This window comes from Cetorhinus maximus, chromosome 4 (genome assembly GCF_964194155.1).
Source record: "Cetorhinus maximus chromosome 4, sCetMax3.hap1.1, whole genome shotgun sequence".
NCBI classification, from domain to species: domain Eukaryota; kingdom Metazoa; phylum Chordata; class Chondrichthyes; order Lamniformes; family Cetorhinidae; genus Cetorhinus; species Cetorhinus maximus.
This window is the reverse complement of record NC_135882.1, coordinates 92,405,689-92,477,777: the sequence shown is the minus strand read 5'-3', so window position 1 is coordinate 92,477,777 and position 72,089 is coordinate 92,405,689.

Sequence of the window (72,089 nt, the reverse complement as noted above, 5' to 3'; positions counted from 1 at the left end):
TCAAGGCTGATCTTATTTACAATATTGCTGTTATTTGTTGTAATAGAATCTACAAATTGTGTGAAATGATATGATTTCCCTCTTCAAAAATGTGCCAGTTTTGTCTGAAGAAGTTACCCAAATGATTTAAGGGATTGATTTTCTAAATTTGCTTTGGTGTTGGGGAACAATCTGCCAATAACACACATTGGAAAATCACAAGCAGTGCACCTGACTTATGATGCTGATGGTCAAGCTTTTTCACTCCCAGCACAAACTCAGAAAATTACTCCCAGAGTACGACTCAAATACAATTACCATTTTGGCGCAGAGTTCCATTATATATTACCAACACTGAATGGTGGCAACATTCCATTGGTATTGCACTTTAGTTAATACTGAGAGCAGAGCGATATATAATCTAATGGGCTCGCTTAAAGCAGAAAAGAGAAACTGGAAATAAGCTAAAAATTAAGAATATAATGAGATGAAAGTTAATTGTTGTTAGCTCCCACTGGACATGTTATAACTGAAGATGGTACTGAAAACGAACTTGCAAAATGTATAAGACATGGAGCTCAAAAGACAGATCAAAAAATTCATTATCCACGGACAAAGAATTCAACATGCTGGATAAAAGCCAGTTGCACTAGGGAAAATCACATACATGTCCAGGCTCTGAGGAAGAAGTCAACTTTGGGACCCACAGTTGAGGCCGAAATTAGTTAACAAGACTCCACTGCTTGAGAAAGGAAACAGACTTTGAGACACCCTCGTCCTTGTCCAACCTCTCTTCCCACCTCCTCTCCCCTTCTCCTGATCTCCTTTTATCTTTCGGCCCTCTCCAGCGTCATGCTTTTTCTTCCCCTCTTTCTATCCTTTCTCCCTCCCTTCATGGCCTCCTCCTTTTCTTCTGCTCATTTTCTCTTCCTCATATCCTCTCTACCCCACATGTAGTCCTCTCTCCCACTCGCCCTCTTCTAATTCTTTCCCCATCTTATCCTTTCCTTTCTCCCTTCCCCACTTTCCCTCTTCTAATCTTCCTTCTTCACCAGCTCTCTCTCCTCATTCATCCTCAGCTTTGCTTTACTCATTCTTCTTCTATTTCCTTCTCTCCCTGCTCCCTTCTCTGCCCTCTTCTCTCCCAACCTTTCCTCCTTTCTTGTCTTATCTCCACTATCTTTTCCCTATCCAATTTTCTTCCCTCCTCTTTTCTCTACTCCCCTTTTCCACTCCCTCCTTCTCTCCTCACCTGTCCCTTCTCCTCCCCAATCCTTATTTTTCCTCACTCTACTTTCCTTTCTCACTTAGTTTTCCCCACCACCTTCTCCTCTCTGCCCACTCTTTTCTTCTCTATCTCTCCTGTCCACTCTCTTTCTTCCCTTCAACTTTCCTTTTTCCCTGCGCTGCAATCCTCTTGCCCCCTTTTCTCTCAACTCACCTCTCCTCTCATCCTCTTGCTCTCTCCTGCTCTCTCCCAATATTTTGTTCCTTCCTCTTCTATCTTCTGTCCGCCTCTCTCCCTTCTCCAACCATTGAATCCTCCTGCTCTTCTTACCATCTTTCCTTTTCCCCTTCCCTCTAACCCCTTGTCCTTGAGTTGCCCTGGTCTTCCCCATCTCTGCTTTGCTTCATGCATTCTTCTTCCTTCTCCTACTTTCCCTACACCCTCTTCTGCCCTCCTCTCCCACATTCCCTTCCCCTCTCTTTTCCACTTCTAACTTCTCCTGTTCTCGCTCCTCCTCTTCCCACTCCTCCTTTCTTCCCGTCCCACTGATTGGGCAGGATTTAATGGGCCCTCAGGAGTGGGTTAGGAGGCAAAGAGCCAAATTGGTGAGGGAAGTTGTTGGGGGTGGAGGTGCTGGAGTGCCCTTCACCTTCCTGACACCATGGAATTCTGTCGGTGACGGGGTAGGTCAAGGATGGCCTTCCGACTGAGAGGCCACCTGAGGCCCTTTAGTGGACAATTAAAGGCCAGTGGTGGGCCACATGGGGAGCCCACCCAGTAAAATCTGGCAGCCTCTCTGCCCACTTGGGGTGGAGGCAGGCCCTCCTTATCAGGCATTCCGTGGCCCACGAAGGGCCCCGCCCACACAGAAACACCCCTGCCACCCTTACCTCCACTTACCTTCCTCTGAGGGTGGTGCCCATGCTGCTTCTCCGGGTTGGGTACAGTCCCAACAGTAGCCACCACTCCAGGAGGCACTGTTAGGATTGGCTGATGTCTCTTGGGGGCAGAATCTCATCCATTAAATGGAGGGCATTCCCACTGACACCTGATTAGTTGCCATGGAATTTAGTCGTGGTGTCCCTAACACAAGGGAGCTGGATTGTCCCTGGCTTTCCGACCCGCAGCACTACCCCAACAAAATTCAGCCTATCCCCTCATTTCTCTCCCAACTCTTCTTTCCTTTCAATTCCTTTTCATCCTCTTCTCTCTTGCCCTTCTGCTATGCTGGACTCTCTCCTCCACTTTCCTCTCCTGTCTTGTCCTCTCACCCCTTTGCTGTCCGCAACTCCTTCCCCCCTCTTCCTTGCCTTATCTCACTCTGCGGGCAGGACTTTACATATTGCCAGAGTTCCTGCGTCCCCCCCAGCGACAAAGTCGATGGTAAACCAGCCCCCACTCCGGCTGGTTGCCTGGTAACCTTTGACACTCAGAAGTCTGTTAATTGCCTCAAGGTGAGACTTGCTCCCCCAACTGAATAACTGGCAGCTCTAGGTCCCAGCAGTGCCACTGGAATCGTTAGCTACTGCTCAGTGCCCACTGGAGGTTGTCACTGAAGCTGGATGGGGAGGGAAATAGGGGGTGGGTGTTTCGGCATGGACAGTCTGGGAGACCCAGGTGAGGAGGTTCAGGGGTTGGGGTTCAGGGAGCACAGGTCAGCGGGGAGAGAAAACCGAGGGATGGGGTTGATCTTGGGGGGTTCTGATGGGCCCAGTGGGCCTGTAAAGGAGGAGTCACCTCCTCCATACTTACTGTCAGTAGTCTGAAGAGTGGGACCTGGCGAGCTTCACATTTGGTTCCGGCCTCCGCCTGAGATGGGAAAAATTGTGGTGGGTGAAAAGAGGCCCTTAAGTGGCCATTAATTTTGGCACAAGGGTGGGTGGGCTGACTGACCCCTCCCCTGCTGCACGTAGAATTAGAGCGAGCGGGTAGGTGCCAGAAAAGGCACCAGCAGCACTACACTCAATTTTACACCCCTGTCCACCTGCCAACATGCTCCCAGGGAAGCATAATATTCTCCCTTCTTATTCCTACCCTCTATCCACTCTTGCACTTCCTCTCCCCTCTCCTTTCCCTCCCTCTGTATCTCCCTGCCCTCCAACCCAGCTAATTAAAAAATGCCCTGCAACCCCATGGGAGATCAGCTAATTGTTTTAGAAACCTAAAACAAGTTTTTAAATCAAGTGCTAAAAATTTTAATCGTGATGTAAGTGACCAACTTGTCAACCTGGAGTAGTTTCTTTTGCATTCAAAAGTTTAAAAAAATTCTTTCAATAGGAAGTTATATAGAGCAAAGGAATGGTAATTGGTACTGGAACTCTTCTCAGTTTCTAGCTTTCTGAAAATGGAATTGCATGGCGCTATTCTTTGATATTCTATTTTTCCTGATGCTTTATGCTTGTTCTTCATCTAAACATTAAATTAGTGTCATAACTGTTTTATTTTATTTTCTTAGTTTCTTTGCTGACATTTCTAATAATTTCTACTTTTTCTGTTTTCCCTTTTTTGCCTTCCATTGTTCTTCATCTTTGTCTCATCTTCATCACCTTTCATCTTCTTTGCATACAGGTGGGATAAAGTCAGGGAGGAGACAATGGATGATTAACTCAGTATCTCCCTCTAGTGCAAAATCTCAGGGTTACTCCACACCTTCTGATAAATCTTATGTGAATGGCAGTATAAACCTTTCAGGAAGCAACTTCTATTTACCTGAAAACGAAACAGACTCTTACGAGAATTACATTTGCACAAGGGAAGAAAAGCCTGTGATTCCCTCAGAAGATGACATTGAGAAGTCCATCTATGTGAATGAGGATGGCAGCATAACAGTAGAAATGAGAGTACACCTCCAAATAAAAGAGAAAGAGACAATACAATGGACAACTACAATTAGTCGTTCTAGTACGTGTAACGGGATAAGTAATGCTTGCAAAGCAAAACTGGAATCTAATGTTAAATCAGCAGATCTGAATAATGTGAACTCTCATCATAATTCCAAAACAATGCAATTTGAGAACTTAGGCCATGAGCAAGAATTTGATGGTCTTTGTACACCACAAAAATGCACATCACAAATAGAACAGGATAAAGAAGGACATTATGACATCTGGCAAAATAATTTTTTAAATACAAATGAAAATCTTCCTGAACTAGGGGTAGAATTCAAACCATTATATTGTTGCAAGGTAAGTCCTGGTCATGGAAAGGCAAAACAGGACCAGGCATCTCTGGAAAGCATGGCTGTAAATCCTGATACGGAGACTGGTACAAATATAGTTCAATTTTCAAACCTGGAAAAGCCAGGAGACAACCTTGGAGAGAGCATAATAGAGAACTGTAATGAACTTTTTTCAATATCAAATGCAAAAGAATGCTGTGAAAGAAATAGTGATGCAGTTTCTGACGAGCTACAAACATGGGAAAAGCTTAATGTAAATAATCAGGGAGAAGAGAAAACAATCCTAGATAAAAGCACCTCTTTTGTCGGAAAGGACCTTTCCTCGAAGAACTCAGGGCCGTGCCATGAAGATCAGTTCACTGTACTAAATATGATCAACTCCAACAATGAAAGTACAAATGCAACAAATATGTTCTTACATTATTGGGAAGAAAATGGATATGATGACACAGATAATAATTTTGCAAAGTTAAATTTGAGACCCACTTCAGCAGATCCAACATGCTTCATTTCAAAACAAGGAATGAAAGACGTAAAGAGACCAATGAGTGCTTCATTCAGATATTCTAGATCTGTATCAATTCATAGTGAAACAAGTAGCTTGTCATCTAGAATGGGGTGTTCACACACATCCACAGAAAGAAAACAAGGAATGGACATAAACACCAACTGTACTTACAGTTTGGAGTTTTGTGAAGCCAGAATGTCTCTATTTTTGGAAGATTTAAACAGTGTTTCAAAGTGCTCACAAAGTTCTTCTGTGAGGAATCAGGACTGCACTAAAACTACTAATAAGGTTGAAATGGCAATTAACACAGATTCAAATGATTCAACTGAAGAAGAAAGAGCTTTCTGCAGAGCTGAAGAGGCAAGCCCTGTTAACAATGACTTAGCTTTGCCTTCAAGAATGAATGAGCAAAAATGCAGAAACCATACAAGTGAGAATGCAAAGCTTCACCCAGAATATAGCAGTCATTCGCAACATCACTTACCAGACCAGCTTGAAAAAACTGACATTTTGAATGATAATTGCACTACTCCCAGCAGCAGCCAAGAAGCAATAGAAATGGTTGACACTGACAAGTATCAAAGTACTGAATTTAATCCTGTTGAGAAATCTAATGAAAACGAAGTAACATTCCATATCAAAGATTCTGTATCTTATAACTCAACAGGCTTGATACCTCCTAAAGAAGAAATAAACTCTAATCTCTCCCAATTACCAACAGTTTGTCCACCAGAAAAAGGACCTAGCAGTACAGGATCACTGGATAATAAATTACAAAGAATGGAGGACCAAAACACTAACACCATCAACAACAACACTGTAACATCCTCCAGGTCTGAAAATATATCTGAGATAAACATTTGCCAAGATATTTTTTATGAGCGTAAACAGACCACTTTAATAATAGCCTGCACAGAAGAATTAAATCTGTACCACCAAGAAGGTGTTCAGTGCAGCGCAGTTACAACTGAGAGAAATTTTGATTTGCCAGAAAGTTCCTCACTGCTGACAGAAAGCGACTCTGATTCTACTGCAGGTGGAAACGAAAAACAAATCACAGGCATTAACAGTCGTTCTACTGAAAGTGACTTCCAACAAACTCCTTCTAATCCTAGCAGGAAGAAATGGAAAAATCAGGCAAAGAAAAACAGCAAAATACTTAATATAATTGCAGATGAAAAACAAGATTTCAAAGGTGATGCTGAACGTTCAAAGCCTTTTTCTATTTTGATACAACAAAAGGAACAGGAATTATATAATGCCGATATTCACACACAAAATTTTGTGCAAAGCAGACTGGGTATGTCATCTACTTCTGATATGGTGTGCTGTGACTTAAATCTTAGATCTTACCCGCAAACACAATTTGAAGAGCAGCAGACAGTTGATGATTTGGCTAGCGATATTATAAAAGAAGCAAATGAATTGCCTGATGATGATTCTGATTTTATTAATCAAGCCAAAAGACTTAGATCTGACTCAGAGGTTCCAGTTGAACACAAGTTATTACAAAAATCAGCCAATGTTGCAAGTGTAGTGAAAAGGGTATATGAAGTACCAGATGACTGCAACAATGTTGATTCATTGAAAAGTCAAGTAAGTGTTGCAAAAGGAGAGATTAAACCAGTGCTCACTCCAAATGAGATTCAGTACAGGACCAATACGAAAATGACTGATGCCAAACTTGATATGGCTAACTTTGCAAAAAGAACTATTGACATTGCAGTTCAAGCTGACATGGGACTAGTTTGTGAAACAGCTGATGGGAAGGACTCTATTGGTGAGCATGACCTAAGCCAGGTGCTGTGCAAGCTGCAATCAACAGTTGATGCGATCAAGTGTAACTCTCAACACAGATATAAAACTTGTCTAGAGACGTTTTATGAAAGACCCGATGTGTCAGAACATCTTACCACCACAATGAGCACGTCTTCCAAGGTCCTCCTTGCTTGGTTAGCAATTATGAATGTTAATGTTCCACCTGACAGTGCAAAACCATGGATGAATGGTTGTAGTTGCTCTGAGATATTAACATTTTTGCAGTCTATAAAACATGTTATCAAGCTTCAAGAAACTGATGATTTAAAGCAAAGTTTTCCAAGTCTACAGAAATATGCCTCTCAGTTAGTAAAGATGTGGGAAAATGAACATAAAGAAAAACCGAGCTATGCTTTTGAAAATGACACCAAAACTGAATGTCCTGTACAGGCTCGAACTTCAGGTATTGAACAAACTGCTTCATTTGATGCTCCACAATTAATCAAAGCAGTTGAAAATGAAAAATGTTTTTATACACAAAATTTAATTGAACAGCTGGACCAAGTTGATGAAGCAGAGACAAAGGAAGAAATTAAATGTAATGCTAACATTCTTTCAAATAAAGAAAGCAAAACTGAAGACGCTCAAGAAACAGATGACAAGGAACCTGAGCTACTCAGTTCTAAAGACAATTCAATTTTTTCTGACATTTTAGAAGATCAAATAAGAACTGATTCCTTGATTCAAAATGAAGGCATAGTTGAAGAAACAGAAGTTATGAGCAAGGAATGGGTTGAGAAAGAAACTGTTGAGAGAGATAACTGTACAAAAAGCTGTGAACCTATAGAGGAGTTTGCAACTTTACCACCCTTTGAAGATACGAGACTAGAAGACATTGCTAAAAATGAAGAATTTCTTTATAACAACTGCATGAATAATAGCGAAAGTAGACACTCAGAAAAGCTGAGGGACAATGAAACTAATAATCACTTTACATGTGCTAATGCTACAGAAAGTATAGGTGAATTGTCAGCAGCTTCAGATACAGTGTATCTTCAAAATAAGATCTCTCTTCAAAGCTTCATGCATCATAAGTCACCTTTGGCAAATGATAAATGTGAACTGAAGCACAGAAATGGTTTTTGCCAGGGGAAATGTATGAGCAAAAGGAATGATTGTGAAATAAATGCTTGCAGACTGTCAGCATTTGCTTCAGTGGTTTCTAGAAATGATTTTGAGAATGGGACAAAAGCTGACAGCAAACAACAGACACAAACAAAAGAAATCTGCGAGAACCCATTCTCTGAAGGTGAAGTTGATAATAAGGAATTATTGCCATGCACTTATCCATCTACACAATTAAATCATAACGTCAAACAGTGTTTAGAAAGACAGCAGACATCTGACTTGTCTGAAGAAAGTCAAGAGAGTGCTAATAGTATTCCAAGAGATTACAATTCCCAAGCATCAAATGAAATGACTACGGAGGGAGAGGAAGACTTGTTTGTTAAAACAAAACATTTCTCCGCGAGCTTTGTTAAAAAAGCGACTGAGAGACTGTATGGTAAATCACATGTTGTATCGAAACACCTTTCACATGACCAGCCCACATATGTCTATGCAGAGCCAAAAACAGTATTCCAAGCTGGAAGGACCACAGACAACACATCTTTTGAAATATCCACATGTAGTGATAAATCAAGCACTGCCAGAACATATGGCATTGACAATGAATTGTTACACATTTCTGGCTTAGATAAGGGCCATACACTTGAAAAATCTCAAGATAATAGTGCACAATCTGAAAATGATGGCGTGTATATTGAGAAAGGGAGATGGTTTCTAAAAGAAAACCATTTAATAAGAAAGTCTCCACCTCTAAACATGGGAATGTATGGAAACCTGGATACAACATCAGTTGATACAGCATTTGACAACACAAGTGATGATTCTGCATACCCACAAGTTAGTGTTATGCATTCAGGTCCTCCACTGACTGAATTGCCATCATCAGATATTGAGGAGGGGATAAAATCGAGACCTATCTGTAATTATTTTAACATGTCTCATGGGAGTGATTCAGAACCATTCCCGGATTTAATCAGTGAAAAAAATAAGTATGGCCATATTTGCAGTGGTTTCCTTCTTACCAAAAAGAATGAAAATAATGAACAATCAGCTCAAGCTCCAGTTGGGCCTACACAGATGTATGCTGAAGCTAATGACAATGATTCATCTTTCACATCAGTGGAATTTCACATGTTTGATAACAAAGTTAGTCCCCTGGCTCAACCATTGGCCCAAGGGACTGTGGTGGAGCAGCCATCTAGAGAAACTGCCAGAACTCTTCAAAATCCAGACTCCCTTGATAAGGTTCATTTTCTGTGTGGTCAGCACTGCCCAATTCTGACAGCTGTCATTGAAGCAACCAATGAGGAGAGCAGAAGATTTGTATATCAGAAAAAATCAGATCCGGAGAATCAATGGTTACTTCATTTGGAAAATGGAGCAGATATTTTTAACATTAGGAAATACAACGATTTAATAACTGGAAAAGAAAATTGCTCATTATTGAACAAAAATTTAATTGATGACATTATCAGTGACATAACTAACTGGTTTAAAACTCAAAATTTTGAGAATGACATTAAAAGAATTAAATTAAGTCTTGATGCAAAATATATGGGTGCTAATCTTAAAATATTAAAAGTTCCTTTGTACACAGGTGAAACAGAGTTGAAACATAAAGACAAGCCATTTTGTTCTAATATTCAGGCTGAGAAATTATACATAAAACGAATAGTAGAACAATGGTTCATGAAACGGGCAGTAGAAAACAACATCAAAGCAGTCAAAGCAGGGAATAATAGCTTATCATTCCAAGCACGGAAAGTAGAAGATTCTTCAGGTAGACAGACTGATCCTTACATTCTTACTACCAGAAGAAGCACAGCCAATAATAATGTCACTATTCCTTTATTGGAAAACAAAGTTATAGGCCGAACCATATCTTCTGGGAATATCAGTACAATCAAGGCCACAGTGAGTTCTGAAAAAGAGCTATTTTGTGAAAGACACAAAGCAACACTTGAAAAACACAATAAATAAAAGAGAATGCGCAGTGAGTGAGGTGAGGGGATTTATTCTGAATGGTTCCAAGTATTGTCATCCTTATGAATTCAGAATTCAGAAAAATTCAGCTGAGATAATAAAACAAGGTCCAGCCTTTGGAAAACCAAAATTAGATGAAAGAAGGTATTTCTATCAATAGAAAGTCTGTTAAATAACGAACAAACTATTCTACTTAAGCGCAAGGTGTACTGTTAAAGTTGTTAGGATTTGACAGATTGGAGAATTTATTTTCTTGAACTTTAGAGCAGGAGCAACCCATCAATTACAAAATTGGATTTCGGGGTTGCACTGAAAATAAATTTGAGGTTGAAAAAAATAATACCATAACATTAATTTTGTGCTTTAAGCGGTTCAACCTTGTATTTTTGCAAATATAGATGCTTCTAAATTATTACCATTAGAATGAATAGTTTAAAGAGTGATATTAGTTTGCAGCCTGCAAAATATGTACACCTGCTTTATTCTAGAGCACTGGCAAACAAGATTTGAACATGTTTATTGTCTGAGTAATTGCAACTGGTAGAGCGATTGACTTCTTTCATTTGACTAAATATTTCGATATGATTTATACATACAGCAGGATTTTCAGCTCGGCTGTGGGCCTGCACCTGACACGCACGAGTGTGAAATAGCGCGCGATGGCATCGGGCTCGTGTCCTGATGTCATCGCACACTCGAGTGATATTTTGGTCGGCGGGCGCGTGCGAGAGTCTGCAACGCACCCGGCCATAATTAAGAAGGCTGTTAGGCCCATTAATCAATTCATTGAAGTGAATTTTTCCCTGCCTATCCAACCTGATGGTTGGCGGGCGGGCAAATAGGCCAAGTGACTTTTGCATGTTTTGCAAAACCTCATCCACGGGCAGTTTGAGGTTTCAAACAGTAATTAAAAGAACGATAAAAATTTGTATAACTCTTTTTCACATGTCCCTGCTCAGAGTCAGAGACAGAGTCACATGTGGGGACATGTTTTCCTTATTTTTAAAATCTTTATTTTTACTGTTAAAAATCTTCAGCTTCCTAAGGCAGCTCTGTGTCTTCAGGGAGTTTTTACTGAGCGCACCCCCACGCATGCGCACACTTCAATGCTTGCGCTCCCCCTGGCCCCACCCCGGAAGCCCTGAGGTTATCAGCACGCGTTTCACGCTGGCTGTTAATTGGCCAGCCAGCGTGAAGTCGCAGTTGGGGCCAAGTCGCAGGTGGCAGACTTTTGCGTGGCCACTCCTGGGCCTGCCCACCGCACCTGCTCAACAGGGGGGAAAATCCTCCCCATAGTGTTCAGTACTATCAGACCTGGTCATTTTCTCACCAATGAGTCTGTTGCTTTTCAATTTGGTACTTTAGGATAGTAATCCAAATGTGATGTCCAGTAACAAAACTTGAATGGCTAAGTGTCAGTGTGAGGCACTGTCATAAAGTGTAACCTGAACCCTCATTATTACATAAGTACATTTATAAATCATGCTGAAGACATCCACAAATACACAAATGTTTTCTTCCCTGTTTGGCTTATTCAATTCACTATTGAACACTGATTTCCTGAAAATTGAGTGATTGCACTACTATTTTCAAGATCTTAGATCTGAAAATTACTCCCATTAGATTAAATACTTGATAAAGGGTGATCGGGATTTACTGGGAAATAAATATCCAACCAGCATCATGACCATATTATCCAACCTCAAACTGGAATATGGGTTTTCATTGTTTAATCTGGTCTAATGTTAGGATGGTTTGAGAAATAAAGTTAACAGGCTAAAGCATTGATGCTGGATATAACCCCAATTGTTACTTACAGGCATAAAATAAACTTAGATAAACTGTCAGAGTGTGGATTGCTCACATTCAGACAATAATGTTACAATAACAGGTGACTTCATTTACTCCAGTGTAGACTCCAAATGCCAGCAGAAGTGAGGGGCTGGACTTTACGCTGGGATGGGGGATTGTCGGATGTGTGTCTGCCCCCGTTTTGTTGGCTCACTTTGCAAACATTTAACAGCCATTGGGCCATTAATTGGTTTGAAGCAGGCCTTTCGCTCCCCACCCCCACCACTGGGGAGGTACAGCACCAGTGGTAGAGGGGTGAAAATTGAGAGTGTGGAAAAGGCCAGAATTGGAGGAATGCAGAGATCTCGGAGGGTTGTAGGACCGGATGGGCTTAGAGAAATTTGGAGGGGTGAGGCCAAGAAGGGATTTGAAAACAAAGGTGAAAATTTTTAAATTAAAGCATTTACATGACCATGTGTCAGTTTAGGTTGGTGAGTTTTGGAGTGATGAGACTACCTATTGTGAGTTAGGATGTAGGCAGCCACATTTTGGGTGAGCTCAAGTTAAGCGAGGGCGTAAGGTGGGAGGCTGCCTAGCGAGCATTGGGCCATGTTTGAGGGTCTCAGCAGCAGATAAGCTGAGGTAACGGTGGAGACAGGTGATGTTACAGAAGTGGAAGTAGGTTGTCTTGGTGATGGAGAGGATATGGGGTTGGAAATTCAGCTCAGAAGAAATAAGGTTTGGGTTTTGTGAACTATCTGAATTTTCAAACAAGGCACTGTAGTCTAACTAACATAAGATGAAGGGTTCATTTTATCAGTTAACAGGCTCATTTCCTGCATGTCATCTGCTGAACTGTAATATTGGCTAGCCTGTTGTAATTAATAATGTTCTGGGAAAAGAAACTTCAGCATTCTGTGTGTTCATAGGTTTTTCGCATTGTACACCAAACAGCTCTGTTCAAAGCCCAAATTTCCAACGTTCAGAAACTCACCAAGAGGAGAATGGACTTAATAGTACTCATGATTGATTTTGATCTGTTACATCTGAAATTAGTGTGTTTAGCAACAAAACCATGACAAAAGAATTGTGGCTGAGCCAGTAAACAAATTCTACTTCCAGCATGAGTTTAATGCTATGCTTTCACCTGTACAAACTACCTTCAGAAGAATACCTATGTATGTTGAATATGGATGTATGACTGTGACAGCCTTGGGATCTTTTACTATGTTAAACGTGCTACACAAATGCAAATCATTGTTGTTATTGTAGTGATATATTTTTACTTTTTGTCATATTGGGGAGGCCAATAAGTGATTTTTAAGCATTAGAAACTTCTGTCAGTTCCTGTTTCTACCATCTAGTTTGGTATGCAAGGTTAATTTTAAACCCTGATCTTTTAATTCATATATTGGAGTTGTTTGTTTCATTATCATATGTAATAAATTAAGAATTTATAATGTGTTTGTCACAATTTTAACATTGTTTTTTATTTCTTTCAACTGTTATCCTAAGGGCAGTTGTATTCCTCTGATATGGATTGTGAATTAAATGGTGGACAATAAAAAAGGCTTGATTTTATGGCATGTTTTTATTATTTGTATCTGAATGTAGCGGGCTTGTTATGTGAAATACTTCATTCAGCATAGTTATATTAAATGGCTGAATGCTGCAACTGTGACTTAATCCCTTAATGGTTTTGCAAAACCATGGTGTGTTAATTGAGCTAATTGATATTGTGGATGTGAAAGTTTGGGTAAATTAGCTACAGGAGCTTATCTTCAGAATGTAAAAGCGTAAGTGACCTAGTTACTGGAGTGTAATATATATTTTGTCAAAGGTTCTTTGCCTTTGTGTAACTATACCATATCGGTAGGGATGTTTATAATAGATCATTTTAAATCATGGAAGATTAAATCCCCTGCAACCTAAACACCCTAGCAATGGAAGTTGCCACGATGTTATACTTAAGCAAATAGATGGCTCAGAAACACTATGGCCAGAATTTTTCGCTTGTCAGGCGGCTGCCGCCTGACCTGAACAAGCGTAAAATGACACACAATGACGTCAGGTGAGTGTTCTGATGTCATCATGCACTCGTGTGATATTTCAGCCAGTGGGCACACGTGGAAATCGGCAGTGCGCCCGCCAACAATTAAAAGGCATATTAAGGCCATTAAAGTAATAATTAAGTTCAATTTTTCACTGCCTGTCCAAACTTACGGTTGGCAGACAGGCGAAAAGGCCGAGCGGCCTTTGGATTTTTAGGAAACCTCATCCACGGGCGGGATAAGGTTTCCAACAGCAAATAAAAATTAAAAATGTTTTAATTTCATTCATAACACGTCCCTGCTCATGTGACTCTGTCACATGAGGGGGCATGTTTTTTAACATTTCAAAATTCTTTACTTTAAACTTTTTCAAACCTTCAGCTCCCTGAGGCAGCTCAGTGCCTCAAGGAGCTTTCATTGCGTGCAACTTGCGCACGTGCCCTCCTCCCCCCCATACAGGTGGCGCTGAGCGCTGCAGTACGTGTTTCATGTGTGAAATCGTGGTCGCGGCCTGATCGCGGGTGGCAGTTGGCTTCCCGAACGCGCCTGCTTGCCCCTGCCAAGCCCACCTGACGAGGGCAAAATTCTGCCCTATATTTTCGAAAGCCTAGTTAATATCCCATCCTATTGTCGTGGATAGCTCAGGACCTGGAGTGTACTTTCTGATGTTTACTGTAATACTGCATCACCCTAGACATGATGGCAGCTTGCTGATTGCTATAATTCAGCATTTTAAAAAATTATTTCTTGGGATGTGGACATTGCTGGCAAGGTGATGAGCTGCCTTCCTGAAGTGCTGCAGCCCATGTGGTGTAGGTACACTTACAATAACAGCAATCAAAGCAATGAGGGAACCAAGGTGCATATATCAAGCATGTTACTGAAATTCAAAGATAGTGGCCTCAAAGTTTGGTTGCACTGTGCCCAAATTTTTGGTGCAGCCATGTCGTAGGATTACATAGGGCATATGGCACAGAAACAGGCCATTCCACTCCAACCGGTCCATGCCGATGTTTATGCTCCAGCTGCATCTCCTCCCTTCTTTTCTCATCTAAATCTACCATCATAGCTTTTCTCCCTCGTATGCTTGTCTAGCTTCCCCTTAAATGCACCTATATTATTCACTTCAACCACTCACTCTGGCAATCAGTTCCACATTCCTACCACTCTTTGGATAAAGCTGTTTCTTTGAATTCCCTATTGGATTTCTTCATGACCATCTTATATTGATGGCCTCTATTATGGTCTTCATCACAAGAGGGAACATTCTTTCTGGATCCACTCTATCAAACCTTTCATAATTTTGAAGACCTTTATCAGGTCATCCCTCAGCCTTCATTTTTCAAGAGTGGAGACACAGCTACCAGCCCTTTCCTGGTAAGTATGCCCACACATTCCTTCTATCATCATTGTAAATTGTCTCTGCATTCTCTCCAGTACCTCCATTTTTTTTTTATAAATGGTGATCAGAACTGCATGCAGTACTCTAAATGTGGCCTAATGAAGTTTTGATGCAGGTTTGCCTTAACTCCCTGACTTTTCAATTCTCACCCTCGAGAAATAAAGCCTAGTGCTTGGTTTGCTTTCTTATGGTCTTGCTAACCTGATGCGCAACTTCTGGTGATTGATGTATTTGTACTCTAAGACCCCATTGTTTCTGTCCTCCATCTAGGCTCATAATAAGTGACCTCCCTATTCTGCACAAGAATTGAACTAATTTGCCAATTATTTGCCCTTTCTACAGGCTAATGCATGTCCGCATGTATTTTGCTGCAGTCCTACTCAGTATTGACTAACCCCCTACAATTTAGTATCATCCATGAATTGAAAAATTTTGTTTTGGATTCCAAATTCCAAATCACTAATGTAGATTGTGGCAGCAGTGGTCCCAACATTGATGCTTAAGAATCACCACTTTCCACATCCTGCCACTCTGAATAAATGCCCTTTATTCACTCTCTGCTTTCTGGCTTGAAGCCAATTAGCAATCCATTCTACCACTTATCCCCTGTCTCCACATTCTCTGACCTTATTCATTAGTCCATTATGAGGCACCTTAATGAAAGTCTTTTGAAAATCCAGATAAATTACATCCATTAAATTACCATTGTCTATTCTTTCTGTTACCTCTTCAAAAAATTAAATAAGGTTGGCCAGGCAAAATTTAACCTTTTAAAATCTATGCTGACTATGCATCATTATATTTCTCAGTTTTAGATGTTCTTTCATTCTCACCTTCAGTAAGAATTCCATTATTTTTCCTAACATGATGTTAAACTGACTGGTCTATAATTCCCTTGACATATCCCCTTTCTTAAATATAGAAATTACATTAAATTTTTGCCAGCCCTCTGGCTCGACGCCTAATAACAAATTATTAAATATGAGCAATAATACCTCTGCTACCTCTTCTCTAGATTCTTTTAAAATATGTGGATGCAATTCCTTGGCATTCCTTGACTTTATCCTCTTTGAGTTTTCTTAGTCATTCAATACATTCCATCTTTTGTTTCAAATGTATTTATCTCATTACTCATCTTGCCATTCAATGTCATGTCTACTTGTTCTATCGCCCTAGTAAGTACTGAAGTGAAATAATATTTAATATTTCTGCCATCACTCTATCTTTACCTGTGGTATTATCCTGCCTATCCCTTAATGGTCTTATTCCTATCCCAGCCTTCCTTTTTTTATTGATGAGCCTGTAAAAGATTTTCAATTTTGTTTTATGTCCTTGGTAATTTAATTTCATAGCTCCTCTTTGCCTTCCTAATTGTTTTTTTGACTTCTCTCCTAATCTCTTTGTATTCTCTCTTATCATGCACTCCTGTGCTATCTATCTATTTAATGTAAGCATCTTTCCTAATCCTCAACTGTTTCCTTATGTGTTTATGGAGTCCTATGCGCGTTTAGTTTGTTCTTCCCTTTTAGCAAAATAAATTTTCCCCGCACTCTGTTGAATTCAGTTTTTAATGTTTCCTATTGGTTTTCTGTATCATTGTTTGCCAATAGAGTTGCTCATTTTATTTTCCTACGTTCTATTCTGAGCCACTCAAAACCAGCTTTTCTCCACTCTTTTAACTTGATTTTCACCTTACTTATGTCCATATGGTAACTATTGTTGTAATATGCCTTTAAGAGATAGCAGCAAGAGAAGTCTGTCATGTGATCCAGTCTTAGTTTCACTTTGGCCTGTGAGCAGAGCACATTGCACAAAGCTCTGCTGCTGATGTCTTCAAGCTTTCTATCCATGTATATATGTCCTTAAGTGCCTAGTCTAAAACAATGAACCCACAACATGTTTAGACAAACCCTTATGAGTGATTGGTGCCTTTATATCATTATCAAAACACAACATGGTGCACAGCGGTGGTCAAACAGTGTGGCAGCAAGATTAAGTGAAGGTATAACATGATGAACAGCCTTGGATCTTACTACATGGCATGAGACAACCCTCAACATTTTGTTCAGACTACAACGAGTCTGCAGTGTTGGAAAGTATTGAAATCACAGCATAGTGGCTGCACAGAAGACACAAGCCAGGATATTGCTCAAGTAAAGATATGGCAAGCAGATGGATCCCTCATGTTGAGATTGTGGTGCATAGCCTGTCAGTTCTGTGAGTGGGACAGTGCATTGAGACCACCAGCACCGGGTTAGCTCAGTCAGGAAAGGCGAGTGACCAGGGTGTGGGCCAGATCAATAGCGAGCAAGGGAGAGTCAAACAAAAAACAAAAACCCTCATAAAAACCGGGCCACAGCCAGAGAAGGTTGGGGTTGCCATTATGACAGCTGGAACTTTGATAATGCATGCAAAAGTGGCTACAGCGACACTCATCCCGGGTCCTATAAGAGATAATGGCTCACAGCCTCCGACCTCCAGGGCATCATTCCCAGGGGAGTTACCCCAAAGATGTGCTGAGGGCCACCCCCCAACTCTACCGGAAGTTCCCACATAAGGATTACACAGTAATTGCCCGTAAAGTTCAATTATCCTGCCCCAGGGACCACCTGATAATCCGATTTAAATAACCGTCTTGGGATGGTTCTGGCTGTGTTACAGGAATAGTTACCCAGGGAAAGTTGGAAGAAGTAAAACCACTTCTAACTCCTGGCTAACTATAATACTGACACCCTAGAACCCCCCAAGGGACCCGCCACTACCCTACCATCACTCCAACTGCACCTGCAGTCTGCCGACTACACCCCCAGAACCCCTACAGGACCCTCAAGTACACACCCCCCAACTACCCTCCTGAACCCCCATGGGAACCCTGACTATCCTTCTACCCACCCCCCCCCACACCCCCACGAGATGCCCCGACTACTCCCAAGCACTGAGGACCACCTGACTATCTCCCCACCTCACAACTACCCTTCCACACCTCCCAAACTGCTCCCACCAATCACCCCCCCGACCAGTGACCACCCAACCCCCTCACTGATCTACCCCGCTGACCATCCTCCCACTGACCACCCCTCCATTGACCGCACCCCACCGACCTCCTGACCCACTCGCTGACTAACCAACCCCTGCACTGACCAGCCAAACCCCCCACTGAACACACCCCCCACTTGACCATCCGACCCAACTCACATACCAGCCCCCCACTGACCGCCTTACACCCGAGCTATCCTACCCTATTCTGCCCCCCCCACCCACCTCCATCTTGCCCACTTACATTACACACTTACCTCCTTCCTGGCTTCTCAAAATCTGGCTGGACCTTTAAACCTACCTGCTTTACCCCCTCTGACACCTTTGTTTCCCCTCCTTCCAACCTCACCCTCCCGACACCTTCACTCCCCCTCTCCCAACCTCACCCCAACCCCCCCCGACACCTCTTCCTCTCCCAGTCAATCTTGGACCTTCCTCTCCCACCCCCAGTATATCTTTCTGTCCCAAACACAGCTGGACCTTCCTCTCCTCTGAGACGATCACCCGTTGTGAGCAGACCCTCAACAGTGACTTTCCACCTTCTGTGAGCTGCTTCGCAGCGGAGCAATGTACATGAAAATCCACCCAGAATGCCATGGATATTCCTCCAGTGTGCCGTTGCTGTCGGGCTCTAGCATCTTCAGTTACTCAGATGTCCGCGTTGTGAACAAGGCCCTGACGGTAAGTCGCGACTTCTACATGTCACACTTGTCAAGACATGTTCTGCACTGGTGTGCAATCATGCCGACGTGGGCAGAGGATCCAGCCTGGCGGGATGAGGGGAATCATGTGGGCTGGTCTTATAATGATATGCAGATGTATTACAGTGAGGTTCCCGACATCCGATGGCGGGAAACGTGGCACGCCATCAGTGGACTGAGCGGACGATCACAAACTGATTTCACAACATTGTGAAACCAATTTCTTGCCTTCTCGCCATATTATTTATTCACGCCGCTGAGCTCGCCCGACACCAGCAGGCAAGGAATAGTCTGCTCCTACTCAAGGATGGACATAAATATAAAGCAATCCTCGCTGGCTGATGAGCTTACAGGTCCAAAGTACCACCCCAATTGTTGACGCATTCACTAGGACACCCAAACCTAGCAAGACACGTAGAAGGTGTGGCCTTCTGCATGCACCAAGGAAATGCCCAGCTTTCCATCAATTCTGCAAGGCATGTGGTAGAAAGGGTCATTGGCAGCGACAGGGCACTAAAACAAAGGATGATGTAGCTACAAAGAGCCATGTACTGATCCAAATAGACTGTACACAATGGGTACCTTCAAGTAATAAGAATGATCATCTGGTGTCCTGTTAGAAACATAAACATGAGGTGATCGACAAACCAGAAAATGACGATGATGTGCACAACGAGACGAAGAGGGGTGAACACGCCTCACACCATCAACCTTGTGGAAAACATTGATACTGTCACCCTCCGAGGTATTTGCCAACATTCAAATTATCTGCCTTAAGAAAGTTGGTAACTACTCATTATTTGCCAAAATTGACACAGGGGCAAATGCCTACCTCTGTGGATTCTAAAAGACATGTATCCACACCCATGGAGCGCCATGGCAAAATCTACTACTGTGCAGCTTTTGACATACAACGGTTCACTAATTCCATGTGCAGAATCCATAGTCCTGGAGTGCAAGTACAATCAATCCTCCTGGGTGTCACAGATGTTCTACATCATGAAGACTAAAGACTCAGTGATTGTAGGCCTACTGACATACTGTGACCTTGCACTAGTAACAATCCACGGAATCAGTTAGACCTCATATGGCAGATCAACCTCAGAAACTGCTCCTGTCACCTCAGTTCATGATCTAATATCGAAAAACCCAGAATGTTTCACCAAAATTGGCAATTTCAAGGGAGCTACAATATTACACTTGCAGGAGAATGCAAGTCCATTAATTGATCTGGTACATATTGCGCAATACAAATGCCTGCAGCTACAAGGAGAAACCTGAAAGATTCTACACTACAGAAACTGTGGAACCAACATTGAAGGACGGCCTGATTCAATTCAGCATGTCCATGAACACGTCAGGCCATCTTGGCCTTACCGGAATGAGCTAAGCGACATTGCAGTCATCGTCAAGAAGTGTGAGGCATGTCAAGAGTATATGCCAAGTCAGCACAAAGGACGACTGATTTCACATGAAGTTCCTGCCCACCCTTGGTCCAAAATTGCATCCAATCTCTTCCATGTCCACGGCATTGACTTCATCATTATTGTCGACTACTTTACCAAGTACCCCATTATTTCACAATTGCACAATACATCAAGCACAACTTTTGCACATGCTCTAAGTGCTATTTTCAGTTTATTTGATGTGCGCAGAGAGATCATTATTGATAATGGTGCGCAATTTATTGGTAAGCCATTTCAGGATATATGTGAGAAATGGAATATCGATCATACTACTTCTTCCCCTCGTTACCCTAGATCTAACGGCCATGCTGAAAGAATGATTCACATGGTGAAATCCCTAATTCTCAAATGTAGACAGACGAAGCAAGATTTAAATATTGCAATGTTGAGTGCAACTATTCCATCACGGGCAGAGCTCATGTTTGGGTGACTAGTGCGTACCAATTTACCTACTCTTATCCTTTCTACTCTCTCAGAAACTAGAGAGCAACTTTTAAAACTGCAAGAGAAGATGACCAACTTGCATGATAAAAATGCAGGTACAGAATTTCCAAGTTTACAGTTGGGACAACAAGTTGGCATCCAGGATCCCACAGAAGGTCCGTGGCAACCTGCGGAGGTGACAAGGATTTGTTCAGAACCAAGGTCCTATGAAGTCATTACACATAAAGGCGAAGTGTAACTGAGGACAAATCAGATCCACTCCAGCTCTTCAACTACCGTCCAATCCCATTGCATGTGGGACAAGGTCCAAAATGCAACCAGGAACAGCATCCAGGAATGACAATCCCACAGTTCACTGTGAACCGTTAAAGAAACCTCCAGACAAGATTGCCATTACAAGATGAGAGTTTACTAGCAGATTATCTTTACACTTTAGAGACTCATAGATTTATCAGTTCTATGCATTTATGTTAAGGTAACTAAACATGAACACGTATTGTAAATAGTTATACTTCTTTGGAAGGTGGAGTGGGGGGTGGGGAATGTCTTTATAAAGAAAGGGGGTATTGTAATATGTTTTTAAGGAATAGCAACATGACATCACTGGAAAGGAAGTGTATCATGTGATCCTGTCTCAGTTTCAGCTAGGCCTGTGAGCAGGGCACATGGCACACAGCTCTGCTGCTGATGTTTTCAAGCTTTACTATCCATGTATATATAAGTTCTTATATGACTAATCTAAATAAATGAACCCACAACGTGTTTGCACAATCCCTTATGAGTGATTGGTGCCTTTGTGCCATTATAAAAACATCACAACAATGCCTAGATGTTCCCCTACTTTTATTTTTCTTACCCTGACATTGAATTACTCAGTGATCTCTTCCCACTTTGTGAGGGAGATGTTGCCTGGAGTGCAACATTATATTTTGCTACTGATCTATTTTTTAACATACTGATCTATTTTTTAAAATTTAGAGAGGATAAAAATAGTTTGCTGCATGGATGCATTGGGAGTAATACTTCTGGTAATAATGAGCTGTGATAATGTCTAACAGCAAAGAAGAAAAGCCTAGAACTCAGATGCCTTGGTGTGAATTATTCTGCACCATGCAGCTGTGGTGTCTCTAAGTTGCTTTTATGACACCAGATGCTGATGCCATGCATTAAATGACATTTCAGTACAAGAACTTCTCCTGCAAACCCAGACTTGGGATGACTTTGGAGATGGGATGAATTCCCCTTGGCCAAACCGCTATATGCCATGATAATGGAGCAGGAGTTGCAATAGCAGCATGTCAAGCTTAGGAGGAACCCATCAAGTACAACCCTCCCCAGCATGTGTACAGTCATGTAGATCCTAGGTTCTCTGAGGTGCTGTGGATCCAATGGCTTGCCTCACTAAGTATGCCACTGGACATCTTTGTCAACTTCTGCATGAATATTTATAGACTCACTCCACAGTCAGATCTGCTCTGTCCTTATCAATGAAAGTGAAAACAGCCCTTAATTTTTATCATTCCTGATGCTTCCAGTTTGCTGCAGGGTTTCCATGCAATATTAACCAGGGAGCTGTCCGGGCCCCAGATAGAAAAAAACAGTAAAAACTGGGAAATAAGAGTACTGGTCTGAACTGTTTTTTCCTTCTGGGGTATGTGACCAGGAGGTAACAGATCCCCTCTTCCTTAGAGCAGCCAAATTCATCCACATTGGTATTGCTTACAGGCATCAGAGGCACAGAGGCAGGAATTCACAGTATAGTTGAATTCCACAGGGTGCCACATGGCACACACATGACAGTAAAGCTATCAAATAAGCCAGTAACAAATGCAAATAGCTTTCCCAGCTGTAAGTTGGCTGCCTGTTGACTTTGGCAGCCGCTCTGTTGTCGCCTGAGGCCATGAGGGCCTGGCGTGATGGGAGCCTCTTGCCTAGTGGCAGGAGGCCCACCTGTCGCATGGCACTTGGGGGCATTTATGTAAATAGCAGAGGAGCAGAGGAGAGGCTGTCCCCCTCAGAAGCGCCCTGAGAGGTGCCCCTGATGGCATCAGTAATTTTTTATCTGCCATCATGAGGTCCATTTGGCCCTCCCTGCTTTCCTGAGAGGAACCAGGCCCTGGAAGTGACTCCTGGCCTTTCTCTCGCCTTGGCTCTGGGCTAAGGAGCTCAGATACAAGGTGATGGAGTGCAGGTCAGAACAAATACTGGTATCCCACCAGTGATCTGCTGGGTTTGACCCTCCACGACAGTTGGCAGTCTCTCAATGGAGGAAGCCATGCTTCCTGAAGAGTGGATCATGGCCTGGATGGACTCCTTCAATGTCTGTGCTAGTGTATGCAACCCCACTGGAATCTCTGTCACATCCCCATGTCCCTCGCACTGTACATCCAACATCAGACGTTCATCGTCACATGACTCAGCATCTAGGTTGCCTCCAGCACTTCCCCAAGTGACAGAGACCTGCTCAATCTCAATCTCTGACAGTTGTCTTGCAATCCTCTCTGACTATTGTGTGGATCCCTTCAAGCTGACTCATGCATTCCTGTTGAGGTGTGTGTATTTGCACTGGTGCCAATGTGGAGCAAGGATGTGACACTGCACCCTCTGAGGCTTCCTCGTCTTCCTCCTCAGAGGTTATCATGGATCCTCAGGGCAAATGGCTGCAGCTGCCGGTGTTTAGTGTGGAGTGAATCAAGAACAAGGGGAATGAGGGACATCATCATCATTTGAGGTGAGCTTGGAGAGAAATGCTTCCTCAAAGTACATACTGGCACCATTGGAAATGCCTCTCAGCTCCTTCAACATTGAGGCACACATTTGTCCCTGAATTCTGCAAGCCTCCAAAGTCAAAAGCCAACAGTGCCGCCTTCCCACCAGCTTCTCCAGTTTCCAACATACTCCCTACTCCAGCCCCTTGAGCACTGTTTGCAGGGATTATAAATATGTGCCCTTAGAAACACACTGCCCCGGGGCCTTCTTCCCACCTTGCTTCAACCAATGGCCCTGCTCTAGCCACTGTCTTCCAGCTCCAGGACTTCCTGCTCATTGGGGGTGAGAATGGCTAGGTTTGCAGGTCCATCTCTGGCCCTGTCCCTCTCTCGGGCATTACGTGCCCTCTTCTCCTGCAAATATTGAGGAGCATTGTAATGATTATGCTGTGTTACAATCATGCCTTCACGTGTGTGACCAACGTGTACTTTGTCGGTAGCCAACATTTCTCAATGCTCCTTGCCAACTAACCAGGTGTTGGAGTTTAAACCCAGCCTGTCAAACTCCCAAAGCCATGCAGAGTGGCATGTCTGCATCATGCCACCTTCCACACTTGGGAAATACATTAGGCAATCCCACATTCGAGCCACTTCACACTCTCATACTCTTCCTTACAGGTCCATCTCCAAAATGGTTACACACTCGCCCTAGCAGATCTCAAGAGGTCTTTGAACCTTTTATGGCACTGCAGCCAGGTTCTTTGGACAACCCCACAGCAGCTGACCTCCTCTGCAACCTCCAGCCAGTCGGCTTTGGTCTGGCTGGGAGGTCTTTTCCTCCGATCTGCTGGCATGAGAACCTCCTGCCTATCACTCAGAGCCTGGAGGAGAACTGGAAGGGAATCATCATCAAACTGTGGGACCGCCCTTGGGCACACCTTTCAGCAGCTGCTGACTCCATTCTCCCCTTCATTTGTGGAGAGACAAAGATAGATAAAGGGTTGATTTTTAAGCTTTTCCTTGACACTTATTGTTCATAAGGGGAATGGGTCGGGTATATTCAAATGTTCTTTCCTCCTGGCAAGGGTCCTGAATGATTCATTACTAGCACAATAGTCATCGACATTTAAAACCAAGCTCTTGCCCGTTGCTCTAGTTCACTGGATCTAAAAGTCTTCTTGCGCAAAATACTTCAGCCTCCAAACGATGAGTTCTGGTGCTGGTGCCACAGCCCTGTGCCAGGGGTGCCTCTAACTGAGTGGCCATGACCGACTCCTGGTTCACAGCCAGCCCTCTCTGTCCTTTCTTGCTGATTGGGCTGCTGCCCACCCTTCCTCTGGGTAGTTTGCCTGGCTTCCTGCCAGGCGGCTGTTAATTGACTACAAAGCATATCATCGGATGCCTTTCAAAGGCAGGGGCAGGAGTTCGATGCAGCTCCAGGTCTGATTCCTGCCCATTGCCGAGCAGCATAACATTCAGCAGTTCAAGAGGACATAGACAGGCTGATGGAATAGATGGGCATGTGGCAGAAGAAATTTAATGCAGATGTGATTCATTTTGTTTGTTAGAACAAGGAGAGGTAATATAAAATAAAGGATACAATTCTAAAGAGCAGAAGCAGAGGGACCTGTGGGTATATGTACACAACTTGTTGAAGTTGCCAGGGCAGGTTGAGAAAGCAGTTCATAAGCTATACAAGATTCTGTGCTTTATAAATAGAAGCATAGAGTACAAAAGACAGAGCAGTTATGGTGAACCCCTATTAAACACTAAGATAAAAACAAAAAGCTAAAAGCTACTGTGGATGCTGGAAATCCAAAACAAAAACAGAATTACCTGGAAAAACTCAGCAGGTCTGGCAGCATCGGCGGAGAAGAAATCAGTTAACGTTTCGAGCCTTCATGGCCCTTCGGCAGAACTGAAGCATAGTTAGAAGAAGGGAGAAATATAAATTGGTTTAAGGTTGGGGGGGGTGCGGGGGAGAGAGAGAGAGAGAGAGAGAGACATTGAGGGTGTGGTGATTGTGGAGATGAGCAGATAATCAAAAGATGTCACAGACAAAAGGGTCAAAGAGGTGTTTTGTCCGAGAAAAGTGCTAATTAAGAATGGAGGACAGGATATTCAAAGTACAGCTCTAGTGGGGGTGGGGTGGAAAGGCTAACAAGGTTTTAGTTTTAGATTTAAAAATAATGGAAATAGGTGGGGAAAGAAGAATCTATATAAATTATTGAAAAAAAAAGCGGGGGGGGTGGGGAGGGGGGGAAGAAACGGGGTGGGGATGGGGGGAGGGGGAGTTTAAGATCTAAAGTTGTTGAATTCAATATTCAGCCCGGAAGGCTGCAAAGTGCCTAGTCGGAAGATGAGGTGCTGTTCCTCCAGTTTGCTTTGGGCTTCACTGGAACAATGCAGCAAGCCAAGGACAGACATGTGGGCAAGAGAACAGGGTGGAGTGTTAAAATGGCAAGCGACAGGGAGGTTTGGGTCTTTCTTGCGGACAGACCGCAGGTGTTCCGCAAAACGGTCGCCCAGTTTGCGTTTGGTCTCTCCAATGTAGAGGAGACTGCATTGGGAGCAACGAATGCAGTAGACTAGGTTAGGGGAAATGCAAGTGAATGTCCTGGCAGACCGATCGTGTCAGTCTGTTCCTGCCCCACGGAACTCATTTCTCGTTATCTTGACTCCCTTCTCTCTCCCCTTGTCCAGTCCCTTCCCACCTACATCCGTGATTCCTCTGACACCTTACGTCACATCAACAATTTCCAGTTCCCTGGCCCCAACCGCTTCCTCTTCACCATGGATATCCAATCCCTCTACACCTCCATCCCCCACCAGGATGGTCTGAGGGCCCTTAGCTTCTTCCTTGAACAGAGGCCCCAACAATCCCCATCCACCACTACTCTCCTCCGTCTGGCTGAACTTGTTCTCACACTGAACAATTTCTCCTTTAACTCCTCTCACTTCCTCTAAATAAAAGGTGTGGCTATGGGTACCCGCATGGGCCCCAGCTATGCCTGTCTCTTTATGGGGTATGTGGAACATTCCTTGTTCCAGTCCTACTCCGGCCCCCTCCCACAACTCTTTCTCCGGTACATCGATGATTACTTCGGTGCTGCTTCATGCTCTCGTCGGGACCTGGAAAAATTTATTAATTTTGCTTCCAATCTCCACCCCTCCATCATCTTCACATGGTCCATCTCTGACACTTCTCTTCCCTTCCTTGACCTCTCTGTCTCAATTTCTGATGATAGACTGTCCACCAATATCCATTACAAGCCTACCGACTCCCACAGCTACCTCGACTACAGCTCCTCACACCCCGCTTCCTGTAAAGACTCCATCCCATTCTCTCAGTTCCTTCGCCTCCGTCGCATCTGTTCTGATGACGCTACCTTCAAAAACAGCTCCTCTGACATGTCCTCCTTCTTCCTTAACCGAGGTTTTCCATCCACGGTCGTTGACAGGGCCCTCAACCGTGTCCGGCCCATATCCCGCGCATCCTCCCTCACGCCTTCTCCTCCTTCCCAGAAACATGATAGGGACCCCCTTGTCCTCACTTATCACCCCACCAGCCTCCGCATTCAAAGGATCATCCTCCGCCATTTCCGCCAACTCCAGCATGATGCCACCACCAAACACATCTTCCCTTCACCCCCCCTGACGGCATTCCGTAGGGATTGTTCCCTCCGGGACACCCTGGTCCACTCCTCCATCACCCCCTACTCCTCAACCCCCACTTATGGCACCTCCCCATGCCCACGCAGAAGATGCAACACCTGCCCCTTCACTTCCTCTCTCCTCACCGTCCAAGGGCCCAAACACTCCTTTCAAGTGAAGCAGCACTTCACTTGCATTTCCCCTAACTTAGTCTACTGCATTCATTGCTCCCAATGCGGTCTCCTCTACATTGGAGAGACCAAACGCAAACTGGGCGACCGTTTTGCGGAACACCTGCGGTCTGTCCGCAAGAAAGACCCAAACCTCCCTGTCGCTTGCCATTTTAACACTCCACCCTGTTCTCTTGCCCACATGTCTGTCCTTGGCTTGCTGCATTGTTCCAGTGAAGCCCAACGCAAACTGGAGGAACAGCACCTCATCTTCCGACTAGGCACTTTACAGCCTTCCAGGCTGAATATTGAATTCAACAACTTTAGATCTTAAACTCCCCCTCCCCCCATCCCCACCCCGTTTCTTCCCCCCCTCCCCACCCCCCCCGCTTTTTTTTTCAATAATTTATATAGATTCTTCTTTCCCCACCTATTTCCATTATTTTTAAATCTAAAACTAAAACCTTGTTAGCCTTTCTACCCCACCCCCACTAGAGCTGTACTTTGAATATCCTGTCCTCCATTCTTAATTAGCACTTTTCTCGGACAAAACACCTCTTTGACCCTTTTGTCTGTGACATCTTTTGATTATCTGCTCATCTCCACAATCACCGCACCCTCAATGTCTCTCTCTCTCTCTCTCTCTCTCCCCCGCACCCCCCCCAACCTTAAACCAATTTATATTTCTCCCTTCTTCTAACTATGCTTCAGTTCTGCCGAAGGGCCATGAAGGCTCAAAACGTTAACTGATTTCTTCTCCGCCGATGCTGCCAGACCTGCTGAGTTTTTCCAGGTAATTCTGTTTTTGTTCCCTATTAAACACTGTTCAGCCTCAACTGGAGTATTTTGTTCAAATCTGGGTATCACACTTTAGGATAGACATGACAGCAGTTGACTGCTACAGAAAAGATTTACAAGAATGGTTCCAGAGAGGAGGAGCTCCAGTTACATGGATAGGTTGGAGAAGCTGGGACTGTTCTCATTAGAGAAGAGAAGTTTGAGAGGAGTTAGAGATTGTTCAAAATCATGAGGGGTCTGGACAGAGTAGATAGGGAAAAACTGTTCCCACTAGCAGAACAGAACCACAGGACACTGAGTTAAGGTGAATGGCAAATGAACCAAAGGTGACATGAGGGAAAAGATTTTTTTTATGCAGTGAGTCACCAGGACCTGGAATACACTGCCTGAGAGTGTGCTGGAAATATGTTCAACTTTCCTTTCAAAAGGGAATTGGATAATCATCTGAAGAGAAATAATTGGCAGTGCTACAAGGAAAAGGCTGGGGAGTGGGAGCAGCTGAGTTACTTCTGCACAGAACTGATACAGACATGATGGGCTGAATGCCCCCTGTCTTGTGCTGTAACTATTCTCTGATTCTATGGTTCTTTTCTTTCTCTTGCCCTTCTTAAGCTTGAAGTATGTCACTCGCCATAATGATGCTTAGCCCAACATCATTGCTACGTAAAAATGAAGACTGTCACTCAATTTTCTAGTCTAATTCATTCCTGTGAAAGATACCAAACTGTGGATTATTCTTTTAGCCACCCTTAGATTCACTTACCTCCTAGAGGCTTTTGCAGACCAAGATTGATGGTGCCCAATCACTCTTACTGAAATACTTACCCTCCTATCCTACTATGTTCTGTCTTGTGGTGTCTGGTAGGAGGCACATAGTCATCATCTTGGTTTCTCAACATGAGCATGGTTTATCACTGTTGGCTATAATTGATAGCTATAAATAAATTAGCATCAAAGCTAAAGAGTAACCATAGTCTAGTCAAAGATTTTAGTCATAGCGCATATCAGATTAATTTTGCACAGCAAAATATTTAACCGTTAGCATCACATGTTTTACATGCCTATGAAAATTAATTATGTTCTTATTTTCATCATAGGACTTAAATGGAAGGTAACTATTTTCACAAGTGACCTACCATCTGCAGGTACGACTGCTCAGGCTCACATCACAGTCTATGGTGATGAGGGAAATTCGAAAGCTATTGCACTTCAAGGAAATTCAGAAGAAATGTTTCAGAGAGGGCACAAGGACATTTTCACTGTATGTATTGATTAACTGTGATTTATTATTGTGTGGCATACAGTAAATATTTTAAAAAGGCAATTCAACTTACAGGTAGCTTCCGTGGAGTGGCAATCAGAGGCAGATTGGCACTCCACCCCTAGTTTCTTACCTTAAAATGAAGCCACTCCTTTCTTGCCTGACCTTCTGACTCAGGCTGGGCAAGAACAATATAGTGCAGTGGGTGCCGAAGGCCTTGTGTCGAGGGCAGGAGAGTCGGAGGTAAGGAAAGCCACAGTCCCTATTTTTTACAGCACTAGCTACCATAAAGCAGGTAAGTTTGAAGGTCCAGTCACTTTGAGAAGCCAGGGAAAGGTAAAGTTTTAAGGTAAGTGGGTAGGATTAGGGGGTCAGGAGCGGGATCAGGTGGATTGGTCAGTGCGGGGTTGGCATTGGGTGGTCAGTGTAGGGGGGTCAAGTAATCAGTTGGGGTGCAGTCAGTGGCGCGGAGGGGATGGGGGGAGAGGGAGGGTGGGTGGTGGCGGGGGGTGTCAGTGGGGAGGTGGTCAGTGTGGGGTTGAGGGTCAGGGGATGGTCCCGTTGGGGGTCGGGAGGGTGGTCAACATGATTGTTATCCAGGAGTTAGAAGTAATTTTAATTCTTCTAATTTTTTCAGGATAACTGTTACTGTAAGACAGTCGGAACCATCCAAAGTTTGTGATTTATATTGAACTTTCGGATGGTTCCTACTACCATGCTACCCTGCACCCCCCACCCCCACCTCCCCCCCCCCCCTACCCACCCCCACCACCCCATTATGACGCCCCAGAGCCCGGAAGTTACGGGCCAATATGTTAATGATTTCTTTTGCGATTCCTTATCTTCTGTAGATGAAATGCATTCCTGAGAATTTAGGGCAGAGTTGCCATACTCTTATCATTTTGATGTTGCAATCAGATCAGTATTTCTTTTCAATTGACTTTTCAATGGGACTGATCTCTAATACCACCATTTTGTTGTATGTTTTGATGGGAAGTTAATTTTAATATGTTTCATTCATACCTTTGTATATGTATAAAACGCTCAATTCAGTTTCTTTGTTTTACGTGTATTTTAATGAACACTACCAGGTAAATTTTACTGATGCATCCTGCTGAGATGGAGTCATCGGGCAGAATTTTGCCCTTGGTGGGACTGCTTGGTGAGGGCGGGGGGCTCAGGAAGCTGACTGCTGCCCTCGATCAGCATTGCGCTGCGATTTCACACTGGCGAGCCAATTAAGGCCCGCCCAACATGAAACGCGAGTGGCAGCGCTGAGCACTGCCTGTGTGGGTGGGGTGGGAGGAGGGCTAGTGGGGTGAGCGCGGACTTGGCGCATGTGCGCGAGTGAGCGCTGCATAATCTCCCTGAGGAACAGAGCTGCCTCAGGGAGATGAAGAGATATTTTAAAAAATTAATTTAAAAAATAATGTCATGAAACATGTCCCATCACGTGAGTCCCCACATGTGACTCTGTCACATGAGCAGGGACATGAACTATCGCGCGACTGCGTGTTGGCGTCAGCATGCTCGGCTGACGTCAACGCGCGTCATATCACGCTCAAGTGGGTCAGGCGCGTGCCCGCCCGCCGAGTGAAAATTTCTGCCCATAATTTTGGGAACTCATATAATGAAATTACAGTAATCACAGTAAAGTTTATGGGCAAAAAATTGTAGAGAGCACCCTTGTGATTTACTGCTACCTGACAGGAGAAAACACTTGAAAATGTATTCTTATATATTTGTTTTTTTTTTGTCCTGCATGCACAAACCACAATTACTTTACTGATCGTTTACCAGCAATGCATAAATCTGTTAGTTATTAATTTATATAAAATTAAATATTTGTGACATTTTAGTAGCTCTCTATTTCTATTACTTCATAATCTGTACAATTAACAGCTACTAATCAATTTTTGGAATTAATTGGCCTTTTGTTGTAAAATGAACAGTGTACTTTCCTTTTAATATCTTGAAGGAAAGTTCGTTCTAAATGCTTCTCAATATAAAAATATATTCATAGTCAGAGAGTCATTTCGCAGTATCACATTATCTTTACAGTGCAGAAGAGAGCCATTCGGCCTATCGAGTCTGTACTGGCTCTCTGAAAGAGCATTCCACCTAGTCCCTTTCCCCTGCCTTATCCCCATAACCTTGAACATTCTCTCTTTCCCGATAGCAATTCAATTCCCTTTTGAATACCTTGATCGAACCTGCCTCTACCACTTTCAGGAAGTTTGTTCCAGCCTCCAACCACCCTCTGGGTGAAAGAATTTTTCCTCACATCGCATTTACTCCTTTTGTCAATTATTTTGGATCTGTGCCCTCTAGTTCTTGATGTTCTCTTGAGTGGGAATAGTTTTCACTATTTATCCTGTCCATACCCCTCAGGGTCTTGTATACCTCTGTCAAGTCTCTTCTCAGCCTTCTTTTCTCCAAGGAAAACATTTCCAACCTCTCCAATCTATCCTCATAGCTACAGTTCTTCATCCCAGGAATCATTCTTGTGAACCTCCTCTGTGCTCTCTCCAATGCCTTCACATCCCTTATGGCACAGTAGGGGGTAATTTGGCTCATCAGATCATATGCCGGCTGTTCATGGAGCAATCTAGTCAGTCCCACTCCCCCACTCTAGCCCTGCCAGTTTATTTCTTTCAGGTGCCCATAGAATTTCCTTTTGAAATCATTGGTCATCTCAGCTTCCATCACTTTTATAGGCTACGAGTTCCAGGTCATTACCACATGCTGCATAAAAAAGTTCTTTCTCGCATCCCTCCTGCATCTCTTTCCAAAACCTTGTATCCATGTCTCCTGGTTCGTATACCGTCAGATAATGGGAATAGTTTTTCCTTGTCTACCTTTTCCAAACCTGTCATAATCACGCTCACCTCTATCAAATCCACCCTCAATCACCTTTGCTACAAGGAGAACCTCATCTCCTCCAACCTGACCTTGTAGCTCAAAAACCCCATCCCAGGAGGCATTCTAGTAATCCTCCTCTGCACCTTCTCAAGGGCCCTCATATTTTCTAAAGCATTATGACCAGAACTGCAAGCAATGCTCTTGTTTTGGTCTAACCCGAGCTTTATAAAGGTTCAGCATAACTTCTCTGCTTTTGTACACAATGGGTGGAATTTTCTAGTCCCACCAGTGATGGGTTTCATGCCGGGCGGGAGTGGAAATTTCGGGGAGAGGAAAATTCGGGGAGCGGAAAATTTGGGGACAGGCCAAAAGTCAGAATCCTGACTGTGGGAAAACAATTAGGAATTTTCTCCTCACCTCTTTCATGGCGGGCTGAGTGTGAGTTGGATTTCCCACTGACCTATCTGCATGCATTAGCATGTCATAAATACTCAGTAAAAATGCAGCTCCCCAGAATCACATTCCTTCTTCTAATTATGCGCCACACCAATGGGAAATTAGAGTGGTCTGATTCATGACCGGATAGAATGGCGTGCAACAGTTCACCCTCACTTCGCTCATGGCTTCAAGGTGAATGCAACATTAAGAGCCTACCTACAACAGCGCTACTCCAGGTCTTCAGCGATGCTAGTGTTATCACATACTGGTGGGGGTTTATTGTTGGGCCGTTCATGGTGGGTGCCTCAGCTGTTGAGCTGGGCTGTTTACAGTGGCTGCTGGGCTACTCCGGGATGACAGCATTATGTGCTGCGAGTTTCAGGCAGCGCTGCACTCTAAAACAGAGAGCAGCATGGTGACTGCGTGGGCAGGTTGTGGGGGGTGGGAAACAGATTATGGAGACATGAGGGTGAAGGGGGTATGGTGGTTTTTGGGGTGGGTGCATGATGGCAGGCAGAGGGAAGATTGGGGGTGGGGAAACTGGAGCCCGACATGCAACACAATAAAATTTGCATTGCATGAATGCGAGGGCATGCCTGCAGACTCTGGAGTAGGATGGAGGGTGTTAGTGTGGCATGAGAGGCAAGGGTTGCATATTGATGCATGAGTGGTGTTGGGGGTTGTACTGAGACTAATGGAGGGGAAATGGTCTTGTGGCCAGTCCTGAAGGAACTGGGGAGCTGAGTGAAGGACAGTCCCTCGTCTGGGGCGAAGAGGTCTTGTTGAGAGGTTAAAGGCAGTCCTAGGGCTTTGAAGGCCATGCTGCAGGGCTATGCATGGCACGCACATAGTCTTCCAGCTCCAGGGAGGGGCAAGGCCTGTGTGCTCAAGGGGGATCAGGCACCGCTTGGTGTGTAGGGTGTGGTCATAGCCTTACATTTGGGGGTGATGGGGCTATCTGACTCAGTCATGAGCTGCAGATGGAATGATCATGGTCAGAGGAGGCATCTGCAGCCTGTAAATGGGAAAACGTAGAAACCGAAGGGTGGGGGTGGGGGTACTTGAAGCTCCCTTGTGCGGGGGGGTTGCCTCTGTACGTGACCGTGCACATGGCCTCAGGATGGGGAGGGGTGAGGCCCACATAGGGCATGGGGGCATCAACAATGATGGATTCAGTGGGGAGGGCAGTACTGTCCACTACAACGACAATGGGATCCAGGGTTACTCGGGGAGGCTGGAGAATCACCAGAGGGAGTTCAGGGGGAACCCAAACCCTGACAGGGGAGGGCTGAAGCTGGTCTCAAAGTAGAAATGCAACACCACCATCTTGAAACCCTAAAGTTATGACACAGTTTAAAATTGAAACTGGAAAGGAATGTGCACGGGAGGGGTCTGAGGCAATGTAGGAGGAGCCCGTGGCTGGATTCAGGGACCCTCTCAGGTGGCACCCTCATACTGCTTAGAGTAACAACATAGAAATGAACTCTGAGCTGTTAGATTGGAAGAGTGTTTTGAGAAGGTGCAATTGGAACCACTGACTTTTGGAGCGCTTCAACTTGAGAATGCAGGAGTCATTGAGGTCACAATGAAGTAGATCAATTTGAGCATTAACAGAGAGGAATGTGAAAATGGAAGATGCAGACAACCATTAAGGGAGCACAGTGGCTGGATATCTGCAAGATGATCAATGAAAGCCTTGAATGTGCTTTAGCCAATTGGCATAACTAACAGGCCAAAGGGCATCCAGTCATTCCAAAGATGCGAATTAGGTGTAATCAGTTTACCAGATCAGACATAGCAGAAGTGCCTTTGGTAATGTTGAACATCCCATGGATGCCCTGAAGCCTCTTCCAACCTCTCAGAGATTGAGATGTTAAGTATCTGGAGTCACCTAGATCTGTGAGATAGCACCTCAGCTGGAACACTGGATCAGGGAAAGGTGAGTAACACAGATGCAGCTCTAGGGCATAACAGTGGCCTTCTGTTTGCGAATGGGAGGTCAACTATAGTTGCCCATAATTCATCAATCTACTGCATTTATCAGTCCACAGGGAGAAGGAGAGTGAATAATGGAGCCTGCGCTCAATGCTGCCCTCTTGATGGCTGTGCCCCAGTTGAGGAGGAGAAGAAGGGCCCGACATTGCCTAGCACAGTTTTGAGAGGAGACCCGGCCCGAGGCCCATGGTTTAGGGAAGCCCCAACGACACCCAGAGGATGAGGCAATCAAACCCATTCCACAGAGGCAACTCACATGACCAAGGGTCTACCAGAGAAGACCTCCCTATCTGGAGATGAGCGACAGACAATGCTGCACACGTCTGCACTTGTCAAGAGATGTGGTGGATCATATCTGCCACATTCTGTGGGAGGAGCTAACGTCGCATGGACTGGGAGGACACCATCTGCTAGTGCCCCTGAAGGTCACCGCCGCGCTCAATTTTTATGCCAGTGGGTTGTTTCAGGGATCCACAGGGGACCAATGCAGCATTTCTCAATCCTCAGCACATAAACATATAAGAAGGGGACGGATGCCCTCTACAGTAAAGCTCATCATTATGTGAGGTTCACATTGGATGAAGCCAGCCAGGCTGCTATCCAGTGGCGGCTATCTCTGACTTCCCTAGAGTACAGGGTGCAATCTATTGCACACATGTGGCCTTGAGAGATCCATGGCACCACCCCCATTAACTGGAAAGGGTTCCACTCCGTAAACGTTCAGCTGGTATGCGATCATCAGAAGCACATCATGCACATTTGTGCCAGGTACCCTGGGAGTTCCCATGGCTCTTATATCCTGAGGCACTCCCAGGTGCCTCAGATATTTGAAGGGCCACTGTGCTTACAGGGCCAGCTGCTGGGTAATAAGGGGTACCTGCTGAAAATATGGCTCATGACAACTGTGCATCATCCTCAAAGTGCCTCAGAGGAGAAATGCAACATGGCACATAGCTCGATGCGATCCACTGGCATCCTGAAGATGTGCTTTTGATGTTTGGAGTGCTCAGGTGGGGCCCTGCATTACTCTCCACAGTGAATGTCCCGAATAATCATGGAGTGTTATGCCCTGCACAACCTGGCACTTCGAAAGGGAGATGACTTGCCTGATGGAGACATGGAGAAGGCTGAGAAGTCCTTGGATGATCACAACCTGGAAGGGCAAGAAGCTGAGGAGGAACTGATGATGGTCAGCTTCCACTAGAGGATGTCATTGAAGTGGCTCGATGTGGAAGGCACGTCTGTGAGACACTGATAGCCAGCCACAAGGCTTCAGGAGTAGCAAGGTACAGGCAAGGGGACCCAAGTGCATTTTTCCTGCCCCTTAGAGGCATACCAGAGATCTGAAAGGCTTTTAAAACCACTAACATTGAGAGCAAGGTCAGTATTCTGTCTTGGACCGCCAATCCTCAGGTTTCACCAGGCCCTAACCTTTGAGAAGGGTGGCAGCCAATGCTGCAGTTAGCTGCTCTGGGAAGTGAAAGGAGCTCACCAGCGCAAACCCTGTGTCAACTGGAATAAAAACAGAAAATGCTGGAAAAACTCAGCAGTTCTGACAGCATCTGTGGAGAGAGAAACTGGACCTGATGCAATCGTGGCCTCCTGAATGAGACACTTCTTGCTGCCACAGATATGCGCACATGGATAGAGAGACCTTCATGGCTGCAGGTCTTGTGCATTGGTATTATCAATGAAGACAGCTATGTAAAGATGAGGCAACGTCACTGGTGACCCTTCGAAGCAATCAAACACGCATAACTCTGTGATGTCTTGTAAGGAATAAAAGTTCATGAAACAATTTGCAGTCACTTTCAATTAAGAGCTTGACACATCTCCTTGACATTACACATCAGGCAAGTAACTTAAATGAGTCAGTTAGACATCACGTGAACCTGAGGCTCACAAAAGGAGGTGATCATGGAATGGGAGCTTAGGTCAACCTCGCAATAAGAGGCACATCGATGCATATGAACAACGCATTCAAATGACGAGGCCATTCTCATGAACAGCAAATGTATTTACAAAGGTGCATGATGTAAACAGTAAGTGAACACTTGTGAGCCAGAAGTGATATATCAATGTTTCTTAATCTTTCTAACCATACTGCTACGTCTTGGTGCATTCTGACATCCAGAGCAGCAGAGGTGGAGGCAGCCTGCTGAATGCTATGCCTTGTTGTCTTTGACTTTGGTGGGCGTCCTCTAGAGGGCTGTGACCTGGAGGCTCCCAGCCTGCTTTGGGCCTCCTGCTGTGGGACAAGTGCATCTTCCTCGGCCTATACTGCTGGAGGTGAAGGGGTCACAGGCAGAGGGGTTTGGGATCGGCTGGAGTCATCTGTGTGGATGGCCCCAGAGCGTCCAGCTGCTGGTCTCCCTCCCTTTGGGTGCCCAAAGGCCCCTGCCTGACTCCTGGAGTGAGGTTGAAGTACCCCACCCCCCTCTTGCCTAGCCACTGATAGATCCCATCAATGCCTATAGCGATGGAATACAGGTCCGAGCACAAACCTCGGAGGATCTGCTGGACTAAGGTCTCCAAGGCCACCCTTCCCAAGGGGACCTTGATTCACTCGCATGTCAGAGACAGGACATCAGACAGAACACAGACAGACTCCTCCACCCTTCCCTCTAGTCTGTTCACTGTCTGTCGCAGCTCCACCTGATTTTCCCCCGCCTGTCTTTGTATCTCCATCATGTTTGCGACGGCCATTTCCAGATGCTCATCATCTGACTCAGACTCAGTGGATGCCGGTTCTCCAGCAGTTCCTCCGAGTGTCAGTGACCTGGGCTGTCACTGCCTCTGACTGCTGCGGATGCCTGTCAGTGAGATGTTCCCCAGAAAGCGACCCTGAGCCTAATCTAGATCCGGGACCCAATGGGGTGTGCTGGTGGAGGGTGCAGACAGGGGCAGTGACAGGTCTTCTTCAAATGGATCCTCATCATCCTCTTCTAAGGTGGCCGAGGATTATGTTGCCTGTGCTAGTCTGTCTGGACCTGCTGCTACCTGGAAGAGAGAGGGGATAGATTTATTTCATGAACAGGCTAAATGCAAGATTGCATATCACTCACTGTAAATGTCAGGATGTGACCAACTCATGGAGGGCTTATCCGTACTGGCTTGCTGGGAGAGGCCCATCTCGCCTTCCTCCAAGGAGCAAACCCTGTCCTCCCCTGCCAACTTGCAGCATCCTCCTCGAATTTGGAGTATGTTGGCTTTCCCCCCTTCAGTCTGGGATTTCTCCTTCTTGTTGTGGGAAAGCTTAGCCTGCGTGAAGACAAATGGACGGAATGCGATGAGAAGAGAAGGAGGAGAGGTTGGGAAGTTTGCATACCTGGTGTGTGTGCTGAGCCCTTCTCAGTAAAGGCTGAGGATGGAGTTTGTGCAGCATGATAGATGAGATGCTGGCATATAGGCTTTCAATGCTGATATTATGTTAGATCCCTGAGCTGTGTGATGTTTTGAGTGCATGCCATTATGAGAGTATGCGTTTGGAGTGAGCTGAAGGTTGACTTACTCTGCCAGAGTGGATGAGGCCATTCATCTTCTTCCTGCACTCGATAGCATTTCTCTGGTGGTTGCCTGTGGAGCTGACCTCCTTTGCGGCTGCCTCTCTGTCCGGCGAGGTGAGGTTGATGGACCTCCTGGATCCACCTTGGGATAATGACCATCCCGGTGTTGGGGGACACCTCTAATTAAAGGCTCCAGGGAGATGTGGCTAAGCATTGGCACACTCCTTTTGTTCCTTGGGCCCACCTCCGGAACTTCTGACCATACAGCTGGGCTGCAGAGAGTAATGTGTGTGTTTAGATGGCGTTTCAACATGGCACCAGGAACTTTGACCCCATATGTGACGGCAGGCAGACGAATCAGTGCCCATCCCGCCATATGATTCAGCTAGCAGCTCATCTATGCATAATGAATGAGGTTTCAAGTGGAAGATTGGGCATGAGAATGTGACCTGCCCATCAGCGGGAAACTCACCGCTAATCCCGCCCACCACTGCACTTATTCTCTGGAATGGAAAATTCCGCCCAATGTCTCTATTTATGAAGCCCAGATTCCATATGCTTTGCTAACCACTCTCTCAATATGTCCTGACACCTTCTAAGATCTACACACATGCACCCCCAGGGCCCTCTGTTCCTGCACACTCTTTAGAGCTGTGCGATTCAGTCTGATTGAGTCTGTATTATCACTCGATATCCCTCTGCCAAAATGCAACCTCACACTTCCCTGTGTTAAATTCCATTTGCCACTTGCCGCCCATTCTTCTAGCCTATCTATGTCCTGTTGCGGTTGATTAGTATCATCCTCACTGTCTGCCACTCCTCCAAGTTTGGTATCATCGGCAAATTTTGAAACTTTACTCTGTATTCCAATGTCCAAGTCACTTGCATCTAACAAAAGCACAGTGGTCCTCACACTGATATTTGGGGAACACCATTGTCTTAGCTTAAAAAAACAATTTACCATAACTCGCTGCTTTCTGTCCTTAAGTCATTTTTTAAATCCAATTTGCTAACCGACCCTCCTCTTACATGAGCCTCAATTTTGTTAACATCTTTGCTATTCAAACGTAGCCAAATCCCCTACATAGAAAATGTTAACATCATCCCCCAGGATTGTCAGTGAGGTGCCATCATTCCCCATGGAATATTTGATCACCTTAGTCTATACCTATCCCTTTAAACTTTAATCTCATTCCCAGTCAGGTATTTTTCCAGCTTTTGTTGGATATCTGTTCTTCATATCCACTATTATGTGAGGAGACAAAAATATTCTAATCTCTTGTCTCACTTGAAATTTGTTAATCTTAAACTTATGTCCTCTTTTCCATGCTTGATCAAGCAGCACACTTACATTTACATCAATTTCCTCTCAGTATTTTAAAGAGTTAAATCATGTTTCCTTCAATATTTCTTTCATTGATGAAAACAAGGTTCTTCATGGAACATTCTGCATCCACCATCAGATTAACTCTAGTTGGTTCAGCTCTAGGGAACAATTTACAATTGCTAACTGGCCATTTCTCATCTGTACAATGGTAGCTGGCAATTTGGTCAGGGCACTCAAGCTGTGCCATTGATGTTCATGACTTTTGGACTCCTAAAAGGCATTTGATACAATGCCACTCAACAGACTTGTGAGGCAAGTGAGAGGTCATGGAATAAAAGGGACAGGACCAATATGGATACAAAATTGGCTGAATGACAGGAAACAGAGAATAATGGTTAGTGGATGTTTTCAGTAAGGAGGCAGTTTTGTAGTGGAGTTCCCAGGGGTCGGTATTGGGACTCTTGCTTTTCCTGATATATATTAATGACTCAGGCCTTGGTGTACAGGGAACAATTTCAAAACTTGCGGATGATACAAAACTTAGAAGCATTGTAAGTTGTGAGGAGGAAAGTGTAGAACTTCTTAAGGACATAGACAAGTTGGTGGAGTGGGCAGATAGGTGACAGATGAAGTTCAATGCGGAGAAATGTGAGGCGATATGTTTTAGTACAAAGAACATGGAGAGACAGTATAAAATAAAGGGTACAATTCTAAAGGGTGTGCAGGAGCAGAGAGACCTGGGTGTATATGTGCATAAGTCAAGAAAGGTGGCTGACAGGTTGAGAGAGAAGGTAATAAAGCATACAGAATCCTAGGCTTTATTAATAGGTGCATAGAGTACAAGAGCAAGAGGTTGTGTTGAAATTGTAGAAGACACTAATTAGACCTCAGCAGGAGTATTGTGTACAGTTCTGGGCACTGCATTTTAGGAAGGATGGGAAGGCATTGGAGAGAGTGCGGAAAAGGTTTCTGGAAATGATTCCAGGGATGAGGAACTTCAGTTATGAAGTAAGACTGGAGAAGTTGGGACTATTTTGCTTGGAGAAAAGAAGACTGAGAGGAGATTTGATAGAGATATTCAAAATCTTGAGGGGTCTGGACAGAAAAGCTGTTCCCATCCCAGCATCCGCAGTTTTTTGCTTTTATCTTTTATGAAAGAATTGAGAATGAGAGGGCACAGATATGAAGTAATTGGCAAAAGAGTTATAAGAAAAAAACTCTTTTACGCAGTGATTGTTTAAGGCCTGGAATGCATTGCCTGACTGTGTGGTGGAGGTGGGTTCAATCCAGGCATTCAGGAGGGAGTTAGATGATTATTTGAAAATAAACAATCTGCAGGGTTGTGGGAAAAGACAGGAGAATAACATTATCTGAAATGCTGATATGGAAAGCTGGTACAGACAAGATGGGCCGAATGGCCTCCTTCTGCACTGTAACAATTCTGTGCTTCTGTGATTCTCAGCTGATGCAATTTTCAGGTGGGCCAGTAACTGGGTGAGTGGACCACTTGCTTATTTTTGAAAGGAAGCTGCTTAAATATGTAAATTAGAGTCTTATGCCACTTGTAGGATCTGTCTCCAAATTTTGATATGAGCAGAATGTGTATCACATATGCTTTGCCCATTTGTACCAGGCATTGAGCAGCCCACACAAGCGAAATACTGCAGGAGCAAAATTTTTAGCTCAGCGGGTGGGCATGCGCCTGACCCGCTCGAGCGTAAAATGACACGCATTGACGTCGAGCGAGCATCCCAACGCCAATGTGCAGTCCCACAATGGTCAGAATTTTCCCGTCGGCGATTTGGGGGTGGGGCCTGCTCGCCGACGGGAAAATGACATGGGATGTCATTGGGAGGAACCCCTGACGTCATCCCTGTCCCTTTAAATTTTTAGGAAGGCAGGTGGACAGCGAAATCAGCTATTCGCCTGCCGACCTGTCAATGGCCAATTAAGGTCATTGACAGGCTAATTGAGATCATTAAAGACCTGCCCGTCCAAGCTTAAGGCTGGTGGGCAGGCCGGGAACCCCAGCGGGCTTCTGATAATATATGAAACCTCATCCACTGGCGGGATGAGGTTTCATGTCCATTTTTTAAAAGTTTAATAAAGTTTATACCGTTTTTATTAACATGTCTCATCTCGTGTGACAGTGTCACATGAGGGGGACATGTTAATAATATTTTTATTTTTCTAATTTTTAACTTTTGTGCACTGTCACTAGTCTCCCTGAGACAGCATTTAGTCTCAGGGAGCAGTGCACTTGCGCGTGAAAGAGCGCACTTTGACAGCTGGGGATTCCCTCCCCACCTCCGCACAGGAAGCGCAAAGCGCTTCCTGTCGGGCAGGCCACTCAAAATGGCGGCAGGCCCCGTTTCAGCGGTGGGGGTCGGCTGTCCGCTCGCCGCTGAGCTGGTGGGGCCCGCACCCCACCAAGGGCAAAATTTTGCCCAATATTTCGGTTGGTGGGCACATGCGGGAGTTGGCAGTGTGCCTGCCGACAATTAAAAGGCCTGTTAAGTCCATTAAAAAGACAGTTGACTGATAATTTTCGCTGCCCGTCCAACATTACGATTGATGGGCAGGTGAAAAGGCTAAGCAACCTTTGCACTTTTTAGAAAACCTCATCCACGGGCGGAATGAGGTTTCCTAACGCAAATAAAATAAAATTTAAATTTAAAAATTTAATTAATAACATGTCCCTGCTCATGTGACAGAGTCGCATGAGGGGTCATGTTTTATAACATTTTTAATTTATTTATTTTTTAAAAAACTCTTCATCTCCCTGAGGCAGCTCTGTGCCTCAGGGAGATTATTAAGCATGCACTTGCATTCGCCCTGCTCGCCCTCTCCCCCCATTCCCGCACAGGCAGCGCTGAGCGCTGCTGCTCACATTTCACGTTGGGCAGGCCTTAATTGGCCTGCCAGCGTGAAATCGCTTTCCGGTCTTGATCGCAGGTGGCAGTCAGCTTCCTGAAGGCCCCCGCCCGCCCCTGCCGAGCCCACCTGACAAGGGCAAGATTCTGCCCCAGATGTTGGAAACCTAAGATAATAGAAAGTGCTGGAAATACCCAGCAGGTCAGGCAGCATTTGTGGAGAGAGGAAGAGAGTTAATGTTTCAGATTGATGACTTTTCATCACTGTAACCAATAGCCAAAGAGATCGTTGAAGGGTGCTCAAAAATGGCTGCAAAAAGATTCGCTTGTTATTTTTGTGTAGCTAGGGAGAACAGAATGCTCTCCCTGAGCCCAGAAAACACTCTAGCATGGTGCCCAACATGTGCAAGTACTCTTGCTGTCTATGGATTGTGTTCATCCCTAGGCCAGGCCTGCTCGTTACTCAGCACGTGAGCTAAATGATTTCCTGGCATCCCATACATGGTGAGCTGCAGCAGAGGGCCCAAGGCTAACCTGTGGCATTTAGCTGAGGCCCAGACTGAAAATGGTTTGGAACTCCTGATACTGACATCAGGCGGGTGACAATTCGCTCTGCTGATTTCATGCCTGCTCGGGACAGAATTCAAAGATCAGTACCTGTTAAGGGGGCACAGCCAGAAATGGGTTGTCCAATATGGGCAGGGTTTTATGCCTCGCGGGCAGGCGCCCGAACCGAATGGACTTGAAATAGCGCAAGATGGCGTAGGGCGAGCGTCCCAATGTCATCCCACACACAAGCAATCTTCAGCTCGGCAGGCATGTGCGGGGGGTGTTGGAGCCGAGCTCGCCAACAATTAAAAGGTCACTTAAGGCCACTAAAAAGGCAATTGTTTGCGATTTTACGTTGTCCATGCGATTTCGCGCAAGTCACACGGGCAAAACGGGCAGGCGGGCAACCCACTTTTAACGAAACCTCATCCAAGGATCAGCAGCATTGCCATTGTGAGTAGTGAGGAGTTTAGGAGATAGTTTGCTGCTGGTTGCTTATTTGAACTTGACAGCTTCATCTCTGTTCTGAGCTTCACTCTTAGCATTTCGAGGCTTCATTTCAGGACTCATTGGTGTTTCCAAGGCCCCTGGAGAATTTTGACCATGAGGATCCTTCAAGGTATCAGATAGCCTTCTGTTAATGTCCCTGGTAATGGGGATTGTGTTCTCCGCTGGTGGCACCTCCTCTGAGGAGGAAGAGAGGGGCAGAAGGGAGAGCAGACCATGTGTCCCAATGCAGCTTCCAGGGTAGCGACCTGTGGAAGGAGAGGCACAGGCACAAAGCATCATTGACAGTTGGCCATTAGACTCTAACACTCCTGAGCTCCATGGGGGAACGGCCAGCCCTTAACACTTCTCCACACTGATCCATGCGAACACGGTACTCAGCCTTGCTGAGCACAGCAGGTAATTGAATCTTTTGTGGCACTGCACCCATGTGCGCCTAACAATGTCGTGGCTGCTGACCTCGGCTGACACCTCCCTCCCAAGCATTTTTGGTCAGGTGCAATGGCCTCCTCCTGCCATCCCTGGGTACGGGAGTGTCCCATCTGACACCGACCTCCTCCTTGAAGACCACAAAATAATCATCTAAGAAACAGGGGGCCGAGTGCCCTCCCGACCTGCCCTCCTGCCTGAAGTTTCCAGCTGCTGGCGAGGCCATTGTTCCAGCCTCCAGACCAACTCTAAAGATTCTCCCCTGGCAGCCTTCAGGGAGCTGCCTTTGCTGGTATTAAAGAAACCATCCGGCCGCCATTGGACCCAGCACCCGACAGGTCTCCACCCCCGCCGGGTCCTTCCCGACCATTCAGAAAACACGTTTCACACTGGGCGGACCTTAATTGGCCATCCAGCGTGAAATCGCAGTGCTGATCGCACATGACGAGGGAAAAATTTAGGCTTATGTCTTGGTAAGGCCCAATGAAACTGTTGTGCCCTGAGAGCTGATGTGAGTTAATTTGACTTTCTAAGAAAAGGCTCAAAAAATAGATTACGGTAATAATTCCTGGAGAGGATTGACTATCTTTAATTAAAAAGAGATTTATTTCAATAGGAGCAGAAGATAGAATTAACTTATTTTTAATCTCTGAGGAAGAAGCCCAAGCAGCCAAGTCAACACCCTTCAGTGGAACAGAGCAGGCACCTTTGATGTGCCTTGATAAGCAAGGACTGTCTGTCCTGTTCAAATTAATGGTTTCATTTCTATTATTTGGAACAGAGTCTTCTACATTGATGAACGCAATCTCTATTTCACCACACTTCCGCTGGTAGACAGATTCATGGAATTATGAGACCCTTCACAATGTCTCCTTCGAGCCTTCATTTACTTCAATATTCTAAAATAGCATAACCAATCATTTGACTAGGCTTAATATTGCCTTTTTCACTTTGGTACCTCGTGCTTCTATTTAATTAACCTGGAATCAAATTTTTTATGCCTTTCAAGCGTCCTTCCTGTATTCATTCTTTTAAAGTTTTGCCATTTAGTGTTTATTCCCTCCCAAAGGTCTCACCGGACTACTTTGCATTAAATTTCACCTGACATTTATCTGCCCTATCTCCTAATGTGTTTTTTTTCCCTCAAAAGCCTCTTACAATATATTTCATGATAAAACAAACTGCTTATTTTTATGTATCTGCGAGTTTTGATATTGCACCCCTACAACATTTAAGTCCAGATCATTTATACACATGTATTGATTGACTAGACCAGTGGTTCTCACAGGAACCTCAAGGAATTATTTTCCTCATACTTCCCATTGTTCTTTTGCTGACGAATTTTAAACTTAAGTCTTCTGGTCACTGATTCACTGTCCAGTGAAATTTTTTTTATCTGATTACCCAATAAAAGTTTTCATGAATTTGAAAATGATATTGTAGAGAATGTGACAATGGGCAGGAAGTTGACCAAAGGACAGTAAACATAAAATAGCAGCCAATGAATGTTTTTGAACGGAGGTAAGTGAACTGTGGTGTCCATTTATACTGCTTGGTGAATTGGTAACTAGAAGGCATAAATTTAAAATCATTTGCAAAAGAATAAAGACAGCTTTAAAGTATTTTATATGTCTTAACCACTACACAGCTCTTATGTTGCAAGTAGTTGGGGCATGCAACTAGAAACATTAGTGGAACCAGAACCCATAATTGCTTTCATGAAGGGGGTGGATGAATATTTGAAAAACAAGAAAATTGATAGGGTAATGAGAAAAGGGCAGGAGAATGGGATGAGGTGAATAGCTCTTTCCTAGAGCCACTACAACATTTTAGGGATTTAAGGTATAAAACACTTCTAATTAAAATCTCCAAGTTCTGAATTCTTAATTTCTAATACTTGGGTCCTCAGTTGTGCCTGGCTTAAGAAAGTATGAATAACTAGCATTTATGAATCAAGTAGAATTTATTAAGCAAGATTTTACATGTACTTAAAAACAATGAAGACAGCATGGAAGTCTCTCATCCCTCAAGTTCCAAGGATCCCTTGAGCGTTGCCAGCACAGTTGATGTCTTCCTCTTCTTCTGTCTCTGAAGTGATGTTGAACTGTGCCAGAAGAGTCATATCACAGAAGCTATGGTAAAACTGTGCCAACAAAGACTCCAATTGTCCAACTTTTATCCCCACTTCTCATTATTCCAAAATCCTTTATTTAGAAATGGTCCAAATTCACCTCTTCTATTGGCCTAAGGTGCAGGTCATCTGGTGTCACCCCACCTCTGAATCTGGAGTCATGTCGACTAAAGACAAATGTCCCTCCCTTGCTCCCTGGGCCCCCAGAGTTTACATTATTGTGAACAAAGGACACATTTTTAGATACAGAGCAGTTACAAACAATGTCACATTGTCGTCAACATATTTTAACCCAAGTCCCACAGATACTAATGCCATCAAGAACAAATGTTAATAACACATACTACCATAATGTCAAAACAGAAAGAAAGGTATCCCTCTAATACAGATGTTCTACCTTAAAAATATGGTTAATCAATTAAATTAATGCATGTGTTTTGCTTAAAGTTAAGTAAGCTACCTTTCAGCTATTTCTTCAAAGCTGACAAAAAGGATAACTAAAGCGTATGTTTTACTAAAACTGTATGCTTTATTAATCACTTTCTCAACCTGTCCTGCCACTTTCAATGACTTATACACAAAGTCTGTATGTATATGATTTAATTAAGCTAGGCAGAGATTAATAGGTGACAAGTTGTCTGGAGAGGTTGAAACATGAAAAGGATAGAGGTGTTAGGTTTGAGGTACAAGTAAATAGGTTAGATCTAACATTTGCATTTTTAGAGAAATTGAGAGTTTGTTTGAACATCAAAGGGGAGTCAGAGGTAACAAGAAACATGTTTGCATCTTGCCAGAGTTCCATAGGTAAATAGAAGAAGGCTATTGTATTTTATTGACCCGAAAGCAAAGATAATATAGGAACATGGGAGGACTTATATTTGGAAGGGTTTGAGTTTCAAGGAGGTATGATAACAATGGAACCTGAGATGAAAGGGGAAAAAGGGTATTTTAGAGTTGCTGTAGGGAGCTTAGGATAGCTATAGCTGGAGCTGCTGTTTGAGCTATGAGTTGTTGAGCTGGAGCTGATGAGCTGGGAGAGGATGCAGTTTGAATCAACCATTAGTCAAGCCAGAAAAGTCTTAGGCTGCAAAAAACAGTTCTATTCTGAAGTTTGGATTTTCATAGCAGAGTAGAAGAGAGTTATGGGTCATGTGGTATGCCTTTATTGAAGCTACAGCAGGTTGCTTTTGGTAATATTACTGGATTTCTTATAGCTAAACATCTATAAGGGAATTGCCTAGAAGGTGCATAGTTTTGAGTCTGACCAAGTGGAGAGTCTTTTTGGAGGCAATGTTTGTAAGACTGACCTTAATTGTGCAACTGTAATCTTGTGCACTTAAATTTTATTTTATTTTTGTTCATAAAACTTTTACTTTTAATTTTTAAAATCCCAAAAGTGTTACAGGACCTCATTGCTGATATCGGTACATCGTCTTCTTGTTTTCAGAATACAAAAAAAAGTGTATGGCCCATAAGCCTAGTTTCCCTCTGGAATTTGGTTTGCACAGCAATGAACACTGGCTGTGGTCATAACATCAGGAAAAGCAAAGGATCCCAACACTGACCCTGGGGAGCTCTACTACAAATCTTCCTCCAGCCCAAAAATCATCCATTAACCACTACTCCCAGTTTTTTAACACTTCGGCTGATTCTGTATCCATGTTGCTACTGTCCCTTTCATTCCATGAGCTATAACTTTGCTCACAAGTCAGTTGTGTGGCACTTTATCAAATGCCTTTTGGGAGTCCGTATGTATCACATTAACAGTATTTCCCTCATCTACCCTCTCTTTTACCTCCCCAAAAAATAAACAAATTTATTAAACATGATTTTCCCTTAAGAACTCCAAGCTGGCTTTTCTTAAATAACTCCCATTTGCACTCGTGATTATTAATTTTGTCCCAAATTGTTTCTCGAAGTTTCCCCACCATCAAAGTTAAACTGACTGGCCTGTAGTTGCTGGGCTTATCCTTTCACCCTTTTTGAGCCCAGGAGTCTAATTATAGTCAATGTCTCCACAATTCCCACTCTTATTTCCCTCAGTATCCTTGGATGCACCTCATCTGTTTCTGGTGCCTTATCAAGTACAGATAGCCCTCCAATGTCCCCTCCTTATCAATTTTAAACCCTTCTAGTGCCTGAATTACCTCCTCTTCCATCATGGCCTGGGTAACATCTTCTTCCTTGGCAAAAGCAAATGTAAAATATTCATACCTTAGCTATGCCCTCTGTTTCCATGAGTAAACTCCTTTTTTGGTCCTTATCCAGGCCTATTCCTTCTTTTACTATTTGCATGCTGATAGAAAACTTTGGAATTCCCTTTTATGTGGGCTGCCAATCTCTTTTCATGCTGTCTCTTTGCTTCTCTTATTTGCTTTTTCACCTCGCCTCTGAACCTTCTATATTAAGCTTGGTTCTCAATTGTATTTTCTACCCATTGTTCAGCTACTATTTTTCCTGCCAATGTTTGACTCCAATTTATTTGGCTCTAATCCATTCCTACCCCATTCAAGTTGGCTTTCCCCCAGTTAATTATTTTTACACTGAATTGTTCTTTATCCTTTAAATCGTCAGTCAAAACCTTATGATGCCATTTATTTATTCTGACTCCTAGGAGGCAACACACCATTGAAGAGTTCCTGCCCATCTACCTCTGTGATTGTGGAATCCCTATTACTCCTGTGTCTCTGTGCTTCAGTTCTCCTCTGGCGGTAGCCTGCTTCATGGTGCCAAGGCAATGCTCCTCCGATTTTTGCCATTATGCTAAGGGGGTGGAGATTTTAGACCCAAAAACCCTGGAGGGGTGGTGGGGGGTGGTGTCAGTGGGATTGTGGGCATTAGGAGATGGGATGGTGGATGCCATTCTGGAGTGGAGGGATGTAAGGGGCCTTTGGTGGGGGAAGGCAGGGGTGGGGGGGATATTAGAGGACAACTAAGATGACCGCAGGCCTGGAGTCAGGCATCAGAGACTTGGGGAACCGGGGAAGATCAAAGGCCTGTGAAAGGGATCGGAGATTGGGTGTGGTGTGGGTATCAGTGGCCTCGGGGGTGGAGAGGGGTTATTGAAGAACTAGAAAGGAGGTCAGAGGCCTGGCATGTATCAGAGGAGACTTGGGGAAGTCAAGTCCACGATCTGGGGGGATTCAGAAGTCTCGGGGGAGGCGGTTGGAGACCTGCTGGGGGAATCAGATGCCTCGAGGATGAGGGTGGGGACTTGAAAGACCTCGTTGAGAATGTCAAGGGTGGTGGGATGCCCGAGCATGTATACTGGATTAGCAGGTAGGTCTAAAGGCACTTACCTCCTGGATCCAGAAGCCCTTGGCTGGATGTAACTGCTGAGTTTCCCTGATGCCGGCCGCTGACAGTTAAATTCAAAAAGTCGAATATCAAGTCCTAGCCCTCCTCCTTGGAAGCGGTTGACTGCCTGCCCACCTCCAAGCTCCATTAAAGTTGGAACCACATAGGTTGGAGGCAGGTTTGGGTTTGAATTCTGATTAATAAGAAATTAATCATCCCATCCAACCAAACACACAAAAAATTTGGTTGAAATTTGCCCCAGATCTTAGTAATCCTTCATCTCTATATTGTGCTATGGTGATAATCTTTGCTTTGCTTTGTATTCTTTTTAAGTTGTAATGGTGCTTTTAGACCTCCTCATAAATCTTGACAATTGCTTACTCCAAGTTAATCCTGTCTATATTGCGGTGTAATTTATCTTTATCATTTGACCTTTTTTTAAGGAAAAGAAAATAGCTTCTTATGCAGAGGGCCTCACTTAGCTGAACTTATTTTTACTGAAGAAAAATGTTCAATATAACATTCAGTCATTTCAAAACTTATGCTGTCAACTTCTTCTTGTGCCATTTTCTATTATTTAATGGCATTTTTATTGCAAAATGTCATTCTAAAAATTAATTAATGCCACAGGAGATATTTATTTTTATAGTTAGAATCCCCTTAAAATAGGAAATTAATTCAATACAAATCTTCTGGTTTATTAAGGTTGCTTTAAATTACATTTTTTGGAAGAACTTTTAAAAAAGACTTGTTATAACCAAGTTATTTAATTGTTGTTCCCATTTTATTTTAATTACTTGATGCCCCAGGTAATCTTTGATGAATTTGATATCAGCTTTTTAAATTTGTTCTTGGTATGTGGGCAGCACTTAAAAGGCAAAATTATTGCTCATTCCTGGTTGCTCTAAAGGATTTATGAGTCAATCATATTGCGTGGGATTGGAGTCACATGTAGAGAGGTAGCAGGTTCCTTTCCCTGAAAGTACATTATTAAAAGAGCTTCAACTTTAGAACAATCTTTTATCATTTCCTGACACTAGCCCACAAATTAACCAATTTATCGAATTCAATTCTTACAATTTGACACAGGTAGGATTATGAACTCATGATATCTAGGTTACTAGTCCTTTATCATTGTCACTCAGCCACCATTTATCCTATTCAGCCTTAATAGATAGAAGCAGACAACTTTGAGTTTGAAGAATTAAAATCAATTAATGGAAGGCAATTGTTGAGACACTATTCAGGTACAAAACATTTCAGTTTGTGGTTGCCATCTCGGTCTTTTGGTTGATCCATGTGGTATTCTTTTTCTGGATTTTGGGGACATTTGAGGTGTTTTTAAATGTGTGGAAGTGTGCTAGATGATCTTTGTAGTTTTCATTCAACATTAGAAAGTTGCACCCTTACAGATTGTGAGACTAGCACATATTTGGGCTGTTATGTGCAGCAATTTTTGGACCTCTAGCTCACATTTTTATGGGAGTTAATCTAAATAGCTTTTTACTTTAACTATTTAATGGAGAAAGTTAGTAATTTAATGAAATAAATAGCTTCACAAATTAGTGCCTATTTCACGGGAATCACGGGAATTATTGTAGACAACATCCATATTGGTGTGCTAGCTCTTCAGTTGGAGCTAACTCTTCAGTTACATTTCCTTGCCCTTTCCTATCTCTTTCAATATTCCTCATTTACAAATTTTTTTTCCAGTTCCACTTTAAATGATAGCCTTTGTCTCAATAGTTGTTCTAGTAAAACATTCATAAGAACCATCTGTGTGAAAATCTAGTAACTTCCTCCTTTATTCTTCCGGTGATAACCCAGAGTCTATGCATTATTGTGGCCCATTTGCCAAACAATGGAAATAATCATAAAACCATAGAACCATAGCATTATATAACAGAGGAGGCCATTTGGCCCATCACATCTGTGCTGGCTCATTCAAAGAGTAATCCAGTTACTCCCATTTTCTGGCTCTTTCCCCCGTAACCCTGTAATTTTTTCTTGTTCAAGCATTCCAAATCCTGACCATTTGTTGCATAAAAAAATGTTGTCTCTGGATCTTTTACCAATCACCTTAAATTCAAGCCCTCTGGCTATCGACCTTACAGCCATTGGAGACAATTTCTCTTTATTTACACTATCAAAATCCTTCATGATTTTAAAACCTCTATCAATTTATTGATGGAAAGAAGGCATCCCCAGCTTCTCCAATGCACAAAACTGTATGTTTCTATGTAATCCCTCATTGAATTATAGAATCTTCACAGTATCACAGAATCTTTACTGTGCAGAAGGGGGCCATTTGGCCCATTGAGTCTGCACTGGCTCTCTGAAGGAGCATTCCACCTAGTCCCACTCCCTGCCTTACCCCCGTAACCTTGCACATTCTTTCTTTTCAGGTATCAATCCAATTCCCTTTTGAATACCTCGATTGAACCTGCCTCCACCACCCGTTCAAGAAGTTTTTTTCCAGATCCCAACCACCCTCTGGGTGAAAGAATTTTTCTTCACATTTACTCCTTTTGCCAATTATTTTGAATCTGTGCCCTCTAGTTCTTGATGTTCTCTTGAGTGGGAACAATTTCTCACTATTTACCATGTCCATACCCCTCAAGATCTTGAATAGCTCTGTTAAGTCTCCTCTCAACCTTCTTTTCTCCAAGGAAAACAGTCCCGACCCCTTCAATCTATCCTCATAGCTACAGTTCTTCATCCCGGAAATCATTCTTGTGAATCTCCTCTGTACTCTCTCCAATGCCTTCACATCCTTCCTCAAGTATGGTGCCCAGAACTGGACGCAATACTCCAGATGAGGCATAACTAATGTCTCATACAAGTTCAACATGAGCTCCTTACTCTTGTACTCGATGCCCCTATTAATAAAGCCTAAGATACCATATGCTTTATTAACTGCTTTCTCAACATGCCTTGCCATCTTTAATAACCTATGTATGTATACACCCAGGTTCCTCTGTTCCTGCACCTCCTTTAGAGTCTCTCCCTTTATTTCATTATGCCTCACCATATCTTTCGTGCCAAAACGCATCACCTCACACTTCTCTGTTTTGAACTTCATCTTATAGCTCTGAAGGAGGTTATTCTGCCCATCATGCTTTTGCCAGCTTTTTGAATGAGCTATACAATTAGTCATATTTCCCCTGCTGTTTCCCAATAACCCTGAAAATTCTTTCCCTTCAAGTATTTATCTAATTCCCCATTTGAAAGTTACTATTGAATGTATTGTTTATAGTCCCCTGATTGTAGCTATACTGTAGATCAAGAAATGATAGAGGCTTTTAAGAAAGGTACTGCAATACCATTGGAGATTTTAATTTTCATATAGATTGGGTGAATCAAATTGGCAAAAGTAGCTTGGATGATGAATTCATAGAGTGCATTCTGGACAGTTTCTTAGAATAATATGTCCTGGAACCAAGCAGGGAACAGGTTATTTTAGACCTGATAACGTGTAATGAAACAGGAATAATTAATGACCTCATAGTAAAGGATCCCCTAGGTAAGAGTGATCACAACTTGAATAGAATTTCACATTCAGTTTGAGGGTGGGAAATTTGGGTCTGAAGCCAGTATCTTAAACTTAAATAAAGGCAATTACAATGGCTTGAAGACAGAGTTGGCTAAAGTGTAATGGGAAAATAGGTTAAAAGGGAAGATGGTAGAGAAGCAATGGCAGACATTTAAGGAAATATTTCAACAAAGATGTATTCCATTGAGAAAGAAAGACTCTATGAGAAGGATACACCACCCATGGCTAATTAAGGAAGTTAAAGATGGTATCAACTTGAAAGAAAAGGCATACAATGATGCAAGGATTAGTAGTCATCTTAGATGATTGTGAAAGTTTTAGAAACCAGCAATGGATGAGTAAAAAAAAAACAAGGAGGGAGAAATTGGAGTATGAGAATAAAACTAGAAAGAAATATACATACAGTAAAAGTTTCTACAAGTATATAAAAATAAAAAAAAAATGTAACCCCTGAGCCACCAATTAATTACTGTTTGCTCAGGGATAATTCATTTTAAGTGACTCTTTAGTGAGCCTAATTGCCTTTTTGCCACGAGTGGGTGAGTTTCCTGCATCAGCCCCTTCCCGCTTCTCACTAAATTTGGGATAACTTTCCAGCCGCTGGGATTTGGACATGCAGCCTCATGTGCATTTCTCCTGGCCCGCCCACCGTCCTCTCTGCTCCAACGGGTTTCACTAAATTCTGCCTACAGTGAAAGAGGAGGTGGTTGAGTCACTGAGGAATCAGGGGGTGAGTCACTCGCTTTAGAATTCCCCACCTCTGACCTGCTCTTGTAGCCACTCTATTTATGTGGCTGGTCTATTTAAGTTTCTAATCAATTGTAACACCCACGATGGGGTTAAAAAATGATAATGACATTGAATGTCAATGGAAGGTGATTAAACCTACTCTTGTTGGAAATGGTTATTGCCTGTTACTTTTGTGGTGTGAACATTATTTGTCACTTATCAGCTCAAGCCTGGTTGTTGTCCAGGTCTTGCTGCATGTGCACATGGACAGCTTTATTATCTGAGGAGATGTGAATGGAACCGAACACTGTACAATCACCAATAAACATCTCCACTTCTGAGCTTGTACTGGACAGTGGGTCAATGATGAAACAGCTGAAAATGGCTGGGCTGAGGACATTGCCCTGGGGAACTTGTTAGTGCTGTCCTAGGGCTGAGATTATTGGCCTCCAACAACCACAATAATCTTCCTTTGTGCTAGGCCTGACTCCTGCCAGTGGAGAGTTTTCCTGATTCGCATTGATTTCAGTTTTGGCAGGGCTTCTGGATGGCGCACTTGGTCAAATGCTGCCCTTGATAGCAAGGGCAGTCACACTCTGGTCATCACTGGAAATCAGCACTTTTGTCCATGTTTGGACCAAGGCTGTTATGAGATCTGGAGTCAAGTGCTCTTGGTGGAACCCCAATAGAGCAGGTTATTGGTGAGCAAGTTCTGCTTGCTAGCACTGTTGAAAAAACCTTCCATCACTTGGCTTATAATTGAAATTGGATGATGGGAAAATAATTGATTAAATTCAATTTGTCCTGCTTTCTGTGGACTGGACGTAGCTGGGCAATTTTACATTTTTTATGTTTTGAGGTTTAACCTGAAATTGCAATGCATTCTGTAACAGTGGAAACAATGAAAATTGAGAAGAATTTATTTATTCACGCATTAGGTAAACACAAGGAATATTGGCAAATTATACAAAATTCGAATTGGACACAACAATGCTGGTGAATTCCCGGGATGGCATTGTGAGTCGGTAAGGTCACTGAATGAACAAGTTTATTTCTTTAAATTACAGATTCCTGCAATAGAGCAAAGAGTAATTAATTTGAAAGGAACTATGTGCATTAATTAAATAATTTAAAGAATCATATTGAAATTGTATTGAATCAATTAACCTTTACATTGTGTAAATGTTATTTAAAATATATAGGACACATTTTCCTCTGCTTGCCATTATGAACATGAATATAAAATGAATTAGAGAACTACAGAAGCAAATTCTAAAATGGCTTTAGATGTTGACCGATGTCATGATCTGCCTACTCTACATCCTTGCAGCTTCATTCTTTCAATCTCAGGCTCATATGGACGCTGAAAAAGAACAACAGAACTGTGATACTCATCAGCTTTACTCAATAATTTCTTATGTGCTTTACATCAAAGATCCCCCCTGTATGTAACCCCTGGCATGTCACAAAATGGCATGTGATTCTATGGTCGGTATTTAATTTAACTGGGGTCTTGCCTGCTGGTTGGATAGCCTGCAAGAGCCCTTTTTGCCTCCTTTTGGGAAGGCCCGCCAAATTAAGTGCCCATCAGTGGACTTCCCCGAGATCAAGGACCCCGGGGGCAGAAGATCACCCCCCTGCCCCAGCCCTGAGAGCTGCTGGCCGATCAGAGATTGGTAGTTGTGCAATGCAGGCAGCGCCAGTGGGAGAGGTGGCATCTACCAGCAATGTACCCACCAGAGCTCCAGGGTCACACAGGGACCCCAGGTTACAGGATAAAAGAGCGCAAGGAGAGCGACGGAGACACAGGATAAATCTGAAAAAGTGATGTCACAGGAAAGCTGTGACCTGATTGGTTAGTAGGAAATCTGCACCAAATTTGAAAAAAAACACTGCAAAGCTAATTAATAAATTAATTAACTAAGTAGAGATGGCTGGGCAGGTGATGTGCTGTAGCTGTATGATGTGGGAGCTGGCAGATCCCATTGCGAGCCGCAGTGACCATATCTGCAGCAAGCGTTTGTTGCTGGAGGAACTCCGGCTCAGAATTGATGAGTTGGAGTCTGAGCTCCGGACGCTGTGGCACATCCAGGAGGGGGAGAGTTACCCGGACGCTTTGTTTCAGGAGGCGGTCACACCCGGTAGATTAAGTACCTCAAATTTGGTCAGTGGTCAGGGTCAGCAGGGTGTGACTGCAAGTGAGGCAGGTAGAGGGATCCTGTGTTCAGGAACAGAGGAGCCTCAGCTCTTGACCTTGTCCAACAGGTACGAGGTACTTGCTCCCTGTGTGGATGAGGAACAGGGCTGTAGGGAGGATGAGCCAGCTGACCACGGCACAGTGGCACAGGAGGCCATTCAAGAGGGGGGAGCAAAAAGACAAGTGGTAGTTGTAGGGGATTTTATAATTAGGGGAATTGATAGCTTCCTTTGTAAGCAGGAGTGAGAGTCCCGCATGGTATGTTGCCTGCCCGGTGCCAGGGTGAGGGACATCTCTGACCGGCTTGAAAGGATTTTGGACAGGGAGGGGGAGGATCCAGTTGTTGTGGTCCATGTCGGGACAAATAACGTAGGTAAGACTAGGAAAGAGGACCTGTTTGGGGATTATCAGGAATTAGGAACTAAATTAAAGAACAGGTCCTCAAGAGTTATAATCTCCGGATTACTACCCGAGCCACGTGCAAATTGGCATAGGGATGCGAGAATAAGGGAAGTAAACACGTGGCTAAAGGAATGGTGCGGGAAAGAGGGGTTCCATTTCATGGGGCACTGGCATCAGTATTGGAACAGGAGGATCTGTACCGTTGGGATGGTCTCCACCTGAACTGATCTGGGAACAATGTTCCAGCGAAAAGGGTAAATAGGGTGATCAACAGGACTTTAAACTAGAAAGTGGGGGGAAGAGAAGGGTAAAACTGCAAGAAGTATGACGAATGGGAAACAAAGCAGCACGTTAGCATGTGGGGGGCTGGATTCAACTTCATGGAAAATTATGAAAAAACTGAAAAAGAAGGAGAGCCCAGGAGGGGCTATTAAAGTCTCCAGAACACAAAATAGGACAGAGTGTTTGGAAAGGGCTAGGAATCTAACTTCAAGCACATCAGATAAAGGGACGACAATGAGAAGGGGGACGGGAAATACAGGACTGAAGGTGTTGTATCTGAATGCACGCAGTATACGAAATAAGGTAAATGAGCTTGTGGCGCAGATTGAAATTGGCAGGTATGATGTGGTGGGCATCACGGAGACATGGCTGCAAGGGGATCAGGACTGGGAGCTAAATATCCAAGGATATACATCCTATCGAAAAGATAGGCAGGTTGGCAGAGGGGGAGGGGTTGCTTTGTTAGTAAGAAATGAAATTAAATCGATAGCAAGAAATGACGTAGGGTCAGACGATGTAGAATCTGTGTGGGTAGAGTTGAGGAGCCGCAAAGTGAAAAAACCATAATGGGAGTTATGTACAGGCCTCTGAACAGTAGTCAGGATGTGGGGCACAAGATACACCAGGAGATAGAAAAGGCGTGTAAGAAAGGCAAGGTTACAGTGATTATGGGGGATTTCAATATGCAGGTAGACTGGGAAAATCAGTTTTGTAGTGGATCCCAAGAAAAGGAATTTGTGGAATGTCTACGAGATGGCTTTTTGGAGCAGCTTGTGATGGAGCCCACTAGGGAACAGGCAATTCTAGATTTAGTGATGTGTAATGAGGCAGATTTGATAAGGGAGCTTAAGGTGAAGGAACCCTTAGGAGGAAGTGACCATAATATGATAGAATGATAGAATGATAGAGGAAAAAGTTGGAATCAGATGTAACGGTATTACAGTTGAATAAAGGTAACTACAGAGGCATGAGGGAGGAGCTGGCCAGAATTGACTGGGAGATGAGCCTAGCAGGAAAGACAGTGGAACAGCAATGGCAGGAGTTTCTGGGAGTAATTTGGGAGACAGAGCAAAAATTCATCCCTAGGAAGAAGAAGCATACTAAAGGGAGGACGAGGCAACCGTGGCTGACAAGGGAAGTCAGGGACAGCATAAAAGCTAAAGAGAAAGCATACAATGCGGCAAAGAGCAGTGGGAAGGCCAGGGGATTGGGAAGCCTACAAAGACCAACAGAGGACAACAAAAAAAGAAATAAGGAGGGAGAAGATTAAATATGAGGGTAAACTAGCCAGTAATATAAAAGAAGATTGCAAGAGTTTTTTTTAGATATATAAAGGGTAAGAGAGAGGCAAAAGTGGACATTGGGCCGCTGGAAAATTACGCTGGAGAAGTAATAATGGGGAACAAAGAAATGGCGGAAGAACTGAATAGGTACTTTGCGTCAGTCTTCACGGTGGAAGATACAAGTAACATCCCCAAAGTTCAAGAGAGTTGGGGGGCAGAGGTAAGTATGGTGGCCATTACCAAGGAGAAGGTGCTAGGAAAACTGAAAGGTCTGAAGGTGGATAAGTAACCTGGGCCAGATGGATTACACCCCAGAGTTCTGAAGGAGATAGTGGAGGCATTGGTGGTGATCTTTCAGGAATCACTGGAGTCAGGGAAGGTCCCAGAGGACTGGAAAATCGCTAATGTAACTCCCCTGTTTAAGAAGGGAGTGAGGCAAAAGACGGGAAATTACAGGCCGATTAGCCTGACCTTGGTCGTTGGTAAGATTTTAGAGTCCATTATTAAGGATGAGATTTCAGAATACTTGGAAGTGCGTGGTAAAATAGGGCAAAGTCAGCATAGTTTCATCAAGGGGAGGTCATGCCTGACAAATCTGTTAGGATTCTTTGAGGAGGTAACGAGCAGGTTAGACAAAGGAGAGCCAATGGATGTTGTCTACTTGGACTTCCAGAAGGCCTTTAACAAGGTGCCGCACAGGAGGCTGCCCATGGTGTTAGAGGCAAGGTACTAACATGGATAGAAGATTGGCTGTAAGGCAGGAGGCAGAGAGTGGGGATAAGGGGGTCCTTCTCAGGATGGCGGCTGGTGACTAGTGGAGTTCCGCAGGGTTCAGTGTTGGGACCGCAACTTTTCACTTTATACATTAATGATCTAGATGAAGGAACTGAGTCCTGGCTAAGTTTGCAGATGATACAAAGATAGGTGGAGGGACAGGTAGTATTGAGGAGGTGGGGAGGCTGCAGAAGGATTTAGACAGGTTAGGAGAATGGGCAAAGAAGTGGCAGATGGAGTACAACATGGGGAAGTGTGAGGTCATGCACTTTGGTAGGAAGAATAGAGGCATAGACTATTTTCTAAATGGGGAGAGAATTCAGAAATCTGGAGTGTAAAGGGACTTGGGAGTCCTAGTCCAGGATTCTCTCAAGGTTAACTTGCAGGTTGAGTCAGTAGTTAGGAAGGCAAATGCAAAGTTGGCATTTATTTCAAGAGGACTAGAATATAAAAGCAGGGATGTGCTGCTGAGGCTTTATAAGGCTCTGGTCAGACCACATTTAGAATATTGTGAGCAATTTTGGGCCCCCTATCTCAGGAAGGATGTGCTGGCCCTGGAGAGGGTCCAGAGGAGGTTCACGAGAATGATCCCAGGAGTGAAAGGCTTAACATATGAGGAACGTTTGAGGACTCTGGGTTTATACTCGATGGAGTTTACAAGGATGAGGGAGGATCTGATTGAAACTTACAGAATACTGAAAGACCTGGATAGAGTGGACGTGGGGAAGATGTTTCCATTAGTAGGAGAGACTAGGACCTGAGGGCACAGCCTCAGAGTAAAGGGAAGACCTTTTAGAACAGAGATGAGGAGAAACTTCTTTAGCCAGAGAGTGGTGAATCTATGGAATTCATTGCCACAGAAGGCTGTGAAGGCCAGGTCATTGAGTGTATTTAAGACCGTGATAGATAGGTTCTTGATTGGTAAGGGGATCAAAGGTTACGGGCAGAGGGTGGGAGAATGGGGTTGAGAAACTTATCAGCCATGATTGAATGGCAGAGCAGACTCGATGGGCCGAATGGCCTAATTTCTGCTCCTATGTCTTATGGAGTGATGGCAGAATGGGGATCGCTGGTTAGGGGTCTTGAGGAAGGTGGGGGGGCCGGTGCGGATGGCAGCAAGGGAATGGGGGTCGGGAGAATCTCGCGCCTTCAAGCCTCCGCCTTCAATCACACCTCAGGGAAGGGCATTCAATTCCATCCTGTATGAAGAGTATCTGGTTAGGTAGTGTTGCCTAGGAGTTGAGCAGAATGCCTTGTTACTCTAATACTTTACACCTTCTAGTCTGGATAGCAGAAGAATAAACTACAGATCGCATTTATTAAAAGCAACAATTGGATAAGAGCAGGAAATAAACACAACAGATTTCACTTATCACAAAAAGTTTAAAGTTTAAGTTTAACTTAAAGCTCCTTGAACATTCAAATATAATGTAAATATGATGAGAATCCCCAGGCTTTCAGTATTATATTAATGCTGGTGACATAGATCGATAATTCCTTTCTATCATTTTCCTTTTCCAGTATGTTTTATGAGGACCACTTGTCACCATGAACTGTTCTTCAGCATTAAGCTGGAAGTACATGAGCTTCGGATGCCCCTATAACTTCCATCAGTGAAACTCTGTAAAATCCTGGCAGGAGTTGTATTTGCGAGGGAGCTTTTGAAAACAAACAGGAAGCGCATAGCACTCAAAACTTGCAGTTAAAAATGAATGAAATATACAATCTTAAAAAAACACAGACTGCAAAATTCAGCCCTGTAGCACTACTAGTTTCAGCTCTATGGGTACCAGTTTAGTGACAAAATGGCATCTGTGCCCCTTCCGCCAATTCCGGTGTGATGTGTGCCAAACACCATCTTGGCGAGGGTATTAGCATAGGCGTCATGAGCCTGCGCTGCAGGATGTAGAGTAGGCAGGTCATGACATCGGTAAGCATCTAAAGCCATTTTAGAATTTGCTTCTCTAGTTCTCGCCCTTTCTTAAATATACACAGCTGAACACACAGTCATAAGCACAAAAGACTTCCCCAACTAACCACCACTCCCGTCTCCCACCAAACAAGTGCTATTTAAAGGGATCATCAACAACTTTTAAGTGAGTTGTTTGACACTTTCTGTTGCTTCTGCTTGAGTTTGTCACCTATGTTTCATGAAGAAGGTGCTCAGAACCACCTGTTGCAACCAGATCTGCAGCCTCAGTGCCATGTGAAGATGGCACTGCCAGTGGTGGTGAAAGTGACCACAGGCCTCAAATTCAATGCATCAGGATTTTTCCAGGCTGGAACAGGTGACATGGCTAACATCTCCCAGTTCATCATCCTTGTTGCATTAGAGAGATGACACAGGTTGTGTGTGTCAGGAGAGGAGAATTCATTGTGTTCTCTCTGAACAGAGAAATGCAAGCCAAGTGTGCATGTGGCTTTGGCAGGATTTTGGACGTCTTCATGGTGCAGGGTGCCATTGGATTTCACAAGCCCACTAGGGAGAAGCTGGCAGGCAGAGCGGGGGGGCGGGGTGTAATGCCCGTCATCATCCTACCACCACAGCATTTTACCAGTGATGGGGAAGGTGAAGGATAGCTCTCCCACCCAGAGGCCAATTGAACTACTTAAGAGGCAAATTAAGGCCCTCTTCCTGCCACCACAGGCATTTTATCAGCTGTAGGTAGGCCCTCTGTCATGTGGGGAGACTGCCTGGTAAATGCTGGCAGACTCTCACAGGCTTAGTGGGCACTCTGTGGCCCCTGGAAGGGCCTCCCATTGGCAATAACCACCCCCTGCCCATCTGGCTCCAGCGATCTCCAAACCCCCTTACGAGTTGGGAGGGCATCATCCTTCCATGCAGTCCTCGTAGTTGAATGCAATCCCAGCAACCTGACCCCTTCCCAGAAGCTGCTGAGCTGCCTGCTCTCTGAATGGCTGGCAGCTCTAGGAGGTGCGCTCCCATCTTTTAAAGGAATGGGACTCCAGATGGCACCAAGATTCCTGATAGTTGTCAGATAAACAGAGAATGCAGCCGGCATCCCACAACTGGCAGAGGAGGGGTCGCCCCTGGCTTTTGGACCTTTGTGGGGATCCCTGCCGCTCTGACAAAACTCTGGCCACCATGTACAGATCTCAACTCTAAATATGGACAGTGTTAGGATCTAAGCTTGTGGCTGTGAGTGTCAGATTGAGTGACGGTGTCTCTTCCTCAACAGTCTCTTCTTCAGCTAAACTTTCAGCTTCCTGAGCTGGCCAGGTGGCAATTCTTGGGTATCTGAAAACATTAGGGCAGAAGGATAGGTTTTGGGGTCATGGAAGGAGAGAAAGCAAATGGTGCATGCTTACAACCAATGTAAGATTTTAAACCATAAAAGATTGCAGGATGAGGGTGAAGTGGGATTTGAGAAGCTGGATTATACTGTCAGCCTCAATGGTTTCATCTCTGCCGCTAAAAATTGCCTCAATGATGAGCTCCACAATGATGGTCAGCACCATTCCCTCCATGGGGATGAGAAAATGCTGCTGTGCTTGCTCCCTGCCAGTTAGCTGCTGCTGCTGCTGCCACTTTATGGGCTACCTTGTCCTGCAGGAGAGAGGAAAGTATATCAGTGGGTGTGCTGCCATGTGTTTGCCATAGTTGGATATTGTCAGAATGTGTGAGATGTGAGTGTGCTGCTAGTGTGAGGGTGAGATGAGGCTATAAGTGAGAACAATGAGTCATGGCTGATAGAGATTTTTGGTAAATGAATGAAGAGGCAGTGAAGGCCAGTGCTGCAGGAGGTAGGATATAGCAAATGAAGATACATTCACTGACCTTGAACACTCATGTGACATCATTAAATTTCTTTCAGCATTGCATCCAGGTCCTCTGGGATAAACTGCTGGCATTTTCCGTCACAGTCACCTGCTCCACTGTCTTCTCAATAGACACTGTCTTCTGTCTGGGTGGTCTCCAGGTCCACTGAGGGAAAAGGATCTCTCTCCTCCTGCATCATGGCCTCCAGCGCAACATCTGAGAACCTCGGAGCATGCTATCTGTTGCTCAATTTGGTTCTTGCTGGTCTTCAACTCTTCTCTAAGCAGTTTTATTCTACTCTGCAACCAGAATGCATCCAGCCTTTGGCTTTAATTAGTGCAGGCTAGTTTTTAATGGTGCAGGCCTCGCACGAACTTGGGCTTCTTGCTGAGTCGCCACTACAGCCACCCATCAGCACACTCAATGCTGGACTGCATGCCACAATTAGTATCACAGCATGAAGTTTGCATGCTGCCTGCATCACCTCAAACGGATGTGGGTTAATCATACATCGCAATCCCTGCACCCGATTTTGCAGGCTATCCAATTTAGCCCCCACATACTTTAAACAGAAATCTGGGAAGGCTTTGAACTTGTGTCTGTGTACACCATCTTACTGTATCTTTTTGTCGGTATGTTGCAGATCCATTTAAAGAATATTTACTCAGGTAAAGAGTATCACTTTGCTGTTAATAGTTGGATGGATCAGAATCAAGATGATGGAGAAATCAGTCGAGAAGTGCCTGTTATGGAAAATGGTAATGAGGTCTTCCCAGGTAAGTCATTTGGAGAAGAAGCAGCTCTTTTCTAAAGGAAAAACAGAATTACCTGGAAAAATTCAGCAGGTCTGGCAGCATCGGCGGAGAAGAAATCAGTTAACGTTTCGAGCCTTCATGGCCCTTCGGCAGAACAGAACATAACTGATTTCTTCTCCGCCGATGCTGCCAGACCTGCTGAGTTTTTCCAGGTAATTCTGTTTTTGTTTTGGATTTCCAGCATCCGCAGTAGCTTTTAGCTTTTTGTTTTTATCTTTTCTAAAGGTATTGTTTGTCATGGAATTTTTTACATATGACCAGGTTGCAAGTTTTTTGGTTTTTGGCCCCAGTAACTGAGATGTTTTACTGATCATGAACTAAAAATATCCATTTCCTTTATGGTTTTAAAACATAACTTTTCCTAAGTGCCCTTAGTGATGGTATGTCATGACTGAATGTTATATCCTGCTTATAATGCATTTCTGTTGTTGGTGTGCTGGGATCTTTGTATGTACTGATGCCAATCACACAATTAAACTTGAAAATCCAGGCCTCTATATTTCATCATTGAATATCTCTCAAATTAAACAAAGAATTGACTTGAAAACCTCATTAAAGACAAAGCTGAATAAATATCTCAGTCTAGAAATTCCTCCCAACTCTTTAGTCCCACCATGATTCTTCTGATTCATTCACGGCATGTGGTCATCTCTGACAAGGTCAGCATTGATTGCCCATCAATAATTGCCCGTGAGACAACTGAGTGGCTTATTTCAGAGGGGCAGTTAAGAGTCAACCACATTGCTGTGGATCTGGAGTCACATATCAGCCAAACTGGGTCAGGACAGCAGATTTCCTTCACTCAAGGAACTAGTGAACCAGATACTTGGTAATTAACATATTTGAGCTGGGCACTTGTGCCAGTAACAGGGATGTCCACCCAGCACAACAGACCAAATATCAGAGTGGCACTCTGCTCCTCCCAGAGGGACCCCACAGGCTTGTCTGGCCAAGGAGGAATAAGTGAGAACATTTACCTACTGGTCACTCCCTCAATGCTAGGTTCAGGGTGGAGAAAAATTGATCTCTCTGAGATTGATTGTGACCCAATTTCTTCTCCGTTTGATCCAGAATGGAATCACAGAACTGTTACAGCACAGGAGGAGGCCATTTGGCTTGTCATGTCAGCGCTGGGTCTCTGCAGAAGCAATTTACCGAGTGCCACTTCCACCTTTATAGAATCTATCCAAGAATGCTTCTTAAGATGCAGTAACCTGAATTTGGGGTGGAAGTGGTGAGAGGAAGCGTCTGCTTTGCTTCCCCTCCATCCATCACCCCTGTGCTCCCCATCGCCCTGTTAGAATTTGCTGTCAATATGTCCACTGGCCAGAAACTCAGTTTTCATTTTGGGAATTTCCTTCAACTTATGGCTTATAATAAACAATGAATACTGTATAATTAACAGTGACAACAGCAGTGGCTTCTGATACAGTATCATCATGACAACAATACTTGAGGTGATGTGAGTGTACTGTATTGGCAGTCCTGATGTGTGTGCCATAGATGGCATATTGGTGGTGCATTTCAGGAGAATTGGGAAGGGTTTGTGTTTGAAGCTGCTTGCAAAGAGAAAGTTAGGCCAGAATCTTGTGTTTGGTGTGTGGGGGCGGGCCCTGCACACCAATGCATAAAATGATGTGCGGTGATGTCGGGCGTGCGTTCCGATGTCAACACGCATCGTTCCGACCTTCCATTTGGCGGGCGCGCAGTGGAATCGGCTGCGCGCCCACCGGACTGTCAAAGGCCTGTTAAGGCCATTAATTAATTAATTAAGCCTATTGAGAAAGCTGCCCGTCCAACCTTAAGGTTGGCGGGCAGGCGAAGAGCCCAGGTGGCCTTTGCATTTTTCATGAAACCTCATTCATGGGCGGGATGAGGTTTCATTAATTAAATATAAATTTTTATGAAAATTCATAAAAACTTCCCTGCTCATGTGACACTCTTCACATGAGGGGACATGTCTGAATTTTTTTTTCTGCTTTTCACTGTTTCATAATGAAATTAATCGGAGCTGCCTCAGGGAGATTTCTGTGCTCTTTTGCACGCATGCGCAAAAGAACGCAGGCCCCGACTGTCCCTCCTCCCCCCGGCCGCACAGGTAGCGCTGAGTGCTTTTGGGTGCGTGTTACGCTGGGCGGGCCTTAATTGGCCGGCACACATAAAAAGGTGGCGCGCAGCCGATCGTGGGCGGCGATCGGCTCCACCCCCGCTCGTGCACACTCCCGACCAGCCCGCCTAACGGGGAGAAAATTCTCCCCTTAGAGTATGGAACTGTAGCCCTTTAGAGTCACAGTTAAACAAATGTAGTGACACATAAAGGGACAGCCTCAGTTTAACTTTGTTTATTGCAGTTTGTTGGAACCCATTTAAAACAGATAGATTTGTATGATCTGGGTTCGATTCGTTAATAAAACACGCAATCACTGGCCCTCTATCAGCTCTACCTGTCCCACCCCCCTCTACCAGCTTATGTTTCACTTCATTTCTCTATTTCCTTAGTTCTGATGAAGAGTCATATGGACTCGAAACATCAACAGTGTTCCTCTCCACAGATGCTGTCAGACCTGCTGAGTTTTTCCAGCTATTTTTGTTTTTGATGCAACCAACATTTGCTGGTTTCAGGACCTTAAACCCCCACCCCTCCGCCCACAACAATGTTATCTATTTTCTCCCCACAGGAAGGTGTTGACTCTTATGGTTCTGTAGTAGTTCTGCAGTACCTTGATCAAGCAGTGAGTGTTTAGGGCATGGACTTGAGCCTAACCCTGTTATACACATTAACAGCAGCTTGAATAAAAGGAACAATAGAAACAGGAGCACTGGTTGAATTTCCCCTCCCTAAACCATGGCCATTGAGATAAATTGTAGGACCTGTCCTGACCAAAATCAGCTAACTCAGCATTGACCCTGATTTATATGGCTTACCTGGTCAAAGTTCATATTCATAAGACCATAGTGACATCTTCATCTAACACTTTGAAAGCAGACTGGATTGTAATTCGATAATTTCTTACGCTTGTGAAGACTAAAAGTAGAAGCATAAAAATTCTGTTCCAGTAAGTTCTTGGCCCCTTTTTGGTTCCTTTATAAACATCTTTTGCCTGGCCTTCTTTTAAGGTTAACATAACTTTTGGGTACAGCATTGATGTAACCCATGGTTCTCTTGGAAATCATATCAGTTATGTCTCTAATACGGTTAGCAGTAAGTACTCCTGCATGAAACAGGCATATTTACCATATATGGGCCCGACAATACTTTCATCAAACGGCAATCAATTTCATTTTTATATGGGGTCTACCAGCGAGGGAGCTGGTCAGCAGATCCCAGTCAGACTAACCTGCAATCCCCATCGGAGCAGCAAGGTGACAATTTGAAGACTGTGGCATTAATGCCTCAGTGGTGCCATTATTGCCACAATTTCTACCCCTAATAGATATAATGACCTTGTTTGTCCAAACAAAGACCAAATGTATCAGGTTCCATCAGAATCCAATGGATTCCAGTGATCTTCTACTTGTTCTGACCAGGCAAAGCTCTATACCAAGGGCATGAATTTGTAACATTTACTCTCACCAGATGTCCCAGCAACTCCGCTCTCAAAGAAAGCAGAAAATACAACAATAATAAATACAATGGCTACCAAATTGAAATTTATCCCCACCTGAATTTACTCCATCTCCTCAAACTAAACCCCTGATACAAATCAAAACCACCCAGTATGAGGACCCAATCGGTTTTGCAAATCAAGCGATCATAGGGCTAAATCTTTAATAGCTTGTGATGAATAGAAAACATCTAAATCCAGGTAAGTAAAGTCCTGTTGGATGATTGACAAGTAGACTGTAGTGAGGGAAAATGGCTAACTTTTAAGGCCTGGTAATACTAGTGCAATTCTTTAAAGTCTGTTTGAGCTTATTTCTGTTCTTTGCGGGAATGATTTGATTTTCAACATTGCAGTGAAAACTGGTTGAATCACCAAAGGCCATTGAATCACTGACTGAAACATGATAAATATTACAATTATTTGTATAACACTCACCTAACAAGCTGAAATTAACACAAATAATAATTTAAAAAGTATCAGAAATCCATCATTTTCTTCTATTTTTAAGCCATATTCTTTCTTCAAATCCCATTTTCCTGTCCCTTTCATCCCTCATGTCCAATTCCAAATCCAAGTAGTTGAAATACTTCTCCATCTCTAAGATCAAAAGTGTCCGCACAGCCTCCCCTTTTCCCCTTTTCTCCACTTTCTCTCCCTTTCAGTCTCCAACTTTCCCCCACTTCTACTACACTAGAACTGAACTTCTGGCACTTTTTAGTTTTTTCCCTCATTCCCCTCACCCTTTCAAATCTGATCTCCTGTTCCCTTGATCTTCCCCCCTCTCCGCTCATGATCATTAAACTACACCCAGGACTCAACTCCCAGGACATCTGACATTGTTAACAGTTGCTTTTCCTCTGGCACCTTCCCTTTTTTGTTCAAAACCACTATCATCTATAACTTGTAAGATCCTCGAGCACTTCATCATCTTGTAGCTCCATGCCCATTTCTCTTGCAACATCCGGTCGGACTCTATCCAGTTCAATTCCCGCCTGTCCCACAGCATTAAAAAAGCCCTAGTCAAAAGTCATAAAAAATATCCTCTGTGATTGTGAACATCATACATTATCCTTCTTTGTTCCTCAGCCTGTTTAGTGTTTGATACACCTAACCCTGCCATTCTCTGACAACTTTTCTTATCCATGTCCATGACATTTCCTTTGACTGGCTCTACCCTACCTATCTGATGAAGTACATTTCCAGCAATGGCTTTTCCTCTGTCCAGAGCATCATCACCTCTGAAATTCTCCTAAGGTTCTTTCTGCGGTTACCTGCTCTTCTTCATCTACATGTTGCCCACCCATAACATCATCCATAGACATGAGCAGCTTCCATATATATGCTGCTGAATCTAGTTCTACCTCTTCACCATTCTCTTGAATCCACAACCACTTCCATGGTATTTGACTGTCTGTCTGACATCAAGTTTCAAATGAGTCACAATCGCCTCTAGCTGAACATCAAGCAGACTTAAGTGATTGCTTTCAGTATCTGCCATAAATTCTGCTCCCATGCCTCTGACGCCATCCACAAGCCTGATCACTTGCTCAGGTGAAACACATATGCAAACTCAGAATTATACTTGACCCTGATGCTTCACCTCCTCTACATGACCAAATCTCCTTGCTTCCAACTCTGCAACATTGTCTGCTTCTGTCCTGCTGTTGAAATCTTTACCCATGTTTTTACCACCTCTATCCTCAATGACTTCAATATTTCATTGCTGGCCTCCCATCCTCCATAAATTCTGATTTGTTCAAACTGCGGCTGTCCATATCCTGTCCCACACAAAGTCTGTTTACTCATTATCCCATGGAATTGCTAATCTATACCCGTCCCCTAATTGATCCAATTAAAAGATCTTATCCTTGTCTATAAACTCCTCCATGGCTTAGCACCTCCCCAGCTCGTCCAACTATGCAACCCCTGTACCACCCATTGGCTCAGAAATTCTGACTTTCTGTTAACATCTACGTCTTTCACTCCCACCATTAGGGACAGAGAATCATCTTTTGAATCACCTCAGCCATACTCTGGAACTCCCTTCCTAAATCCTGTTAGTTTGTTTCTCTGTCTTCCTTTAGCCCACGTTTTGACATAACCTTCAGCCGCTTCTTCTATCTCCCCATAACTTTGCATCTGTTCCCCATTTCCCTGCAAAATGCCTTGATCTTCTAGCACATTAAAGGTCCTGGATAAATACAATTTATTGCTGTTTTGGGTGATCCCTAGCTCTAAATGTGATTAATAAATGATTTGTAATTTGTCTCTGTGCTAATGGTAGAGTTTCTGTTAATTCAGTAAATAAGTTATGGAAGGAAAATTGATGTGCAAGGCATTAATCTAAGATTTTACTTACAGTGACCAAGTATGAGATCCTTGTTGTAACTGGAGATCTTTGGAATGGTGGTACAGAAGCTAATGTCTTCATTGTCATATATGGCAAAAGAGGTGATACAGGCTCAAGGCAGCTTATTAGATCAAATAATTCATTGAAGTTCCGGAAAGGCCAGGTTTGGAATTTGAATATAAAAATGTACACATTATCTTACTATCTAGATACTGTGACCTAGATTTCCTTACTATCAGTCAATCTGTGTATTATTGTGATTTCAATTCAGTTGTTGTGAGCAAAATGGGTCACTGCAATGCTTATGATTTACATTTCATTTCCCCAATGTTATGCAATGAAGTGGGGGATATTACTGAGACTCAAGGAAGGCAGCAGATTTAAAAGAAAGCAGGTCAGCAGTGTTATACGTATACAACCTGATGTTTGAAATAGGATGGTAATAGAAGTAGCAGTGGAAATCAATATCCTGGAATTTCCTTGTATTTTTGCTGTAACTATGGCATATGTATGCACAGTGCTGATTTTTAGTAAGAGAACTCATGTGTAAGTGATTTCCACTGCTTTTACACAGAAAAATCATTACATGAGAGTTCCCTTGCTCTTTTTGGCAATTTCCGCCATGCACCCTTTGAACCCTGTACTGCTCGTTCCCATGGTTCATCCCTTCTATCTAGCGGTGCAATAATGATGCTTTAACGCCACCAACGCATTGGCATAGATTTACATCAGGATATAATAAACACAGCATGACCCCCATCACCTAATTTGTATGTTGAAGTTGGAGCACTGGAGAATCCCCAAGCCTTTTTTCTGTATTTCTGCAGTTTGCTCTCAAGCTTCCTAGTAATTTTAAAAACCCTTTGCTCTCAGTCAGTTCTTCACTATACATTACCAATGTGTTATCTGTCTCCCTACAACTGAGAATTCTCAGATCCCTTCCAAAGGCACCTCTGCCTCCCATCTCCCTTCCATCTCACCATGATCTGCATGGCAGTATAGCCATGCTAACCAAGTAAGGGCTATCCATTGGCATTCTGAAGTACTTTAAGGAGGAGGAAGAGGAACAGCCAAGGCAAGAGATTATGAGAGTGAGACATCATGGCAGAAGGCAGCATCCTACTCATTATTACTTCCACGTCTACCCCAGAGAGTTTTCAGGCAGCAAAACCAAAGCCTGCTGTGAGTCAGTAGACTACTTCCTCAAAGAAGCCAGATGCCAGCTGCGGGATATTTTAGAAGAAGAGCTCAAGCCATGATCAACTGCTTGCACATCATTAAAATATGAAGGTCACCATGGTGCTTTGAATCCAAAGCCTTCCAGTCAGCTACGGACGTTCTGTGTAGTAGCCGGGGGGTTGTAAAAATCTGCTCTTGCCAAAGGATAAATGTCCTTTTCCAAAGAGCAACTGACCGTCAACAATGGCCTGATTGTGAAGAACAAAGACATAGAACCATTCAACTCTACAGGCTCACATTTCTCCTCTAGCAATCAGTGGGTTATCCATTTGACTGATGTGGCTCTATCAGCATCAACCTGGAGGTCACTGTCACACATCAATAGGAGTGGGTTCCACACGCAGAGTGTCAGATTATTTTGCTGTAAAGCAATGGATACTGAATGTCAGCCATCACACAGGTATTCAAGAAGCTGAATTGATGGATAGATCCTGGGGAGGACATCATCTATTGTAGGTTTTCCAAAAGGTTGATTCAGAATGCAGTCTGGGTAGGGGACTTCAATGTCCATCACTGAGAGTGGCTTGGTAACACCACTGAACAAGCTGGCCGAGTCCTAAAGGACATAGCTGCTAGAGGGTCTGCGGGCAGGTGGTGTGGGAACCAACAAGAGGGAAAAGCATACTTGACCTCATCCTCACCAACCTGCCTGCCACAGATGCATCATATCGGTAGGAATGACCATCGCACAGTCATTGTGGAGACAAAGTCCCGCCTTCACATTGAGGATACCCTCCATCGTGTTGTGTGGCACTACCACCATGCTAAATGGGATAGATTTCAAACAGATCTAGCAACTCAAGACTGGGCATCCATGAGGCGCTGTGGGCCATCAGCAGCAGCAGAATTGTACTCAAACTCAATCTGTAACCTCATGGCCCGGCATATCCCCCACTCTACAATTACCATCAAGCCAGGGAATCAACCCTGGTTCAATGAAGAGTACAGGAGGGCATGCCAGAAGCAGCACCAGGCATACCTAAAAATAAGGTGTCAACCTGTGAAGCTATAACACAGGACTACTTGCGTGCCAAACAGCATAAACAACAAGTGATAGACAGAGCTAAGCGATCCCAAAACTAACGGATCATAACTAAACTCTGCCACATCCAGTGGATGGTGGTGGACAATTAAACAACTCACTGGAGGAGGAGGCTCCACAAATACCCCCATCTTCAATGATGGAGGAGCCCAGAACATCAGTGCAAAAGATAAGGAGCATTCACAACAATCTTCAGCCAGAAGTGCCAAATGGATGATCCATCTCGGCCTCCTCTGGAGGTCCCCAGCAGCACAGATGCCAGTCTTCAGCCAATTCGATTCACTCCTCATGATATCAAGAAACAGCTGAAGGCACTGGATACTGCAAAGGCAACGGGCCCTGACAATATTCCAGCAATAGTACTGAAGACTTGTGCTCCAGAACTTGCTGCTCCCCTAGCCAAGCTGTTGCAGTACAGCTACAAAATTGGCATCTACCCAGCTATGTGGAAAATTGCCTAGGTATGTCCTGTACACAAAAAGCAGGATAAATCCAACCTGGCCAATTACTGCCCCATCAGTCTACTCTCCACCATCAGTAGAATAATGGAAAGGGTCATCAACAGTGCTATCATTCGGCACTTGCTTAGCAATAACCTGCTCACTGCTGCCCAGTTTGGGTTCCGCCAGGGCCACTCAGCTTCTAACCTCATTACAGCCTTGGTTCAACCATGGACAAAAGAGCTGAACTCTCAATGTGAGGTGAGAGTGACTGCCCTTGACATCAAAGCAGCATTTGACCGAGTGTAGCATCAAGGAGTCCTAGCAAAACTGGAGTCAATGGGAATCAGGGAGAAAACTCTCTGCTGGTTGGAGTCATACCTAGCACAAAGGAAGATGGGCGTGGTTGTTGGAGGTCAGTCATCTCAGCTCCAATGCA